Here is a 72089-nt window from a genome sequence, read left to right on the forward strand (position 1 = left end):
AGTCTTCAAATAGCTAAAATATGTGGTTTGATCAACCACCTCTTATAGTCACCTCTAAAGTGTGTCCTTATACAATTCTGAGGAACATGTCCATATTATTGATAATAATGATAGCTATATCTTTTATTATAACCCTAGTTATAAGAGTTTCCATTGTTTCTTACGTTTGTTTGCTTGTTTGATGACCACATGGATTTGGATCTGCATTCAAAAGCTCTATGCCCATACTTCTAATGGTTGTATCAATATCCTTCAAACTTATGAGTGTCCATGGTCTTGGTTCTACATTCATGTTCCTGATGACCTTGTTTGTTACACTTATGGTAGTAAACCATGCTCTTATGCTTAACATTCTAGTTTATAGTCTTGCTCTTGTACACATTAGTAGTATGTCCTTTCTTACCACAATAATGACAAGTAGGTTTAGAGTTCTTACCTTTGTGTTTCCTTTCTTTAGCATTTTTGGGTGATTCTCCTTCTTCACTGCTTGTATATCTTAGTCCAGATATATTATTACTGGATCTAGGGGATCTTAATAATTTCTCAAAGTATTTGATGGCTTCATTTGGTTTTTTGAAAATTTCAAGAAAATCCTTTTCTCTCTTTAGATCACTCTGCAATTGCTCATTCTACATTTTCAATGTTGTTATCTCAATGTCTTTGACATTCAATTCATAGTTGGCATTCATCATTTGACTTAGAGTATCCAATTGCATGTTGGAAATCTTGGTTAGCTCTATTGACTTCTCTTCTATTCTATTAGCCAAAATTCTTTTATCTTCTTCAATCATGGATTTGTCTTCCATAGCTTTCTTCTTTTGTTTAGTCACCTCACATAGCAATATGGCTTGTGATTCTTTCTCTAATTTGAGATTTTTGATTTCTTCTGCTTGGGCTCTATTCTTTTCCATTAGATCTACAACTACTACATCAAATTCATTGGAGTCTCCATTAGCAAATAGCTTAGTAGTTTCCATCCCTCTATATTGTGTGTCATTCTCTTTAATAGCAATTTCTTTCCTTCTCTTCAAAGATTTCTTTAGTTCTTCTCTTGCTTCATCTAGTTGAAGTAGATGAGTTGTATTTCAATTCCCTAATTCTCAATAATCTTTCATTGTAGACTTCCATTTCAAGATATTTCCTCAAAGTTGCAAAGCTTCTCTTTCAGAGAACAAGGCTCTGATACCAATTGTTGGAACTACAATAGGAAAAGTATTAAAAAAAAAAATTGGGGGGGGGAGAGAATGAATCAGTAGTTTAAACTTGGACCCATAAAAAACTTTCATCACACATTCATCTCATACATTTACTAAGTAAACTAAAATATCATGTAAAGCATGTACTTGTAAAACATGTAAGCAAGTAAACACTCACACACATATAACACCAAATATGATTACCTAGAAACCCTCCAATGAGAAGGTAAAACTAGGGTGGGGATGACACCCACAAATCTTCACTACTGCATTAATAAATTGTATCCAATGAAGGTTACAATGTTTTGACCATGAAACATGATCTACCTTGTGAAAGGTATGCCTTGCTAAAGGCTTATAAAGACTGTTAGGTCTCACCCTATTAAAGGATTTCAACACCCTATTAGAAGTGTGCCTTGCTAAAGGACTTCAACTCAAAATTAAGTAAGCACCTTCTTAGAGGATTTCAATATATCCTGTTAGGACTACTTTATTAAGAGATTTGACTGATTCACTTGCTAGAATGATTCAACATTGATCATGTGATTAGCACTTCCTTACCTAATGATAGATCACCTCTAAACTAATGTATTCTTGATCCTCCTTGATTTGATGTCTCTCTATTGTATGATCTTCCCTTCCTATATTCTCCTTTAATTGATTCTACAATGCAATCTCAAATCATAACTCCTTAGCCACCATGAATGCTTTGTTTGTGCATGCAAACTTCTCTTAATTCTTCTTCACACACTTGAGAGTTTAAGGTTTGTCCTCCATAAGAAGACTTAGGTGACTTAGGGTTAGGTATGAATCAACAGCTGTGATTCATCCATTTCTTTTCTTAAACCTTCCTTTTTTCTAATTGGCTACATGTAATTGCATTGGGAATCCAAATAAAGATTTGTCCTTATCTCCAAATATTGCAATTCATCCTTAAGTCAGCTCAAAAATAGTTTACATAGTTGTTTGTGCCATTACAAACAAATATGTCAAAATTTTGTCACTTGGCATTTGAAGTCTTTGATGCTCAGCATATAATGTTCTTTATGTTGGGACTAGGCATCTGTATCACTCAGCATGCACTACTTACTTGGCTCCTAAATCACTTGGCATACACTATCTGCTTGACACTTGAGTGACTTGACACATGAGTGGCTCAGCACTCACTACAGACTTGCCAGGCTCTAATATATACATATTGTGCTCAGCATGTACCACTTGTTTGGCATGAACTAAGTAAATGACTTAAGTATGTGGACACTTTATTGTCAAAACTAATCTAAGATCAAAAATTTATTTTGAGCACAGATTTGGGCATAACTTAGGAATATAGAGCGATCTTAGACTTCAAGTAGTCAACAAAAAGCTCTTGGAGAGCTCTTTACATTGGTTGAAATTTGGTGCAAGTTTGGCATAATTTATCTAAAGATATATTGATTAGAATAGTTTATGATATACATTGACTATGGTAACATTGTGAGTTTCTGGCATTTTATATTTTGGAGATTTGAGTTTGATGTCATTGTATACTTAGGTTATATTTTATATTGGTCTCATGATGATATGGCTATCAGTATTTTTTTTGGATATGTATGATGACTTGTTGGGTCTAGGCTTAGAATTGGGTTGTCTTTGCCTATTGATTTTTCATTATTGATGCATATTCAAATTTTTGGCTTGGATTTTGGTTGTTTATGCCTTAAGTCACATGATTTTCTTATTTTTATTCATGTAGAAGGGATGAGATGTTGTTGCTTGATACAATCATGGTAGAGGATTTTGGTTGACTATTTTATGCTAATAGGTTGGACACTTTGAGAGTAAAGATGCTTGGTTCATGGATGTGATCATGGTGTCATAGATTTTGGCATGACATGATTAGATATATAGGTACATCCTTGATGTTCACAATTTGGATTCATGATTTGGTTATGGTGGTATATCCTCTTTCTTGAGGATCATGGTTATTTGGTTTATTTTGAGGAGCTCATGATGTGTACATTGATTTCATTGATGGTTTGATGCCTTGGTTGATTCTCATGGTTAGATGATGATTTTTCATCATGATGTCATGGATAGCTTGGATACACTATTTAGTGGGAGATTGTGACAATGATTAGGTGGCAATACAAGATTAGATCCTTATTTGGTTTGTATCTTCTTGTTTTGGAGATCTTGATTTCACTTGGTACTAACACTTTGGTTGTGTAAGTGTAGACCTGGAGGATCTTCATGTAGGAGATGGATCTAATGATGCCATGGGTGACTTGGTACTATGTTTGAGTGAGATTTTTTGGCATTGATATATTTATGAAGTGTTTTCACATGTTGGAGGTTTGTCTTAGATCCAATTGCTATAGAAGTGTCTTTGAAATTTTCATGTTATATTGGTGTGTGGAGATGGTTATCTTCATGGTGTGTGGAGATGGTTCTTCATGGTGTGTGGAGATGGTTTCATCTTGAGGACTCATGTAGTTTTTGGTAAAGTTGTGGTTTATACTTTCATTTTGCATATTATCCTTGCTATTATGATGGTTTCATTATGATGTCATAGGATGTTGAATTTATAACTATGTCTTATCCCCTTTTTCATTACAAAATTACAAGTTATTATTGGTTTAGGTTTCATTACAAAAACTTGCTTAATGATATGACCATGCTTTAACATAAATTGGCACAAACCTTTCTTGTGATGTAGAGTGGATGCAACTAAATAAGCTTAACTTAATGGGAAAGTGGATTTTTTTCCTATTTTTATTTACTTATGAACACAATCAATGGTTTAGTCATTCTCTGGGGTGAGGGATGTTAATTTGTCCCAATATCTATGTCTCCTTGTGGATCCCTCATATCACATTTCAAGCTAATTTCCTTATTCTCACCAACCATGTGTCATGTTGTCTAGGGTTGTACATGACACATTTAGAGTTTATGTCTGGTAGGATTCTATGTTTGGGAAGCATAAATAAATCCATTGCCAAGTTTTAATATTTGGAAGATAAAAAATAGTCTTCATTAGGTGTTCTAGAGAAGTTCATAAACCAATGAAATAAAAAATATTTAGGAATCTACATCTCCAAGAAGAATTAAAAATGAAGTGACACAAAGGAGGATATTAACAAAGAGCATTGTAAGCAAACAACTTTTCATTGATTCTAGGATGGGGTCCATCCTCATCTCTATCATGAGCTTGTTGATTATAGTTTATTTTGAGATATATTCTAATAAAATGGAGGTAGTTCTCTTCATGATGATGACTATGAATAAATTTAGTTAGGGTTAAGGGTCTTTTTAAACATTATAAGCAATGGCAAAGATGAACATTACGCATAGTAAAGAACATCTTATCTAGTGTAGTACAAGATTGAGTAATTGTACCTATAAAATGTTATCTTATGTAAGGTACAACAATGACCAAATGTGCATATAAGGAAATATATGTATTATAATACATGTGAGTGCCTATTATAATTTATTTTCTATGATGGAAGATCTAAGATATGTAATGCAACTCTTTACATGCACAAGATATCATTTAGTCGTATATGATTATACATTTATATGTGTGGGGGGTATTTCTTTAATCATATTAATGGAAATTCAAAAAATGGAGGGAAATGGATTTTTAGAAAACAAAATGATTCAGTGCAAGGTAGGAGTATCCCCAAAGGAGATGTCTTAGTCCCCAACTATAGAACCACACAGCAGAAACACAACAACAAGAAATAATAATGCAAGATCTGATACCAAATTTCAATAATATATTCATAAAATATAACTAATTACATACAATGTGCTAGGTTGTAAGGCCTTCCTAGTTATAGCCAAATATAAAGCAAGTAATAATTTTGCAAGATCCCTCAAGATCCAATCCAAACACTAGCTAGTCCAGATCCTCACTCTGGTAGAAACCCCCAAGGAAGATCTCAAGTTGTGCTTGCAAGCCCACCAAGATATCTCCTTGTTTTCCAAGCCAAAATTACTAGCTCTGATCCAAATTTATCTAAGATCCAAGTGTAAACTACCTCACATTCAGTGCTCTATCCACACATTCACAACTCCATCACCATCCTGTTGTAAACTGCCTCACATTCAGTGCTCTGTTCATAGACTCAGGAAAACTTTCTCTTTAGCTACGCCCTCTTCTCCATAATGGATGAATAATGCCTAAAGACTTCCCTAAAACCCCTACTTATACTAATATAAGCCACAAGTGGGCCCAGAACACAAATTAAGTACAAATACATAAATAAAATGCCACAAGTCAGTCAACAATAGTAATTAAATGTCCAAAATTGATGTTTGAGTAAAATTGTGATATCTCCTAGCTCCAAATGAATTAGAACTTATGCTACAAACCATAGTTATTAATCTAGGCCCTCTTCAATCTCTAAAATTTGAATCCTCTAACTCATTGTGAAAAATTAGTTACATGGCTTGCAACGGGCACCAAATTCCTAAGCAAAGGCCAAGCTCCTCCCAGACCATGTCGAGCAACCAAATACCATGTTGAGTACCAAAAGACCATGGTGAGTCCCAAGACCATGCCAAGCATCCAAAGACCATGTCAAATTCCTAGACCATGCTGAGTAACCATAGACCATGTTGAGTTCCCAAACCATGCCAAGCAACCATAGATCATTCGAGCAACCAAAGACCATGTTGAGTCCCCAGTGTATGTCGAACACTAGTATCTGCTAAGCTCCACAACACTTTAACAAAAATCCCTCCAAACATGTAGGATTGAAATAAAACCTAAGATGCTCCTAAATTAGACACCCTAACTTCAAAAATATGTTAAAGTATTTGGAAGAACATCTTCTAAGATTTAGCACATAAATCCCAAAGTAGTTATTGACATACATGTCCTCCAAGTATTCAACTTGCACACTCTTTCCCCTATTTTATTTTTCTTCTTCACATCCATCATAGGTGTTCCATAGGTCTTATTTCCATGTTGACCTCCAACCTTCTTAGAATCTACCAACTCAACTCAGCTGCCAATACTTAGGTTCCTCCTACCAAGCTCTTCATTCTGCAAAGGAATCAGGGAAAACTTCCTACCACCTTTCTCAACAGTAAACACATTCCTAACACAATAATTCATAGCCTTGCAATCATACTTCCAAGAGCTACCAAGAAATACATGACAACTATTCATATCCATAATATCACACAACACTTGATCCTTATATTGCCCAATCTAGAAATCAACAAGGCATTGCTCCCTCACTTCCAAAGCATGCTCACCTTGAAACTAGTCAATCTTGTAAGGATAAGGATGTCTCATTCACATCAAACAAAGTTTCTGAACCATCTCTTTAGCAACAAGGTTATCAATACTACCACAATCTACAATCACCTTGCAGACTTTACCACCAAACTTACAATGAGTTTTGAACAAACTAGTCCTTTGACAAGAATCCAATATCCTCTCACCAACTAGTACTCATCGAGCCAAAAAACTTTCTCCTTGCTCAAGTTGATTGTCCTAGGCTTCAAACTCATTCACAATAGTAGATGTCCTACCAATCAGATATTCAAAATATCTATGTCTTTCTTGACCACACTTAAAAGAATTACCTCTGAACCTAGCTCCACTTGTCCTTCTTCTCTGTTCAATAGGTTTTGGTTCACCTTGTACTTTTGATTTAGCTTGTGTTGAACTATCCTATTTATCTTTTCCTTAGGAATTACCTTGATTCTTCCTCTTTGACTTCTCCTCTACTCTCAAAGCATATTGATAAGCATCCTTAACTAATGAAATATTTAGCATACCAACCTCATCCTTGATATTGAATCTCAAACCATTAATATACCAAAATACCTTCTCTTTTGAAAATTCTATATGCCCAAACCAAATAGTCAACTTGTAGAATTCCTCTATATAATATTTCATAGTCATATCCTTCTACTTTAGATTCTACAACTTCTTAAATAACTCAAGTTCATAATCAGTAGGAATGAACTTAGCCTTCAACTTAGTCACCATCAATTTCCATCTAGTGATCTTCATTTCACCTTCCTCTTCCCTATCTCATTGTAATTCTTTCCACCAAAGAGAAGCATGTCCCTTCAGCTTAGTTTGTCCCAATCTTACTTTGAGTGGATCCTCAATATCCTCAAGCTTAAAGTAGTATTCCAATTCACCAGTCCAATCAATTAGGTCTTCAGGATTTAAAGTGCCTAAAAATTAGAAACATCCATCTTATGCTTCAGCTTCAACTGAGATCCAAGTCAAGCAAACTAACCAACCCTAATTCCAATAGGTCTCTCCACATGATCAAATCTATCCTCACCACTAGATCTAGCAACTTCCTCATAACTACTTCAGTACCCACATGCCTAGGTACACCACCTAAAGCACTCACGATTTCAGAAATCATGTTGCTCTTCATTGATGCTATCTAAGATCTGAACTCTTCTCTAACATCATCCATCTCAGATATAAAATCTTCTTTAACCTTCTCTAAATTATGTTCTTCTACAGCATTAGTAAGATTAGCAATTTCCCTAGGGTCCAATATTGTTGGAGGCATCTTCCAAAATTTTAGAAAACCCTAAGCAACAAATCAACCAACCAAAAAAATCAATCAGTTGCAAGATCAACCTTCATCAACCCAAGTCCTAGTGCAGATTGCCTTACCTTCTGTGATTTTTTTACACACTCAGGAACAACCTTCACTCTGATACCATCTAATGTAGTGCAAGGTAGGAGTATCCCCAAAGGAGATGTCCTAGCCCCTAGCTATACAACCACATAGTAGAAACACAACAACGAGAAATAATGATGCAAGATCTAATACTAGATTACAATAATATATTCATAAAATATAACTAATTACATGCAATGTATTAGGCTATAAGGCCTTCCCAATTATGGCCAAATACAAAGCAAGTAATAGTTCTGCAAGATCCATTAAGATCCAATCCAAACACTAGCTAGTCCAAATCCTCACTCTGGTAGAAACCCCCAATGAAGATCTCAACTTGTGCGCGCAAGCCCACCAAGAAATCTCCTTGTTTTCCAAGCTGTAGCTACTAGCTCTACTCCAACTTTATCTAAGATCCAAGTGTAAACTACCTCACATTCAGCACTTTGTCCACACATTCACAACTCCATCACCATCCTACTGTAAACTACCTCACATTCGTCGCTCTGTTCATAGACTCAGGAAAACTTGCTCTTCACCTACCTCTTCTTCTCCATGATGGATGAATAATGCCTAAAGACTTCCCTTAAACCCCTACTTATACCAATATAATTCACAAGTTATCCCAAAACACAAATTAAATACAAATACATAAATAAAATGCCCTAAGTCAGCCAACAATAGCAATTAAATGCCCAAAATTGATTTCTGAGAAGAATTGGGATATCTCCTAGCTCTAAATGAATTAGAACTCATGCTTCAAACCATAGTGAGTACTCTAGGCCCTATTAAATATCTAAAATTTTCATCCTCTAACTCATTGTGGAAAATTACTTACATGTCCTACAATAGGCACAAAATTCCTAAGCAAGGCTAAGCTCCTCCCAGACCATTCTGAGCAACCAAAGACCATGCCAAGTCCCAAGACCATGCCAAGAAACCAAAGACCATTGCAAGCAACCAAAGACCATGCCAAGAAACTATAGACCATGTCCAGTTCCCAGACCATGCCAAGCAACCATAGACCATGCCAAGCAACCAAAGACCATGACCAGTTCCCAGTGTATGCAAAACACCAGTATCTGCTAAGCTCCACAACACTTTAACCAAAACCCTCCAAACATTTAGGATTGCAAGAAAACCTAAGGTGCTCCTACATCAAACACCCCAGGTTGAAAAAGATGTGCTAGTAACTAGAAGAACATTTTTTGGGATTTAGCACATAAATCCCAAACTAGTTCTTTACATACATGTCCTCCAAGTCTTCAACTTGTACACTCTTTACCCTATTTTTCTTTTTCTTCTTCACATCCACCACAAGTGTTCCATAGATTTTATTTCCATGCTGATCTCAAACCTTCTTAGAATCTACCAACTCAACTCAGCTACTAATACTCAGGTTCCTCCTACCAAGCTCTTCATTCTATAATGGAATTAGGGAAAACTTCCTACCACCTTTCTCAATAGTAAATACATTCCTAACACAATCATGCATAACCCTACAATCATACTACTAAGGTCTACCAAGCAACACATGATAATTATTCATATCCATAATGTCACACAACACTTGATCATTATATTTCCCAATCCAAAAATCAACAATGCATTGCTCCCTCACTTCCAAAGCATGCTCACCTTGTAACCAACCAATCTTATAAGGATAAGGATGTCTCATTCTCTTCAAAAAAAATTCTATACCATCTCTTTAGCAACAAGGTTATCACTAATACCACCATCTACAATTACCTTGTAGACTTTACCACCAGACTTATAATGAGTTTTGAAAAAACTAGTCCTCTGACAAGAATTCAATGTCCTCTCACCAACTAGTACTCGTCAAGCCAAAAAAATTTCTCCTTGCTCAAGCTGACTATCTTGGGCATCAACCTTATTCACAATAGTAGCTATCCTACCAATCAGGCATTCAAAAGATCTATGTCCTTCTTGACCACACTTGAAACAATTACCTCTGAACCCACCTCCACCTATCCTTCTTCTCTATTCAATAGGTTTTGGTTCACCCTCTACTTTCAGTTTAGCTTGTGCTAAACTATCCTACTTCTTTCCTCAAGAACTACCTTAATTCTTCCTCTTTAGCTTCTCCTCTACTCTCAAAGCATATTTTGATAAGCATCCTCAACTGAAGAAATATTTAGCATATTAATCTCATCCTAGATATTGAATCTCAAACCATTAATATACTGAGCTACCTTCTCTTTTGACAATTCTCAATGCCCAGACCGAATAGTCAACTTGTAGAATTCCTCTGTATAATCTTTCATGGTCATATCCTTCTACTTTAGATTCTACAACTTCTTAAACAACTCAATTTCATAATCAATAGGAATGAACTTAGCCTTCAACTTAGTCACCATCAATTTCCATCTAGTGATCTTCATTTCACCTTCCTCTTCTCTATCTCTTTGTATTTCTTTCCACCAAAGAGCAGCATGTCCCTTCAGCTTAGTTTGTACCAACCTTACTCTAAGTGGATCCTCAATATCCTCAACCTTAAAGTAGTCTTCCAATTTACAAATCCAATCAATTAGGTCTTCAAGATTCAAAGTGCTTGAAAAAATAGAAACCTCCATCTTATACTTCAGCTTCAACTAAGATCTAGATCGAGCAAACTGACCAGTCCTAATTCCAATAGGTCTCTCCACATGATCAAATCTATCCTCACCACTAGATCTAGTAACTTCAAATTCTTCAACAACTTCCTCATAACTACCTTTAGTACCCACATTCCTAGGTACACCACCTAAAGCATTCACAATTTCAACAATCATGTCACTCTTCATTGATGTTATCTAAGATATGAACTCTGCTCTAACATCCTCCATCTCAGATCTGAAATATTCTTTAACCTTCTTTGAAATACATTCTTCTATAGCATCAATAAGATTAGCAATTGCCCTAGGGTCAAATCTTTTTGGAGGAATCTTCCAAAATTTTAGATAATTGTAAGCAACAAATCAACTAACCAAAAAGATCAATCAGCTGCAAGATCAACTTGCGTCTACCCAAGTCTTGGTGCAACCTACCTCACCTTCGGTGATCTATCTACACACTCAAGAACAAGCTTTTCTTTGATACCATCTAACGTAGTGCAAGGAAGGAGTATCCCCAAAGGAGATGTCCTAGCCCCCAGCTATACAACCACATAGCGAAAACACAACAACAAGAAACAATAATGCAAGATCTGCTACCATATTACAATAATATATTCATAAAATATAACTAATTACATATAATGTGTTAGGCTATAATTCTTTCCTAGTTACAGCCAAATACAAAGCGTTTAATAGTTCTACAAGATCCCTCAAGATCCAATCCAAACACTAGCTAGTCTAGATCCTCACTCTGGTAAAAAACCCCAAGGAAGATCTCAACTTGTGCTCACAAGCCCACGAAGCAATCTCCTTCTTTTCCAAGCCATAGCTACTAGCTCTACTCCAAATTTATCCAAGATCCAAGTGTAAACTACCTCACATTTGGCACTCTATCCACATATTCACAACTCCATCACCATCCTATTGTAAACTACCTCACATTCAGTGCTCTATTCACAAACTCAGGAAAACTCGCTCTTTAGCTACCTTCTCTTCTCTACGATAGATGAATAATGCCTAAAGACTTCCCTAAAACCCATTTTTATACCAACCTAAGCCACAAGTCAGCCTAGAACAAAAATTAAATACAAATACATAATTAAAATGCCACAAGTCAGCCAACAATAGCAATTAAATGCCCAAAATTGATGTTTGAGTAAAATTTTGATATCTCCTAGCTTCAAATGAATTAGAAATCGTGATTTGAACTATAGTTATTTCTCTAGGCTCTCTTGAATCTCTAAAAATTTTATCATCTAAATCATTGTGGAAAATTAGTTACACAACTTGAAAAAGCACCAAATTCCTAAGAAAGGTTGAGCTCCTCCCAAACCATGTTGAGCAACCAAAGACCATGCCGAGTAACCAAAGACCATTTCGAGTCCCAAGACCATGCTGAGAAATGAAATACTATGCTAAGAAACCAAAGACCATGCTGAGTTCGTAGACCATGCTGAGTAACCATAGACCATGCCGAGTTCCCAAACTATGCCGAGCAACCATAGACCATGCCAAGCAACCAAAGACCATGCCGAGTTCCTAATGTATGCCAAACACCAATATCTACCAAGATCCACAACACTTTAACCAAAATCCCTCCATATATGTAGGATTACAAGCAAACCCCAAGCTGCTCCTACATCACAAAATCAATTAAAAAGGTTGTGAGAATTTTAATTTGATACAAACACCTACATCTTTTTTTAACAAACAAGATGTGTGTGAATGGAATTAAACCACTAATGTTTGTTAGTACAAAACTACCAACATCCATTTCATTTGAGTTTTGAACATACGGGAAATATTTGATGCTCACATTCTAACTTTCAAGTTTAATTGCCAAGAAAATTGAATGATTTGGATAGACATTGACGTAGTTTGGTGGCACATGTTATCCTTCTTGTTGGCCTTGGACAAACTGTGTCAAATGCTGAAAGAATACAACAACCCCAAATATATATAAACAAATCCATTTGTTAGCTCCATCACCTTAGGCTACAATCCAATTATGAATCATATTTCTTACATATTATACAATTTTTGGATTGAAAAAAAAGAAAACCAATTGAAGCATTAAAAAAATCCAATTGAAGGAATTGATTTATCTAGATCTACCATTACAAAGCTTGTATAAAACAATAATCCTAACTGATTTTTTGTTTCCATACCCATAAAGAGTTGTGTATATTATATATTATGTTGTAGATCTTGGGTCTTATGATTTCATTGAGAGGAGAGACAAGATTTTTGTGGCACACACATGGGTGGATTTAATTGACCTTTTTCATGAATGTTTTAATAAATAAATTGAAGACACAAAGCATACAAAATTTGTGTAGGATGCCCAATATTTTAATATGGCAGGCCAGTAAAATATACATTCATTATCATGGCATCTATGATGGACCTAATAAGGGAAATGATACATGTTTTTTTCCTTTCTCATGAATGTTTTAATAAAGAAATTGAAGACACAAAGCATACAAAAGTTGTGTAGGATGCCTAATATTTTCATATGGAAGGCTAGTAAAATATGAGATTATTGTCATGGTGCCTATGTTGGACCTAATGAGGGAAATCAGCACCATGTTCTTGCCTTTGAGGTAGTAGTTCTTTCGGTGCATTTTCTTGTAAAATCTTAATTTTGTTGAATAATTTTAAACTCTTAAAAAATTCACTATTATTTTCTATTAGCATTGATGGGCTTCCCTTGAACAAAATTAAAATGAAGAGGCATAAATGAAACACAAATTATGACATTGTCTTCATTGCACCCATATCTTCTCATTATGTCCCCAAGATAGAAAATAATGCTCCTAATGAAAATGATTCTACTACTGATCAAGATCGAGAGTTAATCGATGATGCTTTTGATGCAAATGATGTTGTTACTAATGATGATGATGATGATGATAACCACAATAGTGGTGGTGGTGATGTTTACAATGGCAATGATCCTAATGATGAGATGGATGAAGAATAATATCATTGAAAGGGGGTTTGATTAGCTAACATTGGAGGTGGGTTTTATTATCAATGACAAGAATGAAATGTACACTTATGTGATCAATGCCTATGCTATTCAATATTTATTTCTTGATAGGTCAATGATTAATTTGATTATCTTGTCATGTACCTTTTATTGTTTATAATTTATATGTGATGCTAATATTCAATGTAATTTTGAGTATATGTATCATGAATTTTTAGCTAGCATAAGACAATTGATTTACATATGCAAAAACTCGAAGCCCTTTCATGAACATCCCACATAGTCTCATGGATCATTAGGTATAAGTCAATACACCCCTTAGAGATTAATGTCTTTTACCATTTGTAAAATATCTCTCTCATTGCCACCTATATCTCTTATTTCATAGAGTGCAGGTACCAGCAAATAGGTATTTGTCATATTTTTCTTCCTCAAGTGAGGAAAATGTAGAAAGTGAGACATTTAGTATGTCTAAATCAAAGAGATCGACTCAAGGTCAAAATATTAGAAAGAAATTCAATAAGTGCATGAAATATTTCCTTTCTCAAGGGGGGGTCATGTTCTTATGATGATGAGAGTGAAGGTGACTTTGATGTGCCCTTTAGGCACAAACATCTACAAAAACAATGGATCCCCAATGAACTTCCTCTAATAAACACTAATTTTTGTGTTGGAGAGAGGATATATCGCATAACACCATCCTCACTACATGGTTTGGGCCTATTTTCCATGGGTGGTATAAAGGTCTCTTACAAGAAGGTTGTTGAATTGATGGAGTATGCTAGACCTTGCTATGACTATAGTAGTTGGATACAAATTGTTAGATATAAAAAAAAAATTATGTGTAGGTATGCACTCATGGAAAATTATATACAACAAAAAGTGAGTGAACAAAGTAAAATAGTAGCTATTACATTGACAAAAGGCCAAAAGTATCAAGGGATGTTGTAGGTTTTATAAATAGTACATGACATGCATCAGTTAAGAAGTGACCCAATTGCATATTTGATGTGTGTGAGGGAAATCAAGTACTTTTATGTGTGATAAAATCAATACATGGGGGTGGAGAGCTTCTTATTGATTACAATGTGAATCATATTTAAAATTGTTAGGAAATAAGGTATCTCAACCTTGTATAATTCCTATTCTTATTATTATTTGTTTTGTAAATGTATTTTTGCAAATAATATGTAAATGTGAGTGTACATGTCTAGTTGGCATGTTGATCACTTACATGTGTCAGCATCTTGAAGTGTGTGAAGGAGATCATGGCTGAAAAGGTTATGACGGATTCCTATGATGCGTAAGAGCTATTTAAGGAATGAGCTATGATAGGTGTAAGAGCGTCTTATGACATGGGGCCTTTTTGGGCACCCAAGAATGAGTGGTTGGTGTGTGTAAGAGAATATGCCAAAAATAGGTTGGTATGATGGATTCCCTTACACTTCTTTTGTGACCACTATTTTTGGCGGATTCTATGACAAGCTGTCATTGCCTATTCAAGGGATGGATGCCCTTTTCTTGGTATTGCATGTACATGTGGCATTGTGCATGGTTCTTGGTGGTTGAGCCATAAAAAATGCCCAACACCTTTGTGGGCATTTTGTTGGGTCTTAAGATGTTCATAAAAGTAGTATTGCATGTTGAAAATAAAAGAGAGAGGAAGAGGAGAGTGTGCAGGCACTGAGGTGCTGCTAAAGTCTTCTATTGTTGCTATTAAACTTGCATTGCAAGTGTATTGTAACCTTGTGTTGAAGATAATACATTGTGTAGGTTTTGAAGGGGTGGGGTTGTTTTACCAAAAGGTTTTTCCCCACCGAAAAATCTTTATGTTATGTGTTTCTTTCTCTATCTATTTTTTGTATGCATGGTTGGCTGCAATATTGTTGTTTATATGATATCGAATTTGCAAGTGTAAAATTTTTAAAAGGATTTTCACCATACTTTCCTTAAGAGATTAGTGTAGGAAGTTATTTCTGCACATGAGTTTCCTTACAAAAATCAACTCCAATCAATGAATCCAACACATCATTAAATTTGTATAGTTTGTTGCCAACTTAGAATTATAACACGTGTTTTAACATGTCTCAATTTATTTTTTTTGAAATACAGGGCTATAGTATGGATCACTAGCCATAGGATACACACAATGATGATGGTTCTCACAAGACTTCTTCTTGACAGGTAAAACTTATTGTTGTCGTATAAATTAGATACAAGAAATATAGTAATGTGTATTTTATATTATTTTTTATTCTTTACTACTATTTTTTATTGATTTTAAATATAGCGCTAATAATATTGTTGTTGCAAATAAGTGTTGATTAGGAAAAGGGAAACAAAAAAGTAGCCATGAGGACCTACATGATGAGAAGGATGAATTCATGATTGATTTTTTTGGAAGCATGAATGCTAATGATATTCCTATGGGAGAGTATTGTAGAATAATGATTAGATCATTATCATGATGTTGTGTTACATTCATGACTATGTGTTGTGATGTGGAGCCTAATTAGACTTAGAGGATTATTCGGTGTGGTTTCCCTCCAAATTATTTCTATGGGAGTTTGGGGGCAGCACCCCTATGGGGTCCTAGGGTAGCACCCTTGAAGCCAAAAATACCCTTATATTGTAAAAGGCATTGGCTACTATTTTTCCTATTAGACAACTTATTCTAGCCCTAATTTTGTAAGTGGAAAAAACTTGTATAAAAAGTCTCAGGGTTAGGGATTTCATTATGAAATGGTGATATTGTAGCTTCTTCTAGTGATATTGAGATGTAAGGGATTATAGAATGTAATCACTAAATAATAATATTGAACTTGTTGTTGGTGGACATAGCCCAAGGATTGGGTGAACAATGTTAAATCTGGTGTCTTGTGTTCTCTTGTGTGCAATCTATTATTTTTTGATTTTGGTTATATTTGCATGTGACTATTATTTCTATTTGAGGTTAATTCTAACACTGTGTTTTTCATTGATGTCAACATAGCAATTTTTTGTGGCATCTGAAAGAAGAATAGTGGTAAAGATCAAGTTGGTACAAATAGATTTTTGAATATTTTCACTAGCGAGGTTAAAGGGAAATACTACTAACCATCTAGTATATGTAGCTAACCTCAAGTGCATAATATATTAAGTTTGGAAGAATTTATGCAAGTTTTGGTGAGGATTATTCTGAGATAGAGTGTATAGAAGCATGTTTTAGTAAACTTGTTATATCTCTTAGCATATTTGTTATTTTGAGAATCAAGGTTAAAGGCATGTAGAAGACATGTTGGAGATTGTGTGGCTAAGCTAGCTCATCATAATATTACATGTGCAAAAAGTTATTCAAGTTACAAGGAAACATATTGATGTTATCACTAAGTAAAATGTGTTCTTAATGAGGTCCTATAATAATTTATCAAGAACATGTAATAGTCAACTCAGGGGGATTTTTTTATGGATGTGGTATAAAGGAAGGACTTTTTCCTTTTTTATGTATAAAAAAAATTAAGTAAGAAAGAAGAGAGAAAAGGAGAAGAAAAGATACAATTGTGAGGATAAGTAAAACTTAGTGAAGTTGAAGAAAACTTTGTTGCCAAGGTTTTATTTTGAGATTTGAGGTTTGTGACCTAGTCTACAAGGTCTAACAATGATTGATCAAGTTGACAGGAAAGAGGAAAGAAGATAAAGCACAATACAATCAATTATTTTGCAAGGAATAGTTAAGAGATTAATTGGACAAGTGAAGTTCAGCAGTCTTGCCCCAGAAGTTGTTTGGACAATGGGTCCTTCTACCTTCTACAACTCCTAATAGGGTTGGAATATCTTAACAAGGATTCAAAGTCTCCTAATAGGGACTCTTGTGTACTAAATGTGTTTAGAGATTTCTAATAGGGTTCATCCTCTAACAAAGAATATATATATCAATATATCTTTGTGGGCATCATTCCCACTAGGGTTTTCCCTCTGATCAAGGGTTTCCCTAGTTAAAAAATCTAGTGTATTTGTGTAAGTGCATCTTGTTATTTTTGGTTGCATTGTTAAGATTAATTAAACTTGATAAATGTTTTAATTGGATAACTAATTCACAGCCCCCCTCTCAGTTATCTTGGTAGACTATTATTTCTAATAGATTTTGCATCAGCCACTGATCCTATGGTTGCAATGCAAAAGGTGCTTCATGATTTAGCAAGAAGGTTAAAGTAGTTGGCATCAACTTGACCTCAAACCCCTAAAATACAATAGAGGGAAGATGAGTCGATGCACCTAGTTGAGACATATATAGTAAGTATTAATGTAGTTTTTAATTATAAAATAGTTCAATAATGATTTCTATAATATGCTATTTTATTTATGTCATTAAATAAAATGCATATGTGTTATTTTTTTAGAGGATTTTGAAGAGGTTCAAGAGCAATGCCCTAGAGGATGATACTTTAGGTGGTTCAAGTGCATTGCATGTTCTATCCTACACTTGTGTTTTTCTCAAACAATTTTTTTTTTAATAGCTCTAACAATATTGTTTTATTGTGCTCTAATAGCCTCATTTTTCATTGATCTTATGTTCACTATGCCACCTACTATAAGGAATAGAACCGAAGAGGTAATTTCAACTGCAAATTTGGCAACATGTACCATGGCTATAGATGTGATGGAAGTGCCTATTGGTAACTAGATTCTTCTTTCTCTCTCTTTTTTCATGTGTTTATTTCACATTAACTATTATTTCTTGGGGGAATTTTGTGCAGGAGGCATTGAGGACATTCTTAAGTGTACTTGTATTAGATGTACGGGAACACCAAAGAATTATGATCAATTTCTCATGAGCAATGGAGATGGTCTTCCCCTGAGAGTAGCCCAACTTCTAGGTACTTTAAAGATTGATCCTTTATTTTACTATACAATCTTATACTCATAATCAAATGCACTAACCTCCTGTGCAATCCCTTGCAATAACTACTAATCCCATTATTATTTTGTAGGGAATAATTTATTTTATGAAAAACTTAATGATGAATGTTTGTGTATATTTGGGTTGACCATATGCATAGGGTATCATATTTTTATTTCATTTTTAGATCATGTTTCCTTTGATCAATTTCTTCAAATAAATTAAATGATAGCTTCAATTCATTTATGAATCTAACAATTTTTTTCTTTTCTTAAAAGGTGGAATTTGTAAACTAAAGAATTAAAGGATAAACTCATTAAAGCCATGACAATAATTTTTGGTCCCAACTTCTTTCAAAGACTTAGGCTCCTTGAGAAAGTGGGCCAAGATTTGAAGTATATTAGGTACAACTACAAGACCCAAATGTAAAATAACCCTTGTTATGAGTGGCTCCCCTATATTCATATTGTTGAGAGGGAGAATCTTGGAAAGGATGCCATTGAAAAAAAAAAAAACAATACAGGGTGGAGAAATAGTACCACTCAGGGAAAGAAGGTATGTCATAATAATAAGAATAAAATTATGTACTAATTACTCTTAATACTTATGTGATCTAACATATTTCAACCTTCACATAAGTTGATTGACATGTCAAAGCAAATCGAAGCAAGAAAATAGACGCACAGGTAGCACAAGCTCGACTCGAGTGGATATTCAAAACTTGTTGCATGAATTGTAAGTATAAGTAAATGAAAAATTATATAAAATATTTATAAATTGTAAACAATTTTTTCTTCATGAAATTTATTTCAAAAAAAAATTACGATACCAAGCAAAAATGTAGGTCATGGAGTTTTAAAAAATAGCTTATGAAGAGGACAAGAAATTAGCCTACAAAAAAGGATATATACTCATAGTTGAACAATTCTGAGCAATGAGTGTGCAAGGTTATTCTATTGGATCTATCAATGAGATAAATAAGTCAATTGATTTTTATTTAAAACTGAATACTTTAGCAATTACTGTATTTGATATTAAGTTCCAAAAATATAAGTCATTATATTTGTTTTAAGGAAATAATAATTATATATTTGTTTACAAATTTAAAGTAAATATATTTATATGCATTTAAATGAATGATTAACATTTCTCAATATTTGTCTCAAATTTATATGTATCTATTATTGATAAATTCACTAATTATTTATATTGGGTTGTAGGCTGCCAATCCCAATAGACCAATCGAGCACCATGGAGGCATCGATTTGAATGTGGATAGTAGTACTGAAGTTTTTTTTTTTGAATTATTAATATAGGTAAACATTTTAAATCGAGTTTTTTTATAGTAATGCAAATTTAACTATAATATGTTTTAAGATTAAGAAAATATCGTGTATTGCAATTGTACGGGATGTAGAGGTTGTTTCTGATGAACATGTCGAGGTTCAAACTAGCGGGCAAGATAATGTGGTTGGACAAGGTAAAGAGCACTAAAATGTTATTTAAAATCTTTAAAGTATCAATTTTTTTAAATGTAACCCTTTTATTTGTTATTGCAAAGGACCCACCTTTGCAAAGGACAATGAGATCATGTCCATGGGTGAGAAGAAATATCGATGACGACATTGATATGCCTCTACAACAATATCAAGAAGGAAAAAATAATAATAAAATAAAATAAAAATGATTCATGTGAACTTATGTAACTTATTTGATAATGACTGATGTTGATGTCTAGATATTTTATTTATGTTCTATTGAATGTTCATGTGAATGTTCTAATGAATCTTATGTTTTAATGTTAATGTGAATTTTCTAGTGAAACTTATATGTTAATCAATGGTATCATGTGATAGTTCATGAATGTTACATTTTATTAATAGAATGAATAAATTTTAGATGTCAATAAGGAATTTAGACATTGGGGGGGTGTTGGGGCCAATGAGCTTCCACCTTCACATGGTTGGACCTGATTGGTAGAGAAAATTAAAATATTCTTGAAACCAAGTGAAGCTCAATATTAACCTATGATTGCATGACAACTAACTATGTGAATCTCTTAGATTTAGGAAATGAAAAAGGAGGCCATAGTTCAATATGAAACCTCAATTCATATGCATATGACATCAGGTGGAGCGGAAAAACCCAACAGGTTTGCATTTCTGTTAGAGATCTTTAATTAGGTATTTTAAGTTATAGACCATCATGAACACTATGACTTTGACACTTATAGGAAAGGGTAATTTCCTAAGCATGCAAGAAAATCAAGACTTTCTATGTGCTGGCTTGCTGAGGACATTCTCTCATTCATAGCAACTAGATTTCTAATGTTCATGATGGTCTATAATTTTAAAAACTTAATAGACTTATTAAATAAATGTAAATGTGGTGGTTTTTCTCACCTCTGCCTATTTTCCATGCATATGCCACATGAATTCTTGATTCATAGTGACATTTACAAGTTTATCAAATCAATGGTATGACATCATTCATATCTAGAATTTTGCATTAGCAAGTTTAGTTAATTGTTGGGCTATTGTTGCAAACTATACATATGCTTAAACTTAGTTTTGGGCCCTGAATTTTTTAGAAAGTAAATGAATTCTTTTTTCGTATTTGTGTACACATTGCCACATTACATAGCCTATTAGAAATATCATTCTACAAATATTTTCAACGTCATCCAACAACATAAATTCAGATCAACAATCAGTCAATAGAGGAAAAAGAATACCTAGTATGAGAACTCTATAAATTATGAGATCAAATACATTAGAAATCTTAGTACTGAACATCTATAACCTAATGAAAATGTCCATGTGTCTAATACAATGTTATATCTAGATATGGGTTTAATATCTATGGTAAAAGTGTCTAAGATCAAATGTTTGGCTATGAGTATAGAAGTGTAAGTTACATAGAATGTCTGTTGGAGGAAGCAGTGTATGTCTTAACGCTATGTGTTGTACAAGATATTATTTTTTCCTTATTGAGAAGAAATAATTGGAATAATATATTTTATATATCATTGTGGCCTAACAATATTAAAATGCAAGCAGGAGCAATAGAATTTCCAAACATACTACTCCAAGTAGTCATCTATTAAGCGATCATTTACTCCATGGCTTCCTTTAAGTAGTTAGTGGGGAAATTATTTTTGCATTTAGTCTTCATGTATTTACCTTCATGTACTTCATATTCTTTGGGATGATGACTATGGTGATCACCCATAACATAATGTTGTTGTAGTTACAGCAAGACCTTTCTTCATGATATAGAATATTTTCTCAGGATTCATGATCCCTCATCAAGTAAGCTACCTTGTCCCTCATTAATAAATGATTGAATTACGTTGAAGTAAAATCTAACAAGTAGGGTAGGCACCTGCAACTTGATAGATATTTCCTCTATGGGGGAGATAGTATTATCAGTTGAACCCTATATCTTAGACACTCTATGGCTTTTTGTCTTTACAATATGGAGACTTGGAGACAAATTTAAGGATGACATAAAAAGAAATGGTTAAGTGTATAAATTTTCTAGAACTTATGTCAATTGTTTTAATCTGAAACTTATGTCAACTTTTTAAATTATGGCAGTTTTCTAACATTAGATTTTGTTGCTCCAGTGCTTACTGATGGTGAAAAATTGATTTTGTTTGCTAGATATAATGCAAAAATTTTACTAGGATTGCATCAAAATATAAAGTGAGGTATGTAGTATTTGGTACTTTTCTAATACATAGATAATGAAATCTGTAGATAGAATTTAAGAGTTTGTTATGCTGAAATATGGGTTACTTCAGCTAAGAGATTAAAAGGTTATTGCTTTCAAGCGAGGTCTTGATGTTTGGTAAACTATGCTTAATTATGACTTAAGTTATATACATATTCCAGTCTAAATTACTTAAGGAAGATTATTTTTGTTTTCACAAGAATCTCTAATTATAGATATAATGGAGTAGAATAATCAATTTAACACATATGGACAACTCATAATTCTTAAGATCTCCATCTTTGCAAGATATTTATGGAGATTTATATTTAGTTATGGTCTACCACTAAAAATTAGTTTTTTATGCTCCAGTGCTTGTTTATGGGGATAAATGGATTATGCTTTTCAAATTTGATGCAAATAAGTTTAGCATCAAAATATGAACTGATGTATGTAGTACTTGGTACTTTCCTAATCTATATAGATGATACATTTTATAAATGATGAAGTCTATAGATAGAATTTAGATTGAGGTCATCAATTTTTCTAGATTGTGCATGAGCTAACTTTTTTTTTAATTAATAGAATTGGGCATGTGAATTTTATTATCAAATTCTCATTACAACTTTTTCTGTTGAGAATAATGATTATTCACAAGGATTAATGATTTTGGATATTTATTTTTTTGTTTCAAATGTACAAACCATTTATCCCAACATCTTGATTTTGCAATCTAGTTTCTTCCAATTTGAAAACTAAGATGGAGATTTAATTTATCAATTGTATATCTTATTGTACATGACCATCTGATTGAGATCTTGAAAAGGTAGACAACTAGCCTTCAAAATAAACAAAATAGCCCCTCATGACCATACATCTATCTTGGCACCATCATAGCCTTTTCTCGTAATTGTCTTTTATGAAACATATGTAGGAGTACCAAATGTTGTATGTAATAAACCATTGTGATTGAGTTGTTGAGTCATTGAACTTAATCCAAAGTCTAAGACATTTAGATCTAGATTCAACTTTTGCAATTTCAAATCTCTATAATAAACTACCATGATGTCACAAAAGTCCACTACATTGATAACTTGTTGGAAGTGTTTACTTGCTACATCCTTTTTTATCTTTCCTTTGAAAACTTTGTTGAAGATTTATCCTATAATACATTCCATATCAAAATAGAGTTTGGTATTTCTTTCCATGACTTAAAATATTTGTACAATGTTGGGATGCTTGACCAGTCTAATTTTAATATATGACTGTTCATGATTTCCAGCATTGGCACCTTTAATGTAGTCATTTGATTTCTTCTTCATTTCATCGAATGGATTGTTGAGATTAAATAGCCATAGAAATTTGTTCTCTTTCATGAAGTTGGGGCCAATAGTAACAATCTCATGGATAAGATCTTCAATAGAAATTATGCCATATTTACCTAAAACCTATTCACAAGTAACAAGGTAGAAATCATAAGCATTAGGAAAGCATACTAACTAACACAAAAGGCATCATGAACACAAGTACCTTTTCAATGACAAAGTTGTTAGTCAATGGAATTCATTGCTTTTCAACCTTTCCATAACCTCTCTTCTAAATTAGCTCTCTTATGCTTTTTAAATTTGGAAATCTAGAAAGAATTAAGCAAGAGAATTAAATAACAGTAGATACAAGAATCTATGAAATAAGAAAGAATTGATCTACATAATTCTTATAAATAACCAAGAGCATACCCAAAGGTCACATATGGATCAACTTGATGTAACATGTTCATTGTTTCTTTGTTCACTTTTAGAAACAGGTCATTGAAGATTTGAAATGAAGTATCAGAGCAATTCACTATCACTAGAATATTATATATACATCCAAAAATGATCACTAACCACTATTTTAGAAATGAAAAGTACAAAAGAGACAACTCAAGCTAAAAAAGGACTAACTTGCCTCAAACACAAAAGTCGCAAAATTGTTCTTATCTTTGGATGCATATCATTGATACAAAATAAGAAAAGTAAGAAACTCAACAAACAAAAAAAACTACTTAAAAATTTATATTAGAATTTGGGGAAGACTAATAATTGTGTGTTCCTCTTTATTTAAGATAAAAGAGATGTAAATATATTATAATAAAATCTAGGAAAAAAAAATTTCTCTTTTTAATGAAAAATAGACTAGAGAGCTAATAGTATACCAAATCTATCACTGTATAAAGACCAAGAAAGTACAAGGTATATAAATACAACAGACTAGATACTTACCTATTGATTTGAATAATGAAAAATAGCTTAAGTTTTGGGTCAACATAAATGTCTCCTTTCATTTTTGCCTCTCTCTTCAATCTGATAACTTCGCGTTCCTAATTTTTTTCATAAAGTACACAAGAAACTTACTAAGGTACATTCATCAACCCTAGATGGCATGTTGACACATAAAAGAAAAACCCAGCAATTTATTAAAGGATCCACATACTCCTTGGTGAATCATTAATTGATATAAAACTTGCCAAAAAAAAACTAAGGTACACACTTAACACTAGATGGAATGGAAACACATCACTCACAAATCTAGTAATTTATTACCTGCTCCATATACTCCTTTGAATATTCCCCATCCATCTTAAATATCGATTTGTGGTTTGTAGCATTTTTTTCCTTTTGCAACATCCAACTATCGCTTCTTGTTATTCTCCCATTCTTCATTTCTTTTCCTCTTCTTGAGAACTAACTTAGGCACAAGCTTTGCCTCCTCTGAAATCATATATAAATAATAGAAAAAATTAAATTATTTTGCAAAATTAAACATTAAACAAGAAAATTCTTTCTAGAAGCAGTAAGTAGTTCAAAAATTTTGTGGCAAATCACCACAATATATTATATAATTAAAAAATAAAGATAATTATAGTTGTTAATTATACACTAGACGTGTTGATATGGCTCTTTATGAGAGTTGGAGATTTCTTTAAAATGACAATTAACTCTTAGAAATCTGACAAGTGAAATAATCTCATTGGTCTCTTTATGCAAAACACGAATACAAAAAAGGCACTGCTTACCATAAAATATTTGTTAAAGAGTTTAACTATTCTAGATTTTGAATGTAGAAACAAGCCAAGAAAGGTAGAACCACTCTCCAAGTGTGAAATTGAGGTTTTAAGGGAGGCTAAGATGTTCTCTCCCAGGAACTATTTCTAACAACCTGATAATTATAAGCATTTAGCCTACATGAGGCTTATTCTAGTTGATAAAATACTAATAACTATGTCAGTATGTTGATGTGTTTATTATTTTGAGTTTTTATTTTTATGTTGAGAAAATAAGTTCTTTTTGTTGAATATCATGAGGCAAGGGATCTAATCATTTTGTCAACCTAGGTTGGGTTGATCTAGTTTTCAAAAGCCCAAGTTTTTGGCTATCAAGAAAACCCTTGAAAAGACAAGTTCCTTGTGATATGAGAAGTGCATAGTGAGTTGTTTATTAATTTATAAATCCAAGTAGTTGTTTTTGTGTAGTATTGTATCTAGTGTAAAGTGAGGATAACAAAAGTTATCTATGACTGGTAGCTATTAATATTTTATAGCCCATGAATTCTTCATTAAGATTGTAAGATATTAGGTTTGTATTTTTTTAAATTAACATTTAAGAATCACTCTCTCCAATTAATCATTAGAAAGAAGTACAAAATTCTATTTTCTAGTATTATCAAAGGAAACACATTTCTAAATAGAAATCGTTCTACTTTCAATGACATACTATGTAATATATGTTCAAGTTTTTTAATTTTTGTTTTATAAAATTTTCATCATTTATTTTTTCTTGTCATTGCATACTCTCAAAAGTTGAGATGCAAAATTTTTTTCAAGGATTGCATGTTTTTTTTTTTTAAATTAACTTACCACCTACCACTTTGTGCTTCTCAACCATTTTAGGTATGGGGTGAAAATCTCCATCCCCTTTTACCTCTACTCTTCCTTGAATGGGAATATTAATGAGTTCCAAGATAAGAAAACTAGGAACCCTGCTCTCCACAAGGGGTTGCTTATGTTAATTTATGAATATTTTAAGGCTAGGACAATTAGAAAGCATATCAAAGATAGGAAAGAGGGAAAGAAAGTGAAAAGGGACTCTGATGATTCCAAAGAAATTTACTCCCCCTCATAAATGGAGGAAACTCTAGATATGTATATGGACTCTGATGACTCAGAGGTCCCACAGTGCAGCTCCCAAAAAAAACCCATGATAGCAAGGAGATGGCTATGCCCTCCAAGACCATGAAACTCAATGATACCTCCTTGGATAGGGGTTACAATGAGTAGGATGAAGGGATAGAAATGAGAGGTGATAGTGCCGAGGCTAAGGAGAACATCAAAACTGAGGAAGGAAAAGAATGAAGGAAGAGTAAAAGAAACATAATAATAAAAGTGCCTTCCAATAGAGAAAAGGATTTCATGGGAATTGTTAAGTGAAAAAGGAATAGCATGGAAGACAACAAGGAAAAATAGGGAGAGGGAAGCAAGAAGATGGAGGAGAACCCTACAGACAAGCTTGAACAGGATCCCAACTAGAGATATGATGAGGTTGACACTTCCACCTATAGATGCTTGATAACTAGGAAGGATAGGAAGGTGGTTTGGAGAAACTTTGACCATTCCAAGGCTAATTTGGGGATCAAAAGAGAACTAATCAAAAACCAAGTTAGAGAGAATGATGAAGACAGGATCCAACTAGAGGAACTTATTAATCCTACCTTGGTTATCCTCAATGACATTGCCAGGGAGAATCTAGAGATGAATATTCTGAATAATGCCAAGAATTGTGCCATGGATAGCTACAGGACCACTAAATGGCTCTTCATGAAATCCTTGAGCTCAAACACAAACTAAGCACACTAGAGAGAGATACATATAGCCTCAAGAATAGGGTTAATGATGATGAGCTTAGTGTGGATAAGAAGATGGATGCTTTCAACACTAGATCCCTTGAGATGGACAAGACCTTTAAAGGAATTTCCAAGAAAATAATCAACATTCTCAAGGAAAATGAGAGTATCAAAAGGTTCATCCACTTTGGGGAAGATCAAAATATCTGCAAGGAATAGGATTAGGACATCATTTCAAAGGATAGGACTTTGGATGAATGATTTGGTGGATATTTTCAATGAAAATTGAAGTGTCTCATTTCTTTCCAGAATCTGCACCATTAGAAAGATCTTCGCATCCTAATTTCAACACAACTTGAATGGACAAAAATGAAGTTTGAATGCAGAAGATATGCTCAGTCAAAGTTGTGGTCAATAGGTAGACTAGAGGGCTACATAAGAGGTGAAATAAGACCATCTCAAAAGTGGTCAACAATGGATTTCAAATTAAAGATCTCATCGAGAGCTTTCCAATGGCGTCTATTTCATCAAAAATAGAGCTCTGATGAAGAAGTTATGGCCATTTCAATTTTGAAGGAAAAATGTAATACTAATGACATTAGCATGATTTCAGCATGCACAGTCATCATTTTGATCCAACTAGGTGATGACACATGTCAAAGATGTGTGCAAATAAAATAGTGCCACATAGCACCTCAAGCTCCTTCATGCGAATTTGGTTGTTTAAAATTTTGTTGAGGAGGTTTGAACCTTCAACCTCCCATTTCCAACTTTAACTCTTTGCCACTACACCACATGGAGTTCTTAACAACCCTACAAAAAATTTACTATTTATTTTTAAAACTACCGCCAATTCCTATTAGATGGCCACTGGCGGGGTTTGAACCCCGGACCGACTGGCCGAGTAAAATCTTAAGCGCCACTGCACCACGTGATGAGTTTGAATGATATTCAGCAAAGTTTCTATTTAAGTTTTAGACTGCTGACTGCCCACCCTCAAAATAGATATTTTTGTTTATTTTGTTAAATTTTTTTAACCTCAAATTCATGTAATGCCAAACTTATAAAATGGCAAAGAGGTTAAACGAAGGCTAATTTTGTTTTAAAGCCTATTATTGTAATTTTTTGGTTTTGGGCCAATTTAGGAAAATTTTATGTATAAAAAGGAAGTAGGTAGGTCATTTTGAAAAAACATTAAATGGAGATAGGTCTTGATAGGATTTTAGTCGATCCAGGTGGTGAAGTTTTGAAGTATTAAGGAGATTTTTTTTTTTAGGAGATTTTTTAAGCCATTTTTTTGGTACTTTAGAGAATTGCTATGTTGGCAAAGTGCTAGAAGAAATGGTCTTGGTGCATAATTGTAATTGATTTCTAGAGATTAATCGGATCGGTCGTACTCTATTGGAGCTGACCCAGAGACGTAGTCATGTTTGTGGCAAACTCTGAAATCAAACTTTGTTTGCACTTTCTATCTTCTTCTCTCTCTCAATTCTATTTATTTCACCTCAAGTTTTTGAGTTTTGATGCTTAATTTCATTTATGTATAAATGTATGAAGACTTCCACTAATTTTATTTTATTTAAGTATTCAATACTGTAATTAGTCTAGATCCATTTACAGATCAAGTGGTATCAAAGCCCAATTGACTATTATTGTTGTTATTTTCTTGAATGCTAACAAGATCCAGGATTTAGAAGATTAGGAAATGAAGAACTTTTCCAAAGATGTCTATTTATGGAATGGAGGTTCCTAATGAGATTAGTGAGCAACAATTTTGAAGAGCATTCCTCGAGATGAAGGCTAAGGTGGACATTCCTTTTCAAGAGAGAAAAGAGAAGAAAGAACATGAAGACAAGAAAGGGAAACATCATGGAGATGGTGACAAGAAACCAGATCCACCCTCTTCTTCTTCTCCTCACTCTTCTCCTTCTTCCTCATCTTCTTTGTTTACTTATACTTCAAAGAAATCTAAGAAAGTTAATAAGCCTAAGATTAAATTGGATGTAAAATTTGACTTACCTAAGTATTGTGGTGAACTTAATTAATGCTGAAAAATTGGATGATTGGATTTAGCAAGTAAAAGTCTATTGTAGAGTCCAAAACCTATTAGATGATGTTTATAGGATCCAATTAGCTACTCTTTAGTTAGGAGGTATAGCTTTAACCTGGTGGGAGATTAAGACTAAGGAAGAAGTTTCACTGCATGGTAGAGTCAATTTAACTTGGGCAGAGTTTGTTAATGCTCTTAAGAACTAGTTTTATCCCCTGGGACATATGCAACAGCTAATGATGGACTAGAAAATGTTTAGGCAAGGGAAAGATCAAACTATCCAAGAGTATAACCATGAATTTAGGAAAAGGGCTATTGCTTTGAATGTTCCTTTGTACACCCAGGATACTTTGTTGAAGTACATAGGATGTCTTCATTCCTACCTTAGGCATTCTATTTTGGTATTAAACCCTTGTAATTTGGATGAAGTGTCTATTCAAGCTACACACTTAGAGTCAAGGGTTAAAGGATCTTTTATTGATAATGATGTAAAGAAATCTTCAAAGAATGTAGAGACAGAGAAAGGAAAGAAGGAAGCTATAGTCAAGAAGGATGAGAAACTTTCTTGCACTGATTGTGACAAGAAGGGTCATAATGAAGAACATTGTTGGAAGTTGCATCCCAAATTGAAGCCTAAGTGGGCTCAAAAATGTGATCAAAAATAGAAAGGTAAGGAGAAAGCCACAAACATTGTTATGGATCTTGGTTCCGATTCAGATGATGAGACTAAGATAATAGCTATGGGTTTGAAAGGTAAAGCTCCTATTTTTGGTGTTTATATTGCTAGTTGTGCTTCTACTTCTATAGTTAATGATTTCTCTAAAAATAAGAAAAGGAATGAGTTGTTTCATTTAAGGGTTGTTTCTAAGAACACTAAAATTGATGCACTCATAGATAGTGGTTCTCAAGTGAATTTGATTTCTAAAAATATTGTAAGAAACTTGGGATTGAAAACTACATTACATAAGAAACCTTATCCAGTAGGCTAGATTTGTGAAAATGATAAGTTGCAAGTAACAAGACAATGCACCTTAAGATTCTCAAATCACTAGTAAGTTTGTGGATGAAGTACAATTTTATGTGGTTCCACTAGATATCTGTGGGATAGTGCTTGGTAGCCCTTATCTTTATGACAGAAAAGCAATTTCCTATAGGGAAAAGAATCATTATCACTTGTTTAAAGATGGCTTTTAGTATATTGTACATTCTCACAGGATTAAGACTAGTTGTTCTTTTGCAAACACAGGGTAGTTAAAGAGGGTAATTAATGCAAGTAAAGAGTTAACGGTTATGTCTGTCAGTACAAGTGGTTCTACACTTGAACTTCGAGTAGCTAACCAAGGTCAGATGTTACAGGATGCACCCGCAATACAACATGAGGGAATGATGATTGAAAGCATTAATGGTTCCTTGGGTAAAAAATGTTCCTATTTTGAAGGATCGATATGTTGTTGATTTATTCTCTTTCATTTTTGCATTATTATTCAGCTAGTCAATGTTTGTTAGTTAGTGGCTACGACAGTTTATGTAGATTCTTATGGAAGTGATAGAATAATGTTCATGTTTAACAATATTTTGATAGTCTTCATTGTGCTTGTGAGTTGGGTTTTCAAATGTACAGATGATACAAGACAAGTGGGGAGACCAAGTCCTCACTTTATGTCAGAGTAAATGTCACTTTTGGAGGTCCAAAAGGTCTTTAGTGGGGAGGCCTGATCTAATGGATAATTTTAGTGAAAATTGAAGTGTCTCATTTCTCTCTAGAATCTACACCATCAGAAAGATCTCTGCATCCTGATTGCAACACAACTTGAACAGAAAAAAATGAAATTTGAATGCAAAAGTTACACTTGGTCAAAGTTTTGGTTTTAATAGGTAGACCAGAGGGCTAGATAAGAGGTGAAATCAGACCATCTCAAAAGTGGTCAACAATGGATTTCAAATTAAAGATCTCGTTGAGAGCTTTCCAACGGCATCTATTTCATCAAAAACAAAGCTCATATGAAGAAATTATGGTCATTTCAATTTTGGAGGCAAAATGTAATAGTGATGACATTAGCATGATGTCAGCATGCACAATCATCATTTTGATCCAACCAGGTGATGACACATGTCTAAGATGTGTGCAAATAAAATAGTGCCACCTCAAGCTCCTTCATGTGAATTTGATTTTTTAAAATTTTGTTGAGGAGGTTTGAAGCTTCAACCTCCCATTTCCAACTTTTCCTCTTTGCCACTAGACCATGCAGAGTTCTTAACAACCCTACAAAAAATTTACTATTTACTTTTAAAACTGCTACCAATTCCTGTTAGATGGTCGTCACTAGGGTTTGAACCCCGAACCGGCCAGCCGAGTAAAATCTTAAGTGCCACTACACCACGTGATGAGTTTGAACGATATTTGGAAAAGTTTCTATTTAAGTTTTAAACTGCTGACCGCCCACCCTTAAAATAGGTATTTTAGGTTATTTTGTTAAAAAAATTTAACCTCAAATTCATGTAATGCCAAACTTATAAAATGGCAAAGAGGTTAAATGAAGGCTAATTTTGTTTTAAAGCCTATTATTGTAATTTTTTGGTTTTGGGCCAATTTAGGAAAATTTTATTTATAAAAAGGAAGGGGGTAGGTCATTTTGAAAAAACATGAAATGGAGAGAGGTCTTGATAGGCTTTCAGTTGATCCAGGTGGTGAAGTTTTGAAGGATTAGGGAGATTTTTTTTTGGAGATTTTTGAAGCCATTTTTTTGTACTTCGAAGAATTGCTATGCTGTCAAAGTGCTAGAAGAAATCGTCTTGGTGCATAATTATAATTGATTTCTAGAGATTAATCAAATTAGTCATACTCTATTGGAGTTGACTCAAAGACATAGTCACATTTGTGGTGAACTCCAAAATCAAACTTTGTTTGCACTTTCTATCTTCTTCTTTCTCTCAATTCTATTTATTTCACCTCAATTTTTTTAGTTTTGATGCTTAATTTCATTTATGTATAAATGTATGAAGACTTTTGCTAATTTGATTTTATTTAAGTATTCAATACTGCAATTAGTCTAGATCTATTTGCAAATCAATGAAGGCACAAGGAAATGAACCAGATCCAGCACCAGGAAAAAAGAAGCTCCAGCCCCTAAGCTAGAGCCTTTGGAGATGAAGGAGGAAGCATGCAAGCTATTAAAGCTTGAAATAAATGTTGCTAAGATGCTCAAAGACATCATCTGATGTGCCTTGGCTTTTGGCAGCTTGTCCTAGTTTTTTGGTGCTTCTCCCTGGCTTTTTCTTGTTTATTATTTATAGGAGTTGTTATTTTTCTCTCTAGCTCTTGGTAGCCTTTTTCATTTAAATTGTTAACTAATTTAACTATGTATGGGGTTTTAGAGCCCTTTTAAAGCCTATTTTCCTTAATGGAAAATAAAAAATTTAACTTCATTTATTTTCATAAACATCTCAAAGGAGAACATTTATGGATCTCAGTGAGTAGTAGAATTTTTCAATTGGTAAATATGTTTGACAAGTTTAGGAGCTAGGCAATAGAAACAACTCTAAATCTTTAGTACACTTTTGTGTGAGATTCTATAACCTTTCTTGAACCATTGATCTTAAGTTGTGAATTTTGTAATGTTTTGGAAAAATCATATAAAGAGTCAAGAGAAGAAGGAAAAAGATAGATTGCAACATCAATGAAAAATTCAAAGCATGACACTTGTGAAAAGTGGAAGGAGATGGAAGATGAGTGGGATGCTAATTAGGACAAGATATTGTTAGAAATACAAGAGGATTAACTAAGAGGAGTGGGGTGAATTAGTCATCACTAAAATAAATCCCAGATCCCTTAGATGTTAATACAAAATATAACCTTTGATGAAATTGTTGTTACTCCGTTAACATACAGGCACTTGGTTAACACTAACAATATATTGTAACTCGGCAAGCACTATAATATCAATTCTTACTCAAAAAATATTGAACATGTAGATCTTAAGATATTAACTATGATTAACCTTAATTATCTTAGTTGTATACACATTAAATAAATAGCATGAACACAAGTGACACCAAGATTTAACATGGAAACCCAATTTGAGAAAAATCACCAATTTTAACTAGTTACTATTTTTCACTCTTCTAAATTGAGTCTTGTTAGGAGCCAACCCTATTAAAGGTTACAAAACACACTATTAGGTGTGACCCTCTTAGAGGATTTAATCACCCTATTAGGAGTGGCCTTGTTGGAGGTCTTTAGACACTTCAATCTAGAAAGGCCACCTTGTTAGAGGATTTGGAAAATAGTTGTTAAGCCAACTCCATTAAGAGATTTGATACACTACTACAATGGTTAGAGAGTAATAATGATATGAACTAATTGGTGATGTAAATGTATTGCTAATTTTAGATCTGAATTCTAGCTTGAATACTTGATCCTTCCTGGTCAAATATATCTTTGCAACTCCTCAAGGATATTTTGCTTATCCTTCCAATTCTCTTCCTCTAAGCATCTTATTTTCTTCCACACACTCACACACTTTCAATTCTCAACTTGACCATATACTTATATCATAATGTTGTCAATTCATCTTGAATGCAACTTAGAATAATTAATATGCATCTCCTCAGCCAACTAGAACCAACAAATAAATCTATTATACTCAATATGCAAAAATAAGAAAATTCTTTGTTAGTCAACCTTGCTCAGTAGAAACTAACACTAAAATTATTTTCTTGTGTTGCCCAAGTGAACTTAGTTAACACTGCATCTTCACAAACTTCTTTTGGTAACCAAGTGAACTTGGTTAGCACTAGTTCCATCCAACATTCCTTTGTTAATAGAGTGAGCTTGGTTAACACTCAACTTCTATGAAATTCTCTTCAATGCCCAAGACAACTCGACAGACACTATCTTTAAAACTTGGCAACACTAGATTGCTTGGCAAACATAGGAAACTATCTTTATCACCTGAGTGAGCTTGACATACACTAGCTAGTAAATATATGAAATTTTGTACAACATGTCATAATAAAATGAAATTTTAGAGAAAAATAAAGTAAGGAAAATATCCTTAGTTTCATCCTAATTTTCATCCATGAGAACTCTCTCTATCAGTGTGAATCTCGTCTAATTCTAGTTTCTCCCTCTGTCAGTAAAATCTATCTTCAACATCTTCTTCTAATAGAAAACTCTCCCTCTTTGATATCAAACCAAGTTCTTCCTCTTCAAAAAAAAAATACATGATATGTATACTCTCCCTCTTTAGAAATTTTTTGTGATATGACACAAAAAACTCTCCCTCTTTGACATCTTATGCAAAAGACAATATTTAATGAATATCAATGTACCTCATTTATTGATTCATATGCAATTTTTCATTCCATTACTGCATCAACTAACTGATCTTCAACATGCTCTAGTTGATGCATCACTAGAATTCATTTAGTAAGATTCAAATAGGGGAATAAACCCTAATTTACCTCTTAGATACAAAAATGAATCCTTAGGTAATGGCTTTGTGAATATTTTTACATTTCATTCTTTTAGATTCACATATTCCAATCTTACCTCTTTGTCTTGCACCAAATCTCTCAAAAAGTGATATTTTATTGCAATGTGCTTAGTCTTAGTATGCATCATAGGATTCTTTGATATATTAATTGCATTTGTGCTATCATAGAAGATAACCACTAGATCCTTGATTTCTACCTTTATACCTACCAATAGTTGCTTGAGCCAAATAACATTAGAACAATTAACTATTGTTGCAACATACTCTACCTCTATTATAGACTAAGAAATGTAATTTTTCTTCTTACTTGTCCAATACACTAGTCTTTTACCAAGAAATAATGCTCCACCACCATTTCTCTTCTTGTTATCAGTACTTCATTCCCAATCAACATTAGTGAAGGATTTCAAATCTAAATTTCCTCCTTTCTTATATCATAATCCATAATCTTCATTACCCTTCAAATACCTCATGATTCTCTTGATTTCCATCATATGATTTTCTTTAGGATTAGATGAAAATCTTTCCACCATACCAATTGCAAGAGAAATATCAAGCCTAGTATGTACTACGTACTACAATTTTCCAATCAATGATTTGTATGTGGTTTGATCTACCTCCTTGGAATCACCATTTTTCAAAATCTTTTGTCCAATAGACATAGGTGTTCCAACTAGTCTTGAATCCTCCATTCCAAATTTATTTAGTATCTCTTTGATATACGTAGATTGAGTAATGTAGATACCATCTTTCTTTTACTGAATTCGCAATCCAAAAAAGAATTTTATCTCTCCAAACATTGACATCTCAAAATCCTTAATCATTTCCTCTAAAAAATCATTTCATAAATCATCATTTCCAATAAACAATGAATCATCCATAAAGATCTACCAGCACAATCTTCTTGTCTAGTCCTTATTTGATGTATAGGTTGTTATTATTTTTTCTTTGAAAACCAATCTTCATCGAATAATTATGAAGTCTTTCATACCAAGCTCTGGGAGCTTTCTTGAGACCATACGATGCTTTTTGCATTTTACAAACCATATCCTTTTTGCTAGGAACTACAAAACCTTCAGGTTGTTCTATGTAAACTTCTTCTTCTAGAATTCTATTCAAGAATAAATATTTAACATCCATCTGATACACTTTAAATCCTTTAAATGTAGCATAAGAAATTGAATTCCTAACACCTTCTAACTTTTCTATAAGAGAATAAAATTCACCATAAGCAATATCTTCTTCTTGAGAATAACCTTTGCATACTAACCTTGCTTTGTTTCTTGAAACTTCTCCATCTTAATTCACCTTATTTTTGAAAAACTCACTTTGTTCCAATTACATTTTTATCATTGGGTCTAGGAACAAGAGTCCATTTCTTATTCCTTTCTATCTATTGTATCTCTTCATTCATTGCTTCAATCTAGCTTTCATTATAGAAATCATCTCTAGCTAATCTAGGTTCAAATTTAGTAAGAAAACATGTACCTTTCAATTTGTTCCTTGTCATTGTTCCATTTGACTTGACTCCAATGATCTTCTTAGATGCATGGTGCCTTCTAACATATCTTACTAATACAAGTACTTTGGATTTAGAACTTGTACCACTTACCTCACTATGATCTTTTGCATCATCCTTGGGTCCTACTATCTATGACTTGGGTCCTTCAAATTCAAACTCAAGTTACACTAGTTGCAACTCGGTATCCTCTAACTATGACTCAAGTCCTTTAGATTGTGACCCAAGTTGTATTGGCTATAACTTAGATGTTTTTGGATATTTTGGGGACTCAGGAGGTGAATTCTACTAACTTCAAATTTGATTAGGCAATGTATCAAGTTCAAAGTAAATAAACTTTTTGTAATCTTTAGGTTCTTTATTGCTCTCTACTTCACTCTTTTCTACAAACTCATCAATCTTCACATGTGTACTCTCTATAATCTTATGAGTGGTTATATTTAAACATTTGTATGCTTTACTTCTATTGGAGCATCCTAGGAATATGCCTTCATCACCTTTGAGATCAAATTTACCTTTCCTAGTCTCCTTCAAAATAAAACATTTGCTACCAAATACTTTCAAGTATCTTACATTAGGTTTTTAGTCATACCATATTTCATAAGGAGTCGGATTTGAATCTTTATTCAACTATAGTCTATTCAAGGTATCAACTATTGTATTGATTGCTTCCTTCCAGTATTTGATTACAACATTATTTTCTATCATCAAGGTTCTTACAAAATTCATGATTTATATGTTCCTTCTTTCTACTATACCATTCTATTGAGGTGTACCAGGGGCTTATACTTGTGTTTTGATTCATCTTCCAATACAAAATTCATTAAATTTATTAGAAATTAATTTACCTCCTCTAACTAATCTCAAACATTTCAACTTCTTTCCAGTTTCCTTCTCTAATCTTTTTAGATACCACTTAAACTTTTGAAAACCTTTAGATTTATCTTTCAGATACATTAATGTCATCATTTTAGAGTAATCATCAACAAATAAAATAAAGTACTTATCTCCACTATATCTTTAAACACCAATAGGTCTACAAAGTTTTGTGTGAACCAACTCCAAGACTTCTTCAGAATGATAGTTCTTTCTCTTGAAACTTGTCTTTCCCATCTTACCAATTTGACAATTTTTGCATAAGCCCATATTAGGTTTCCTCAAACTAGGAATATCTCTCACTCTCTTTTTTTCCTTATCTTGATCAAGCTATCAAAGTTAACATGACATAACCTTTTATGCTATAACCATATTTCTTCTACTTGAGTAATGAAACATGAACTTTCACTAAGATCTAGGTAGAATAGGTTACCTGACCCAACTAGATTTCCTTTTCTATCTAGTAGCTTTGCCTTCCCATTTATGAATTCTACCTTGAATACAATGTTATTCAACTATGTCACACTCAGTAGATTATGTTTCAATCTTTCAATCCAATAAGCATTATCACATTTGACTTAATTGGTTAGAGAAATACAACCTTTTCCTTTTATGCAACATGGCTTATTATTTCCAAATCTTACACTTCCACCATCATAGTGTTCCATATGTTCAAACTTTGTCTTGTCACAAGTCATATGATGAGAACAACCACTATCAATAATCCATGTATTAATTTTTCTAACATGAGAGATAAGTGCCATTTTATTTTCTTCATTATCAAATTCATCTTTTACGGTAATATAGACCATTTCATCATCATCACTACTATTTGATTCTTTAGCCATAAAAAAAGACTTCTTACCTTTGTCCCTTTAGTCCTTATAGATTTTAAATACTTCTTTCCTTTATACTTGTTCTTATTCTTTTTATCTTTGTCTTCTCTATTTGGACACCTTACAGCAATGTGACCAACTTCTCCACAAGAAAAATAGATTAGAGGAATTTTACCTTTGTACTTTCCTTTGCCTTTGGGATACCTCCTTGCAAGAAATGCTTCAATGGATTTAAGATCACTATCAAAAATTTTAGTGTAAATTATTATTTTTATGCTTTACTTAAGTTTACTTAAGATAAATGCATTATTTATTAGTTTCTCCTAGGAGTAAGCATACTCTCACGTGTTGACTTGTTGACAACATAGTAGTTTGCACCTTATTTATGCACATGGTGTCTACAACATGTCCACATGAGATACACCTTGTCATACTTATCCTCTCATCTACATGGAGGATAATCCAATTTTTATGGATGTGTGCTTAGTTGTCATGCTTATCTCCTAGTTCTTTCTAGTTCATTCTAGAAGCATTCTAGAGGCCTTTATAAATAGGCTCTCCTAATGTATTTTTGTACAAAAAAATTATTATTCATTTTTGGAATATATTTTCTCTCATACCATTCAGATTCTCCAAGCTCTACCTTTCTTTCTCTAGTTTCTCTTCAGCAGGTTATTTGCATACAAGTGGTCTTGGTGATCTATGAAGTTGGTTTTTACAATTTCTACATGGTATCAGAGTGTCCCTGCTACTTCTTGGTTTGAAAATTTTTGAAGCCATGATTTGAAGACACAAACCCTAGCTTATTTGACATTTTTCCATCAATCAAGAGAAAGTACATTTTTTTGACACACTTTGGGCTAAAACGAACACTACCATCATGATCAGAAGGCCTGGTATAGTCAAAATTCATATAAAATTTTCAATTTTTTGGCCATTATAGCTTCTAGAAAAAAAATAATAATTTTTTTGGTCTCCTAAAGGGTTGTATAGATGAAAAAAATCAAAAACAAATTCAGCAACCATCCTAGCACCACCTCGTTTCCATTTGAGCGCCACTCGCACCCAGCCAGAGCTCAAACACCATCAGTCACATAGCTACAGCACAACTCATACCCTACCACTATTAGTGGGCTTCCCTCTAGCAACCTCTTCCCAGCCTGACTACCATCACAGCCATGGAGCAACACCCACCCACCACTATTGATGGTGGAGCTTCACCCAAGCACCACCGACTGTTCCATGATAGCTAACATCATAAAACTAATGGCTGACATCACTAAACCAATAGCTGATGTCATTCGCATGCATTCCTACATCAACTACCTGGCCACCCTAATGCAAGGAAGGATAAAAAAAACTAGGGCCAAAGGCACACCCATCTCTCTAAACCACCCTACAAGAGTTAACACAACTATAGCAAACACAAAGAATAGAAACCGAGGAAGAAGAGTGAAATAGTTTTATTGATTCATTAAAATTTCTTTCATACATGCCCAGCTATAAGGCCTTGTGGGTTACAGCCAAATACAAATACATTCATACACAAAGATCCAACAATAAATTTGCACTTTCCAATTCTGCTCTGCAATCCTTTTCAAAACTACCAAAAAATCTTCACTCCCATAAAATATCCTACCTCTAAGCCTAAAAAATCTATTTATACTATCCAAAATGGCTTACAAATCATTCTAGAACATGGAGAAACCATAAGTTAGTTCTTAGCAAATATTAAATAAAATAAACCTAACATTAAATACACAAGTCAGCTTGCATCAACAATTATGTGTCCAAAAATTGATGTCCGAGAAAAATCATGATATCTCCTAGCTTTGATTGAGTTAGAACTCATGCTTCAAATTTTGGGTAGATATTTAGGCCTTCTACAACCCCTTAAGTGTACAAAGTTTGATTCATCAAGTAAAAGTGTTCATCCATTTTGAAAGTTGAACACACAAAACTACCAAAAATTGATGTTCCAAGAGAATTGTCATATCTCCCAAACTATAAGAAGTTAGAACTTGCACTCTAGAATGTAGATAAAAATCTAGGCCCTCTTCATTTATTAAAGTTTTTAGACCTTCATTCATTATGGAAAATTAGTTACATAGTTTTCAATAGGCATCCAGAAACCAGAAAATACAATTTTAGTAGAACCCAGTTTCAGCAACAAGATAAAAACTAAAAACATGTAGGATAGCAATGCAACCTAGGATGCTCCTGCATCACACCCCTACTAACATAAATTCATGGTTGACTAACATCATTTCCCATCCTATTGATGCCACTTTCTGGAGGCCAAAATTTTTTTGGTGACAAGCAGTTGACAGCTATTTGGCTGTCAATTTTTTTCTTGTGACTGTAATTTTTTAGTGAGCTTGTTTTCGGACCAAAACTTCATGTTTTGGCCATAACTTGAGCATACAGAGGTCTTTTTTTATCTAAAAGAAGCATTGGAAATTTGGTTCCAAGATAGAGACAATGATGCTAGTTTTATTTCATTCTAAGTCCATTTGAGCTCCTATTTTTAGCATTGAAGTAGAGGCTTCATTTTTCTCTCTCTGCATCTAGTGCCCAGGTTCTTTTCTCATTTCTTGTGCTCACAATAGTTTTTTCTTTGTTTTTTGAGGGATATATTTATATGTTGTGGGGGGAGCATTTTGTTTTCTATAATTTACTTCAAAATTGACCCTTCTGCTTCCATCTTTTTTCTCTCAATGTTGGACCCCTTTGTGGCCCCGCTAACACCACACAACTATCACACTTGGAAAGCACAAATGACTTAGCTTCTTACGTCATGAGGCTTATGGTCATGTCTAGATGAGAACCAACCTATTCTGAAATACACTTTTGAGGTTCTTTAGTAGACAAACAAAATTGGTGAAGCCATAGGATTGATTGCACTGAACATCTTTGATAGTCTACTATTTAACCTAGATGGTTTGACCACTCCTTGAGCTATTTGAATCAATTTATAAAAATTTATTTGCATAGTGAATGAGTTTTGGGCACTATAGCTTGATGCAGAGTTGACTTCTTTAACACCTACCATCTTTCCCACCATTGAGGACTTCTTGATGAAGTTCAAATCTTTGCATAAAATTTTGCAGGGATGTAGGAAAAATAAAATTGATGATGACTGTATTTTTTTATACTCTCAAAGTTGCAAGGATAGTATTAGATCTTTTCTTACACTTTCTACTCCACTATGGATGCCTTAGGTGCTATACATCAGATGCCATCTTTTGAGACATTTTGTGATTAGTTAACACAGGAACAGGAAAAGATCCAATAGGTGGATGCCTCTAGCTCTTCTAGCCAAGTATTGGTTGCTTAGTCTTCTAAGCGAAAATTTAAAAAAAAATCCAAACTAAAGAAAGATACACCAAAAACTAATTCTAAACCTCCAGCTAACCCTTCCAAGGGTAAAAATTCTTTAAAGTCTACCTCCAAGACTAAGAAGAAATCAGTTAAGACCTATAGTTTTTGTGGCAAGGATGGACATCCTATTTCTAGGTGTTGGAAACATTTGGAGGCTTTAGAGGAAGCAATGTAGGAGCATCACATTTCAGCTCCTAAGCCTCCATCGCCTCTATAGGGAAAGGTCATGCTCTCACTGCTCAAGCTATGACTTCTAGGCCTACCTAGATTCTTGATTCTAGTGCCTCTTGCCACATGATAAACAATCCAAAGTTGGTCACCTCACTTTCTTCTTGTGCTACTTCATAGATTTCTATTGGGAACTCATTACATCTTTCTATTATGGGTTCTAGTTTTGTTGCATTAGTTGGGGGTTCTCTTTAAGATATCTTTTTTGTCCCTAACATTTCAACAAACCTATTGTCTATTTATCAAATTTTCCACTCTAGCTTTGGTAAGATAGTTGAGTTCTCACCACATGATGTGGTAATCTAAGACTTACATGATTCTGAGATGATTGTGGCTATTAGAAGTGTTGACTCTGCATCTCACCTCTATAGATTTAATGGATTTGAGTCTTCTAATGACTCAGGTTCCTATCTTGTTGCATGAGCATTTGGGCCATGTCAATTATAGATATCTTTAGCAAATGAGCACACAATCACTTATTCTTGGGCTTCCCTAGATTTTCTATATAGATGGTGTTTGTTAGGGTTGTGCACTTGGTAAGCAACATAGGGATTTTTTTCCACATGGACAAGCCACTCATGCTTTGGCACCTTTGAAGTTGATTCATAGTGACCTCATGTCATTTCTCACTCCTATTTTTTCGGTGCTAGATATGTGATTACTTTCATTTATGACTTCTCCAGATGCACATGGGTGTACTTTTTGAAGGACAAGTCTAATGTCCTTGATTCATTTTGAGTCTTCAAGGCATTTTTGGAGAAGCAATCTAGTATTTCTATTTGATAGATATGAACAGATAATGGAGGGGAGCATGTGAACCAAGCTTTCAGGGATTTTTTCTCTAAACATGGTCTTCAACATTAGTTTTCAATGTCCTACACCCCTCAGTAGAATGGTGTGGCAAAGAGAAAGAATAGAACACTTTGGGAAATGGCTAATTCTATGATTCAGTCTAGGTCCATGGATTCATTTTTTGGGTAGAGGTAGTCAATTGTACCAACTATATTCAAAATTAGATGCCTCACAAGGTAGTTTGACATATGACTCCTGAGGAGGCTTGGTCTCATGTCAAGCCTAATGTATCTTCATTTTGAGTTTTTGGTAGTACAACATGGGTATTTGTACCTGATGCTCAGAGGAGAGTAATGGAGTAGAAGAGTTGACCCCTCATTTTTGTTGGCTATTGCAAGGATGTTAAGGCTTATGGGTTATTTGATCCTGATTCCAAAGAGGTCCTATTTTGATGAGATGTCTAGATTAATGAGATTCTTCCTACAATAGATACCCAACCTCCAGCACCTACTTCATCTACCACTACTCCCTCATCTTTTCTCATCTCTTTTTTGGATGTTGAGGATGATGATCTTGGTGATCCCCCTTTACCTTAACCACAAGATCCTCCATAGATACCTAAATGGGCTCAGGGTACAATTAAGGCTGTAGGATCTCTTACTGGTGACCCTTTCACTACGTGTCACACCCAATCTCATACTATGGGTTCTAGTCTTCTCATTCATGCTATTTGTTAGGATCCTTAGACATTTTTAGTAGTGACAGGACATTCTAAGTGGGACCATTCCATGGAGGAGGGGTATTCTTCTTTGATGAAGAATCATACTTGGGATCTTTGTACTCTTCCTAAGGGAAGAAAGTTGGTGCAATGCAAATGGATATAGATGAATGTACTAAGTTTGTTTCTAATGGTTTGATTGATAAGTATAAGGCTTTTCATGTTGTAAAGGGTTTTTTGCAAGTTTGGCGTATTAACTACACCGAGACATTTTTCCCCTGTCACTAAGATGAACTCTATTTGCCTTGTCTTATCCCTTGTAGCTTCATAGGGATTGCCCATTTTTCAGATGGATGTGAAGAGTGTCTTCTTGTACAGTGATCTCACTAAGTAAATTTTCATGGAGTAACCTCCAAGATTTGTACAGGATTCCTCCTTGGTTTGCAAACTTCACTACTCATTGTATGGTCTCAAACAAGCCCCTCGGGCTTGGTATGAGAAGATGGACTCCTTTCTACTTTCTATAGGCTTCACCCATTGCAATTTTGATCCTACAATATACATTTAGCATCTTAAGGCTGAGATTTTGATCCTTGTCCTATATGTTGATGATCTTATCCTCACAAGTAGCTCATCCTCTATGCTTCAGGATGTTCAACATGCATTGATGGAATAGTTTGAGATGATTGATCTTGGCCTATTACACTATTTTCTTGGTCTACAAATTGCTTAATCCTCTATTAGGATCTTTGTTTATCAGTAGAAGTATGCTTTGGACATGCTTTGTTGCTTTGACATGGTTGATTGCAAGCCTACTCCTACACCCTTTCAGTTGGGTGTCACTTTGTCTACCTCCTACTCTTCACCTTCAGAGGATCCCACTTTGTACTAGTAGCTAGTTGGTAGCTTGCACGTAACACACACTCATCCTGATCTTTCCTTTGTAGTTGGCCTTGTCTCTCCATTTTCCCATGAGCCTCATGAGAGTCATTGGCAAGCTATGAAGTGCATTTTGAGATACATTCAGGGCACACTTATGTATGACATTCATTACACATCAAGGACTCCTCACATTATTGGCAATACTAGCATAGATTGGGTTGGTGATGTCGATGATTAGAAGTATACTTCTGGCTTTGTTTTTTTGTCTTGGATCTAGTCCTATCACCTAGTCGTGCAAGAAGCAACATGCTTGCACACTTTCATCTACAAAGGCTAAGTATAGAGCGGTAGTGCTTGCTAGTTAGGAGATTTGATGGCATTAGCAGTTCATGACTAAGTTTGGTTTTCATTCTAATCATCCCACTATTCTATGGTGCAATAATCAGAGTGTTATTCATATTTCCCACAACCTAATGGAGCATCAGTGTAGTAAAAATATTAAGCTGCATATGCACTTCATCCATCAACTGATCTAGGATGGTGTTATCTCTTTGGAGTACATTCCCACTGATGTGTAGGTTGTTGACATCTTCACCAAACCTTTTGCATCACCATGCTATCTTCAGTTGCAATCTATGCTTGGGCTTATGAAAATCATCCTTGGGGGGTCTTGAATTGAGGCCTTCCTTCCTTTATTTTTTTTCAACATGTTTGTACTTACCTCTTTTTGGGGAACGGTTTTTCCCATGAGGTTTTTCCACTTTCCCCATTTTTAGAGGTTGCATTTCTTTGCATTTTTACATGTGTACCTTTCTTGGCCTAATTGTTGGGACCCATTATGCATTTCATCGTAGCTTTTGTGAGCTTAAGTGCATTCCGCTAAGTTTCACTTAAGGGGGGTGTTAGTGTAAATTATTATTATTTATGCTTTACTTAAGTTTACTTAGGATAAATGCATTATTTATTAGTTTATCTCCTAGGAGTAAGTGTACTCTCATGTGTTGACTTGTTGACATAGGTTTTTACACATTATTTATGCATATGGTGTCTACAAAATATCTACACAAGATACACCTTGTCATACTTATCCTCTCATCTACATGGAGGATAATCCACTTTTCATGGATGTGTGCTTAGTTGTCATGCTTATCTCCTAGCTCTTTCTAGCTCATTCTAGAAGCATTCTAGAGGCCTTTATAAATAGGCTCTACTAGTGTATTTTTGTACAAAAAATTAATTATTCATTGTTGGAATATATTTTCTCTCACATCATTGAGATTCTCCAAGCTCTACCTTTCCTTCTTTGGTTTCTCTTTAGTAGGTTGTTTGCATGCAAGTGGTCTTGGTGATCTTTGAAGTTGGTTTTCACAACTTCTACAAAAATTGTTTCCTTCTTTGCTTTTAGATTGTTTTCCTTTAGATTTTACATCTTTTTTCTTCAGTGACAACTTGGATTCAACTATAGACTCAAGACTGCTAGAACTAGGAACATAATTATCATAGTTATCTAGCTCAAATGTTGTTAGTCTTCCTATTAAAGCATTTAAGGTTATCTTATTATTTGGATCACATCTCATATCTTGAATAGAAAACACCTTGCTTACCACTGTAACATCTTCAATTGTCTCTTTAGAGGCTTTGATTGCACTGACACTAGCTTTGATTTTGTCAACATATTTTGCAATATTTTCATTATCTCTCATCTTCGTCTGATCAAACTAACCTCTCAAGATTTTTTCCCTTGGCTCTTCTCACATTATCATCACCTCCATAGATATCTTTTAGCTTTGTCCACATCTCATTGGTAGTAGCACATCCTTTGACCTCATCAAATTCAGCATAATTAAGAGTTGATGCAATGTCAATGATCATGATATTATGATTTTTCTTTTCAACAATATCTTCCATAGTCATTGTTCTAGTAGGAGCCTTATACTTAGCATTCAAATATTTCAAACTTGAATCATTGATGGTTGCCAAATGTAACTTCATAAGTTCTCTCCATGAATCAAACTTATCTTTTTTCAACTTGGGAGTCTCTCTCCTCTAAGACATCCTAATCTTTAGCTTAGGTCCTTGAAACCTTCTTTGTAAGAACCAACAGCTCTAATACTAGTTGTTGAAAATAAAAGAGGAGCAACTAACAGGGGAGGGGTGAATCAGCTACCACTAAAATAAATCCTAGATTCCTTAGATTTCAATACAAAACATAAACTCTAATGAAACAATTATTACTTAGTTAACACACATGCTCTCAGTTAACACTAACAATATGTTGTAACTTGGCAAGCACTCTAATATCAACTATATGAAGATCTTAAGATATTAACTATGATTAACCTTAATTAACTTAGTTGCATACACATGAAATAAATATCATGAACACAAGTGGCACCAAGATTTAATGAAACCCAATTTGAGAAAAGTCACCAAATGCAACTAGTTACTAATTTTCACTCTACTGAAGTGAGCTCTTTTAGGAACCAACCCCATTAAAGGTTATAAAACATACTGTTAGGTGTGGCCCTATTAGAGGATTTAATCACCCTGTTAGGAGTCACCTTGTTAGAGGTCTGTAGTCACTTAAATCTAGAAATACCACCTTGTTAGAGGATTTACAAATAGTTGTTAAGCCAACTCTATTAAGAGAATTAGATCACTGCTACAATTGTTAGAGAGTAACAATGAGATAACTTGATTTATGATGCAACTATATTGCTAATTTTAGATCTTAATTCTGGCTTGAATACTTGATCCTTCCTAATCAAATATATCTTAGCAGCTCCTCAAGGATATTTTTCTTATCCTTCTAATTTGCTTCCTCTAAGCATCTTCTTTTCTTCCACACACTCACATGCATTCAATCCACAACTTGCTTATACTTATATCATAAACATTGTCAAGTGGGCTGAATACAACTTAGAATAATTAATATTCATCTCCTCATTTGGCTCAAGCCAAAAAATAAATCAATTAAACTCAATATGTCAAAACAAGAAAACCCTTTGTTAGCCAACCTTGTTTGGTAGACATTAACACTGAAATATTTTTCCTATGTTAACCAAGTGAACTCACTTAACACTACATCTTTTCAAACTTCCTTTGGTAACCAAGTGATCTCAGTTAGTACTAGTTTCATCCAAATTTCCTTTGTTAACCAAGTGAGCTCAATTAACACTAAACTTCCTCAAATTTCTCTTCGATACCCGAGTGAACTCAATAGACATTGTCTTCTGAACTTGAAAAATATTGGAATATTTGGAAAACACAGGAAATTATCTTCATCAAGTGAGCTTGGCATATACTAACTAGTAAAGATGTGACATTTTGTGTAACATCAAATACAATATACAATTGATCAATTGTTTTCAATAGATATTTATCGCAGAGAAAATTCAACTTAGATGAATTATATTCTAGAGAGAATTCTTAGAGGTAGATTTTAGTCTAAACGAGTGTAGAAGTCATTGCCATCATCATTATCTTGAATGACATCTTAGTCTAGAAAAATACTTACCACCATAATTGAACTAGATAGATGTTTAGGTATGAATTTAATATTTAAGATGATACAGAATAGTATACCTTTCAAGGCAAGGGTAGAGCAAGGAGCAATATAATATGGGCTCAAAATTTTGTGGAAATAATAAATGGTAAAAAAACTAAGAATAATCATATATATAAGAAATATTAACTGTTGTCACTATTTGGCATAAATCACATCAAGGATATCTGATAATGATCAATTCAATCAGAAAAATGGAATCACTGACCAATAGTTCTAAAGCATTTCAAAAGGAAAGAAAATCTTGGAGTAAGAATAAATACAAAAATGAGATATTCAAACATAGCAAAACAACCTTTTAAACTTAGATGGAAAACATAACTGATAATCCTTCTAGAAACCAAAAACTTAAAAAGAAAAGGTTTGAGAAGACTCTCTTATGGATCAACACCTTTAAGAATAATTTAGAGATCCATTGAAGACAAATGCATATGATGGAATTCTTTTGTGGAAGACCTATAGTATTAGAGAAATTGACTGATGATTAGGATGGTCATACAAGTAAATAATTCAATTTATTAAAGTATTTACAAAAATATAAATTAAAAAAGATTTTTCATAAAATGGCATTTGTGAAAATGATTGGAAAATTAATCATATATAGAAACCTTTGATCAACTACTTTAGTTAGATTAATATCTCGATATTATATTGGGTTTATTATGAATGATAAACACTTTCAACAATTTTATTTTGGAGAATCATTTGGCATAGCCCTAGAGGTTAGTATCTACAAATTGAGATCAAAAGTTAAATGACTAAAGAAGAAATTTGTATGCTTTCATAAACTTGAATCTCAAAATGGGGAAATTGGAAGTAGACATGACCTCCTATAAAGGTGAAATAGATTAGATTGGCATCCATTAAAGAGAACTTGGCATCTCAACTTCCAATAAACCATGATAATATTCTACAAATAAATACAAGAAAAATATAGGACCATTTATTACTTAACATATATAGTTCAACTATTTTTATATGGAAGGCCTCAACTCCAATGACATTAGAAATTCTTGTCTTTAGGTGTTTAGGAGAGACTTTGTTTGAAATTATTTGTGTTGATTATTTTTACTATGTTTGTGAGAGCATAATCTAAAAGCTACTCATATGTTGCTCTTCTTTTCTTAGATATTTGATGTCTCAAATCAGGTTCTAGATTTTGTGATTTGAATAAGTAGGGTGAAAGCAAGGCAACTACATTTTCACTTCATTGTAGAGAGGCCTTATTCTCACTAAACATAATTGTCATACTCCACCATTTGGAACTTCACATGGACAATCTACTCCCAAACTAGACTGTAGTCCAAATTGATTAGAACGATTCTTATTAACTATAATTGACTCACTTAATTGCAATTGATTAGAGAGCTTGAAGCCTCTCTAAAAATAAAAGCAACCTATTTGTTAAAAAGAACAATTTTTTTTAATAATTTGCCTAGTCGTCACAATTGCAATAACATGTTCTAATGACTAGACATCACTTGCATAGCACAACTATCATAAGAGTATCATAATTATGATAGCTAGTCTCAAAAAATCAATATTTCTTCCATAGTATAGCTATCATATGGACATTGTAATTGTGATGGCAAACTGGAAGCTTAAGACATCATAATTATAATGGCATATTATCGCAATTGTGGCATCCTCAACATGAACTCTTCCCCTTCTTCCAAGTTATGACAATTTTATCTATCACAATTGCAACTAATAACCTTGTCATCACAATTTTTGAAAGAAAAACTATGATACTCATCCAATAGGAGCCACTTTGTAGTTCTATCACTTGGGCAATGTGTGGTCATCACAATTCAAGCCTAAATGTAGTAGTGAAAGGTCGTTTAATAGTATTTTACGATACATTTTGGATGATGGAAGGCTAAATGATGATGTGATCTTGGTTTTGGTCCATCATTATAAGATTTATCCTCTTAAGAAGGTCAAATTATATATTGAGGTGGGAAGATTTTTTTTTAAAGTTTCCTTGACAAGTAAGAGATAATTTCCCAAGCAAGTCAAATTGTGATATTGCTATCAAGTTTTAACTATGCAATTTTTTAGTCAAATTCATTGATCCATATTTCATGAGTAGTTATTCAACATGAGTGCATCTCTCATGAGAACAAATGGATCACTTAGCACTCATTGGATCTAGGTGATGCTTATATAGGTGAAGCATCAGGACTTCATGGGAGATTACCCATCCCAATACTACTCTAGCTTGAGTGTGCTTAACTCTGGAGTTTCCTCCATGGTTAAACCCACTCTTCTTGTAACCCCATTTTAAAAACGTTAAATGATTAATAAGAAAAATACTTGGTAAAGGTTTTTCAAATGGGGTTACAAGAAAAGTGTGTTGAACCATGGAGGAAACTTTGTAGTTAAGTGTGCTCAAGCTAGAGTAATATTGGAATGGGTGACCTCCCTGGACGTCTTGGTGCTTTGCCTTTGTGATCATCACCTAGATATAATGAGTGTTAAGTGTTACATTTATTCTCATTAGAGATGGATTCATGTTGAATCACTACTCATGAAATATGAGTCAATGAGTTTGAAAAACTACACAGATAGCAATATCACAATTTGAAGTTTCCTTTCAACTAGCTAATCTTCTATAATTTTCTTTTTATGTTGTAAATTTTCAAGGTCACTATTGGGAAGTTGATTTTTTTTTATTACTGTGGTTAACAATTAATTACTTACTAAAACTCCTAGATGGAGTTCAAGTTTTCTTAAGAAACATGCTTTTTTGGACTCCATTGGTTTGGGGGACCTTAAAACCCCTTCGATGTCTACTATGTAGACTTTGTTTCTAGTTTGTACCAACATAATATGTTGGGTCTCTCTGAGAAGCTAATTATTTCTTGTAAATATTTTGTTTTGTTATAGATCTTTTGTGTCTTGTTGGCTCTTAGATATTGCTTTGTAAAATCAGTGCCAAAGTTTATCTTTGGTGGTGTTTTATTTCCCTAGTATAATCTACCTATATAGGGTTTTGGGTCCTCACAATGCCTTGTTTTACCCTTAATCAAAAACATCAACTTGAGGGAGTTTACATGTGAGAAGGATTTTTTCCTCTAAACAAGAGTTCATTTGAATGAAGAGATATTAGAGTAACGTAAATAAACTCATCAAAGATCTTACCCTTTTACACTAAAATGTCCTTACAAAAAAAAAGAAATTTCAATAGAGGGGTCAACAAAAAGTAATAAGAAAGTAGAAAAGAACTTACTTTCACAAACTTGCATAAGGACTTCTTGAAGTTTCTTAGAAAATTTGTGAAGGGATAATATCTTATTATCGATGTATAATTTTAATATTTTGATTACATAAATAGGAAGACTAGATGGTGGAGTCTTCCATCCAAATTTGAGCATCTCAACCAAGTACGCCAAGATAGTGCACAACATGCTATACTCCTATATGGACTAAAATAGAAAATACTTAGAATCTAACAAAAAAAAATTTATATACTCTAGTTAACTTGCAAAATATATTATTAAAAACATAATAGAAAATACCATATAATAAAGATAAAAATATTACTACCAAACAATGCTCCCTAGCTAAGCATAACTTAGCTCAATTGTAAAACATGGAACACCTCTAGGTTTGTCAATAACCTAAACTGGGGATGGACCTCCAAACAAAGTTGACTCCTTTAGTACGTACCTAAATTTATACCCATTTAAAAAATGGAAAGAGATGCTTGAAGTGAAACCTACTACTACTTAGGTGATGCACCAAAATGCTACTTAGATCTGTAGTGCTAGAACTTTTATCATGATAAATGATATTTCTTTTATAGAAATTAGGTTTTGACATGTCAATACATCAACATTACATAGAGGTTGAAATTCTAACACATAATGGAAGGTTTAAAAAAATGGAAGTCTTCACAACCAAGAATTGTTAAGAGTCATAACTGTAACCTACATAAAAGATGTTATTTCTAGATGGAGGTGTTGAAAAAAATGAGGCATATTTAAGGACTTGCATATGAATCAAAAAAAGACACAACATGCATCCTCTTTGCAGAAAAAATAATAAATTAGAGAAGGAAAAATATCTCTTTATGGATAAAAAAGGTGTTAACAAATATTTGTACAAATCTAAGTATGATTTACAATTCTAAGTTATTTGTTGCTATTTTTAGGGCTCCAGAATTTCACTACTCTGATGTTTTCATAAAGAGAATTCTTCAACATTGATCCCCTTATTGATGAGGCTCATCAATCAACTCCTAAATATCTTCTTTGTCATTATTTTTAAGGTTTCAAAATTTCTCCTGGGTGATATCTTCATAAAGAAAAGTTTTCAACATTGATCCTCCTATCGATGAGGGTCATCAATCAGCTCCTAAATATTCTCAAAAGGCTTGAAAAAGTCTTCAAATTGTCCTCCTATAACTAGCCAACTACTTGATAAGGTCTTCCAACTATTGTAGCATCCTCCATTATACAACATGTGGTTCATGATTCATTTTGGGTTGAAAGCATTTTTGGTTGGATATAGATGAAGTTGATCCTTTAAGACATCTATAATTACTCAAAATTGTGTCAGTAAAGCTCCAAATTTATTCTCATGTGTGTACAAATCCATTGGAGACATCTTACACATATCATAATGTCCATATGAATTCAAAACCCACTTATTTCATTGCACTTCATGTCTTCTTCATCATGTGCTCATCTTATTTAGTCATTCATCACAATCACATGCCTTGATTTTCTAGCTTTCTTGATTGTTCTGTGACATCATGCATGCCTCTTCTGGATATTTATTTTTCCTCTATTAAATCTTTGATGCTGGGGGTTTTTCATGATTGATGTGCTCTCTTGGTTTCTTTTCTTTAATCCCCTTATATGAGTATCCCAATATTCTTCAAGAGAGCTCTTCAAGCATAACAATACTACCATAGATATCATATTTCTTGTTTTTATTCACTCATAATTATTGCTGCAATATTTTTAGCTTCTAACTATTGATTGATGGAGGTATAAACATTATAAAAAGATATTGAGAGGGGGGGGCAAGCTGAATCAGAATCTTAAGCACTTTTTCTTTTCACCAATTCATTCACACATTCACCAATTAATGTATGTATGTAAAACTTGTAATAATAAACTCATTATATCATGTAAATCAGATCTATCACATGCATGAAAATAAACACATAACATAATATTTTTTACCTAGAAACCCTCCAAGGCGAAGGTAAAACTGGAGTTGGGATGACACCCACAAATCTTCACTACTGCGGTAATAAAGTTAACCTGTTTGGGTTACAATGTTTGATCATAAAATATGATCTACCCTATGAGGGGTCTAATCTATTAAAAGATTAAGAGACTATGAGGTCTCACCTTGTTAGAGGATTTAACAGTTACAATAAAGTAAGGACTCTGTTAGGAGATTTACACAGATTTGTTAAGACCACTTTGTTAAGAGATTTACCTTGATTCAAGTCGGTTAGAACTGATTCAGTACCTAACTCTCAATATGCTCTACATGATGATTTTGAGTCTTCTTAGTGCTAACTAATCCTCTCCTCTGATCAAATAATACTTGTCTTCCCCTTCATTTCTCTTATTAGGTCACTTTCTTTGTTAAGAGAAAATAGAACACTTTCACTAACTTCTAATATGATCTTGATCTTTCACTTTGTTATTCACATATTACTCCTTATTCACATGCATACTCTTCTCATATCCATGCCATAGCATATAGTCTAGGTTAAGATCTTCTTCTTTTTAAAGAGTTTCGTAAAGAGTTTTCTAGATGCTTCCATAATAGCATCTGAATCGCTGATCACAAAACATAGGGATCTTTAATCCATGTCATTAACATGTAAAACTCTCTATAACAACCTCTAAATATATTAAATGTTCCTTCCATGTCAGCTTTAAAATGATTTACCTCAAAATATTTTCCATTCCTGACTTTCATGTAAATTATGTGTTGTTCATCATGTACTACTTTCTAATACTTGGTATTGTTGTTTCTCAATCTGTATTATGCTTAACACATGCTATGTAACTCGGAACTTGAATTCTTGAAGCTTCTTAGTTGATGTTGAGCTCATCTTTTATATAAAATACTCTATGACCATAATTCTTACTCGATGACCATACATTTACTTGGCTCCTATAGAGCTCACTACATACTTGTGTACATGACTTGGCCTATATAGAGTAGCTCAGTCGTAGTGATGACCATCTGACTCTACCTTACAAGTGACTAAGTGTTTAACACTAATAGACAACAATAGTTAGAGATACCAACAATCACCCCCTTTGACATTAGTGGAATAAAAAACTTTGTCATATTTACATCATTACAAATACAATCTTATATAAGCTCTTCTAAGTCTTATGACTTATGCCAATAATGCGTAAAAAATGTAAAATGAATATGATAAAAAAATCATTTCCCCCTTACAAATATTTTTCCCAAATCCAATTCCCCCTTGTTTTTTAACATTTATGTCATAGCCATTGGGGTTGAATGGGTGGAGGAAAACAATATTTTTCAATGAATGTCTTATGAACTCATGTGATCATGGTTAGTGCATGATCCAAGGTGGTTCTTATTGCCTCCAAAATGTGATTCCACAACTATAGTATTATAGTTCAATCAATTAAGTTGTTAGCCACTAAAAGATTATGATCTTTTGTGATAAGATCCTGGGCTAATTGTAGCTCCCTTTGCATGACCTCCAAATGGGGTATCAACATTGGTTGAATAGAGATCAATTTAGATCTCATGTTGTTGTAATTTTTTTGAAGCTCAACCAATGTACCTTGAGCATTCAATAAATTATTGTAATGATCAATCCTAGATCCTGCTGACTATGAAATAATGTTGTTGGATCTCTTCATCTCAGCTTGAATCTAGTTTATTTGTGCCTAAAGATCACTAGTGAATCTTGGCACATCTAATAAAATTTTATACAAATTTTGTGCCTTCTATATTAGTTCTATCATAATCTATGTTCACTCTTGTAATTGCACTTTTTGCTCAGCAATAGTTATGGAAACTTTGTCCACAACCTTAGTCTTGAATCTTCTTACAAATAAATCCATCAATTTCTCATTTGAATCCATATTACAAGTTTTGACTTGTTCAACATTATTTACAAGTTGGATAATGATTGGGGCTTCTTCATCAAAATGTTGAATGTCAAAAGCATCAACAAAAATGTTTTTCACATCATAGAGTACCTTCTTTTGCTTATGTTCTCTCCTTAACTTTCCTTGTCATTTCTTCTTCGCCAACACCTCTTGTAGAAAAATTGTTTGCTCTAATGTGAGTTTTTCCAATTCTAATTGTGGGATCTCAATTATTTCATCCACATTGACTTCAATATCTAGTGAAGTATCCTCTACTGATTTTCCTCATCTACTTGACAAAGGAGTGTTTCTACTCAGCACTACTTTAGGTGTTGGTGAATGGGTTTCACCACTCAGTTGTGCTAGTTTATTGGTGCTCGAGACAATAATGGTTTCCTCAATGTGAGGTGCTGAAATAATATTACTATCTATACTTGTGTCTTTCACCGTAGTTCCTACATCTGTATCTGTGAGCCTTGATTGCTCGACCTCTAGAGTGTCAGGGGTGTTAGCATCTATTGGTAATATTCTGCCTTGCAGAATTGAAACACCTAAACTTTCTCCACTATTTTAATCATATTTGATGTCTACAATGTCAATTTCTTTCTATGTCTCTTCTCCCTTGGTTGATAGCCCAAAAATTCTTTTCCAAAGAAATTCATCTTGTTGTGATACAGCTTCTATTTTTCTATAAGATCAAAAACATTATATATTTAGGAATAAATATGTTCCTATAATTTACCAAAAATGTGTCATGTTTCTCCTAGGATAGATCAAGCATGACTCTGACTAATGTGTTAGTTCTTTTTTTTTTCTCTTCTTCCTCTACGTACTGCCATCTTCTTTCTAACCTCTCATATAAGTCCTTAGGTAACTTATTTCCAATTTCACTAGGATCTAGCTTATCATTAGAAATCATATCCACCATAGACTCCACAATTTTGATTATTTCGATATTATCAAATGTATCATACTTTACAAATCTAAAGCTGGATAATCTTGAAGATCTTCTTAGATCTACACATACCTCTTAAATAGACTTATATAGCCCTTTACGTGGTCCTATGACCAATCTCCTTCTCTTAGTTTTAGGGGCACTAGGCTTTGTAGTCTCTTCTACTCTCTATTTTATAGTTTTATTGGCACTATAAACTGCCTTGGTTCTTGGTTTATTTGGCGATGGAGGAGAGAGGGGTGTCACTTCTGGCTTCTTCTTGGTTCTTTGATCCTTCTTTCTTGTTGGAGTGAGAAAAACTAGGGCTTTACCCTTGTCTCCTTTTGCTTCTTCCTCTTCCACATCACTACTATCTTTTTATTCATCCTCTCTAAGACCTTGTGTTAGTTGTAATGGTTCCTTTCCCCTGCCTAGGGTGCCTAGTTTTTCTTCTCGGTCTTCAATCATTCTTTACCTTTTCTTCTCCTTAGTAGATATCTTGATATTTATAATTCTCCTTACTTTATCTTCCTCATATTTCCTAAAATGTTTAGCCTTAGTGTCTATCTCTTCATTCAATAGAGCAACAATGTTTGCACTCACTAAATCACTCTCAATTTCATAATCAAAACTTTGTAACCAAACCCTCATCGGCTTTAATACCTACAAAAATGTGTTATCTATATCTACAAGAAAACATATGTCACTATAATACCTTGTGACCAATTCTTTAGGTTTTCTCATCCTCATTTTCATTCTTTTCTTAAATTCCTCAAAGTAAGCATCCAATACATTCTCAAAATTTGCTCATAATTGAGTGATATATTCATTTATCTATCTCATCACTATTTTGTCTTGTTCCCAAACAATATCACTAGCACCATGAAAATACTTCTGGATATAAAAGAAAATATATACAATGAGGGATCTAAACTTACACATTGAATTCTTTTATTTTCTTATAGATGATAGATTCCCTACTAATTGTAGTCTTTGTAGCTTGGAAAGATCATATTCATGATCTTTCATCACTATCTTCCATGATTGATCCACTAACATGCCTGGCACATTGTTCAATCTACTTGACTGGTAAAATTTTTGATCTATAACCCTCACTAAAATTTGATTAGTAGATCAAAGATGTTTGTAATGGATAGACCTTGTCCATTCCAGTTGGTTCTTGTATTTTCCTCAACTTCTTCACAACTCAGGCATCACCTGGTTTTCTTCTTATTAATGGTTGGATAGCATGTTACTCTATGAATCATTTTCTTCATGATATCCATGAGTGAATTCTATAGCCAATACATCATTTAATGGATTTTGCTCAAAATAATTTTAATCCATTCAATCTTGAAATTCTTCGAGAATTATAGGGCACAAGTTAACCCTTTCCTTTCAACAACTTTGAATTCATCCTTCAATATTCCTCCATTGCTTAAATTCTCATATGCTTCTCTAATCTCATAGTCTCCTACTTCTCTGATCTTACACATAAAACAACTCATAATATCATGGATCATAATAATTTTAGGTAGTATTGAGGATAGCCCACCCATTGAATCTCCTTCCATTGTAATTTTGGAATAGCATGAAATTTTTGTGGAGGACAAGCGTCACTCCACTAGTTGAATTATACTAACCTCTTAGCTCATTCTAGTGGTAGATGAATCTTTCATATTCATTGTTATGGTTTATAGTCATTTCATACTCCTCTTTCTCTTCTAGATTACTTTTCATGGTTTACATTTTCACTTGTCTAGGCTTCGCCTAAATTGCTCTTGAAATATTTCGTTAATCGCTCAATCACCAAATCACTCTATGCTCTTGAAATCTATATGAAAAGTATGAGATAATGTCTTCAAAATTTGATATATACATTTATTTGATCACTTTAGGGTCTCCATTAATTCTATCTACTTAGGAAGGTGGAAGCCAATTGTCTCAGTTAATATTTGTGTCTTTTGAACTAGGTCTTTTCTTTATAGCTTAGTCTCTTCCATATCACTTGATCTCTACCATTTTACTCAATTTCTACCATTTCACTTCTGAAGTGCTCAGTCTATGTTGCAATGCTTGGTCAACATAGACAATTTTCCTAACACTCGACAACCCTCTATAAATCTATTCTTATGCATCTTCATACATGAAACTTTAAAATTTTCCACATTTCATTTAAGGAATTGATGTATGATATATCAATTAAATATACAATTATATACATACCTTTCTTGTTTAGTTTGAGATGACATGATCACCTTCTCCATTGGATTGGATGACCTTAGCTCCATTTGACCTACTATTTCCATCTTCTACTTTCTTTTTCCATTTTTGATTCATTTCCTTCTTAATTTTCTCAATGTCTACCTTTCCTTTGTATTTGTTTGATTGTTGAATGTACTGGAGTCTTACAATTCATGCCTAGATGTCCAAACTTGTGACATTTGGAACATACATTGTTAGGTGCATAATTTTCCCTCTAATTTTTCTAGTAAGGTTTTGTCTGAGATCTGTATTCATATGCTCTATGCCCATACTTCTAACAGTTATAGCAATATCCTTCAAATCTAGGTGAATTAAATGCATTCCTCATTCTTGACCTACACTTATGTATTTGATGTCCTTGTTTCTTGCAATAAAAATAGTAACCAGTAAACTTAGACTTAGGATTTATCATACCATGTTTTCTTTGACAAATGTTTATAGTATGGCCAATTTTTCCATAGTGATAGCATTTTGGTTTGTCTTTTGACTTTGCATTCCTCATCTCTCCGTTCTTGGATTATTCTCCTTGCTTAGTGCATGAATATCCTAACCCATCAGAACAACTAGATGACTTCATGAGTTCTTCAAAGTATTTTATTGCCTCTTTAGGTTTGTTGAATCTCTCCATAGATTATTTTTAATTTTTTAGTTCATTCTTAAGTATGTCCTTCTATGATTTGAGATTTGCAATTTTCACATCCATGTGATTCAATTCCTTGTTTGCAAGCATTAGTTTATTCATCATGTCCATTTGTGTATTTGTGAGCTTTTACACATCTGATATCATTTCTTCAAGTCTAGTAGCCATTATTCTTTTGTCTTCATCATCCATAGTCCTATCTTCTTTTGTTATCTTCTTCATCTTTCTTCTTTTTTTCAATCACTTTACATAATCTTACTAATTAGATTTCATGTTCTCTTTTCAATCCTCTTATTTCTTCATTCAAAAGTTTGCTCTTTGCAAATAGATGTATAGATGATTTTTCATTTGGATTGATTGACTCAAATAGCCCTTTAGTTTCAACTTCTTCATAGAAAAATTGTTTTATCTGGATAGCCAATTCCTTTCTCCTTTTTAGGAATTTCCTCAAATCTTTTCTTTCTTCCTCAAGTTTCTATAGTATGAGTTGGATGTCAATCACTTGATTATCAATGACCTTGTCCAGTTTAAAAGCCTCTATCTCCAAGAAATTAAGCTTCTCTTAGAGAACCAAAGCTCTAATACCAGTTGTTGATTGATGGAGGTATAAAGAGAATAATAAGATACTAAGAGGGGGTTAATCAGAATGTTAAGCACTTTTACTTTTCACGAATTCATCCACACATTTACCAATTAACTTATGCATGTAAAACTTGTAATAATAAACTTGTCTGTAAATCTAGTCTATCACATGCATAAAAATAAACACATAACACAATTTTTTAACCTAGAAACCCTCTAAGGTGAAGGTAAAACTGGGGTGGGGATGACACCCACAAATCTTCACTACTGTAATAATAAAGTTAACCTATTTGGGTTACAATGTTTGATCAAAAAATATGATCTACCCTATGAGGAGTTTGCCTTGTTAAAATCTTAAGAGACTGCTAGGTCTCACCTTGTTAGAGGATTTAACACTTACAATAAAGTAAGGACTCTCTTAGGATATTTATGCAAATCTGTTAAGACCACGCTGTTAACAGATTTACCTTGATTCAAGTTGTTTCAAACTAAATTAGTACTTGATTCTCGGTATGCTCGGTAAGCTAATTCTGAGTCTTCTCCTTACTAACTAATCTTCTGCTCTGATCTAATAATCCTTTTCATCCCCTTTACTGCTCTGAATAGGTCACTTGCTTTATTGAGAGATAACTAAACACTTTCACTAACTTTTGATTTGATCTTGATCTTTCACTTCTCCATTTGAATATTACTCCTTATTCACATGCACACTCTTCTCATCTCCATGTCATACCACATGATCTAGGTTAAGATCTTCTCTATTTAAAGATTTTCACAAAGAGTTTTCTAGATGCTTCCATAATAGCCTCTCCATCTAAATTGTAGATCATAAAACATAGGGATCTATAATCCACTTCATTAACGTGTAAAACTCTCCATAACAACCTCTACATATCTTAAATGTTCCTTCCATGTCATCTTGAAAATGATTTACTTGAAAAAAAAATTCATTCCTGACTTTCATGTAAATTCTACATTGCTCTGCCTTTACTACTTTGTGGTACTTAAAATTGTTGTCAATTGGTCTGTATTGTGCTCGACACATACTATGTAACTCAGCACTTGAATTCTTGAAACTACTTGGTTGATGTTGAGCTCGGCTTGTATAGAAAATACTTGGTGACCATATACTTACTTGATGACCATACATTTACTTGGCTCCAATAGAGCTTAGTACATACATGTGTACATGACTCAGTCTATATAGAGTAGCGCAGCCACAGTGATGATTGTCTAACTTTTCCTTATAAATGGCTAAGTGTTTGACACTAATAGACAACAATAGTTAGAGATACTAATGCTAACTATTATAGCTTCTCTTTCTACTTAATTTCTTTGATCTCCCATTACTTTCAATATGGTTACAAGCTTTATGCTACTCGTTGTGTTTCATATTTAAAAACTCTCACTTATTTTAAATTGATATTCCCTCAAAATACACTTCTATGATGTATTTCTTGTTATCCTTCACTTATGATGATTGTTATAATTCTTTTAACTTCTAATTTTTATAACTTCTCTTTATGCTTTGTTTTTTAGATGTCCCATTACTGACAATATGATTATGAGATTTATGTTGCTCGTTGTGAACTATGTTTAAAAATATCACTTCTTTAATATTTATTGTCATCTCAAAATATATTACTACGATGATTGTGCTTATTTGTTGCTACTATTTTAGAACCTTATACCTTATGCTTAAGTGAAGCTATCTTTTTATATAATGACCTTTAGATGATATTTCTAGGATTTCTCATTAGCATTGTAGGATGTGGTTGACTTATTACAATAAAACATTTTTCTTTGTGACCAATATTTTTCTCAAATATATCTCATATGTATCCAACAAGATTTAGATGGTTCTTCTATACGCCCAAATATTTCATCATTAATATTATATTTTGCTACTCTATCTTGGACATAACTTTTAACTTCAAGGTATTTTCATTAGAACCTAATGACTTCCATTGTCCCCATTTTATGCTTGCTCGTATGAATTCTTCAATGCATTATTTGAGAGTTCATAATGACAATATTTGATTGATGAAGAGGATAATGTGACTTTTCTCTATCTTTCTATATATTGTGCAATGATCTCCTCTTGTTATATGATTGTCACTTTATAGCATTGATATTATTCCATCTTTAAACCTATCTTCTTTATCTTCTCATGACAATTCTTATGAGTGCAACTAGACTTTCAATTTTTGTTTCGATAAAAAAATATCACCAAATACATGGAAATACTCTCAAGAATATTCTATTATTATGTTAAATCTTAGTAACTAATATGGCATTATTTAATTCTTTCAAACAACAATAAGATAATAAATTTTCATGATAAGATAGGTTAAAATGTGCATACTATGAAGTAATAAGAATCAACAAAAATAAAATGCACAAACCCTTTACTACAGTACCCATGTAGGTTTTCCTCATACAACCATGGTTATTTTCACTTGAGAAAGAAAGTAAGTACATTCAAAGGTTTCCCAACCACTTTCAGTTTTTTCCTTTATTTGCAGATGTTCTTTTCAAGTTGATACAACCCATATATCTTTCATGGCACTTGAAAAAAAATAGAAGAAAGGTTGTAGTTGCCTATTCCAAGTGAATTTCATGTTCCTATCTTTGTATAAATGAATATCAATGTTTTCTTCAGGCTGAAGAGCCTTCTCCACACCACTTTCACTCATCATGAAAATAATGTACTCATCACTAGCTTGGAATAGCTTCTCAAAGTCATGAAACCTACAAAAACAATAGGGTGTAATTTCCCCTAATAGGTTTAGTCTCCATTATTATCAAATTAACACATATTTGATATTTATGTCCCAAGTTAAGGTATATAAGATATTTGAAGTTTAAAATAATTATTCATTTACTTAATTAGGTTATTTGTATATTTGTTAACACATCATATACAACCTTATTACTATTCCAGCTCAAGATGAAAGGAGTAGGTGTTATCCAAGGTTCCTATATGCAACATGCAATGGGGTCCCTCAAATGTTAGAGATCCAATTCGTTAGACTATCTTCAAACTATGGCCACAAGGCACTTAGGGTGATTGGTCCCTACTCTATCTTCAGACAAATAGTCATTGCTTGAATTTATACTAGCCCCACCTTGGAAACATCATAATTTTTCCTTTCTTAAACCAAATGGTAAATAAGATTGATTGTGGTTACTGTACATGATTACAATATTCATTTGTATGTATTAACTATGTTTATCAGGCCTCTATACATACCTAATACAAAAATATAAATTTATAAATATAATAGTGTGTCCTTTGTTCTATATTGATGATCCTTCGTTGTAAAGGAAAATATATTTCTATATCCTACTAGTAGTGTTGATAGATATATTATGTGACTTAAAAGACTTCCATTATATTTCCCAATTGGATGATGAATTGAATGATGGAAAATCTCTTCTTATATCTTGCTATTAGAAATACTTCGTAACATATGGGACAAAACTCTTGCTAATTGATCCTCTTCACAACAACAATTAAATTTTATTTATTACTTTATCATTTTATATATGTATTATTTTATTATTTTATTATTACTTTTTATAAAATTATTTATCTTATTACTATTCATTGTATGTTATTAAATTCTATTTATGAGGAGCAGTGTAATATCCCTTTTCTAGAAAATAATCTAAAAATAAATGAATAAACAATAATAAATATAAATATTATTATTAAATTATCTGTATTATTAATATAATGATTATATTATGTAGATATTAATAATAAATACTACTTAGCATTATATCATAAATAAAAATATAATAATTAATAATAATAATTCTTTATAAATAAATAATTGTTATTGAGACCAATTAATAAATTATTGTAGTATAGATCATAGTAATTATCCTTAGTTAAGGGAAGACAAGTTTAACTATTTATAAGAGATTGTTATGTAAATCAATATCCAATATAAATCAAGAACACTATTAGCAATTAGGTACGTTGCAAATGTAACATAGAATATCTAACTAGCAACTAATTTTGACTCATTGTATAATTATACTAATCAATAACAAGAAAGTGTTAATCGCAATAATCTATTATCATGAGACATCAATTAATGAGAAGAATTGACTGATCTACATAAGATAGCTAATCGGTTATGGAATGGTGTGATTAAATAACTATTATAAAGCAATTGGGTTGTAATGACCAATCATGAAGAGGTGCATTTAGGGTTAAGGGAAAGGGTATGTCATTTGGCATCATGCAATATCATTCTTCAAATAAGACCTATAAGAAATCATTTCCACAATCATTCATGAAGGGTGAGAGAGGAGAACAGATACGATGACTCATATGTCAACCAATGACCAAGGGGGTATAAGAGATTTACCTCATAAAATAATCCTTACACTTGTCGATGATTGTTGATTAGGATATTTATTAAACAATAAATATCACAAGAATGATTTGATTGATGTTGCTCTATTATTTAGCACTATCATGGGAAGTAACATAGAGAGGAAGTTTAAAAATCACCCCTCAACAAAATATAGAAAAAAGAAAGACTATTGCTACTAATGTATTATGGAAAATCAAATAAATGAGCATTCATCGATTGTTTCTATTTCTCATATTTAACCATATTTAGATCACTCTCATTAAGAAGTAGCATTTCTATGGAAATCAATCAAAAATAGCAAGCATATCCAAAAAAAATATTGAAGATTATACATTTTAGTATTGTGAGGAAGATTTTCTTTATCAAAGTCAAATTGGAAAAATATTATTAAATAACATTACACAATCTTCAATAAGCATTCTTGTGGAGATCTTGAGGATAGGGGAATATATATGTCTATGTAAAAGGTTAGATTAGAGATTGATATTACATGACTCTGTAGAAAAAAAATTTATTTAATCTAAGTCAATGGGTCAAAGAAGATAAAGATATTGATATTTATGAAATAGAAATGAGTATCATGAAAATTAAGTCCCAAATCTTATGGAACTAGATAGGGGACATTACAATGGTATCATAGCAAAATCATGTCATACTGAGAGTAGAAGCTTAAGAAAACATACAAAAGAAGAACAAAGAGAACCATTATGAAAAAACTTTCCAATGAAATGAGAACATATATGGAATGAAAGAATCAAACTTTTATGAGTCAAATGGAAAAATCAAATTGAGCACTTCTCCAAGCATTGCTAGATATGCAAAATTCAATCAAATATTTGAAAGGTCATCCTAACCAAGAAAGAAATAGTTTCTCCAATCGCTTAGAAAATAATAATGTATTTCTAGTTAGGATACCTCAACCATCATTCTTACCTAGATGAGAGCTACCAAGAGAAGAAGGAATAGAGAAACCAATGACTAAGACTGGAGACATTGCAAAGGCTCATGCAATGCTAGAACCTCGCATTAGAGAGATGGTATAATTTAGAGAATTTTGTGAAGAGAGACACCCAAAAGGTGTGTAAAAGAAGAACTCAAACATAAAATCAACAAAGAAAAAATTCCAATATTTAGATTGAAAAAAATTATAAGACATGCATGATTGGAAAAATTAAATACATTTTTTACTCTAAGCCCTATGATAGAAGACAATGCACTACAATGTGCAATACTTCATCTAGAGGGAGTGACAAATGATTGGTGGACCCACATACACATTTCATTAGGGAATCAAAATATAAAATCCTATGGAGAATATTCACAAAAACTCATGAATAGATTTGACAATAAGTATCCCGAATGCTATTTTCAAGAACTAACTCAACTCAAACACACTAGACTAGTGGAAGAATTGTCTCACAAATTCCAAGGTTTATCATTTATGATTTTAGATCTTTCACAAAAGAGACCTATTCATATGTTTATAGAAGGATTGAAGGACTCTAGAAGAAACTCTGTAAAACTGCTTGAACCTCAAAACTTGGAATAATGATATAATCAAATCCTTCAAAAGAAACATCTAAGAATTTTCCAACTAGGAAAAACCATACACACAAGGACTCAAAAAAATTATTATAAAGGAAAAGAGTGTTATTTTTGCAAAGGATAGTGGAGTATTGAGCATCAACATCAATGCTAAGGCAAGGGGGCTCTCAAGAACAAAGAGGATGCAATTAAGAAAGTCCTATGTTTTAGGTGTAAGGAACCATGGGCATCAAGATACATGGCAAAAGGAACTAGAACAATAGAATGGAAAAAATATATAATAGGGAAATATCAAAGTCTCATAAAAATGAAAGACATGGTATAGGAGATCTCAACAAAATTCTATCACAAAATGAAAGGGGAAAAGCATTAGACTTTTGAAGAAATTCAACTTGATGCATAAATTTGAGAATTAAATTAGCAACCAATACTAGAGAAGGAAAACAAAATGAAATGAGAAATTAGAAATTTACTCACATCTAGTTAGTGAAAATATTCATAACTATTTTATCATGATTGACAAGTAATGTGTCAAAAAGTAATCGATTAGCAAATAAAAATAAGAATTTGTAGTAAGAAACTACAAACATATTAATACCAATATTAAATTGTATTTACTCACACTCAAAATATCCAATTATCCTACAGGCCTTAAATCATTTTTCACCAACTTAAACTTGTTGAACTTTTAGATCATGATGAAGGTATGCTCTGATACCACTTGATGAGGATATAATCCAAGACAAAAATGAACACAACAAGAAAGGGGGAATATTACTATCAAAAATTATATGCTATTACATTTAGTACAACAAAAAAATAGACTCCATGGCATGCCCTATGGGCTTACAATGTTATCAGATTTTGGAGAAAACCCTTCTCACAGTACTTTCTCTCAAACTCCACCAAAAATTGCCTTTACAATGCCAAAAATGTTCTTAAGTACCCAAATTAAGTTTAGGGTTAGGAATAAATCTTAGAATATTCCATTTGGCATCCACCCACAAAATAGAAGGTTCTAGAAAACATGTCAGAAGTCGGTGTAAAATTAGAAGAATCCAAAAATGGTAGTCCAACTTTTGAGAGACATAACTTTTGATCTGTGACTCCAATTGATGAACTATTTACATTTTTGGAAATCTCTCCAAGTGATTTATATCCCTATGGATGAGACTTTCTTGTCCCCCATTTTTTGGGCCCATACAAAGTCATTTAGTGCCTCAAATCTGACTTTGAAATGCTCTTAGGAAGTCTCTAGGGAACTTAAAACTACAATAACTTTCAAACAGTAAAGCCTTTTGACCTGATTCTTTTTGTAGAGTACTTTAAATTACAAGTATAATCATCCCTCCAACTTACACCCTCAAAATCATTATAATTATGGCTCAATTACAAGATAACCTATTTTTTGCATTAGTACGTATCTCAAGGTGCTCAAAAACTCTAACCCAAAAAACAAATAATGGAACTATGACAGTTGGAATCTTTATTTGACCCAAATGGGTATCTAGAAATGAAGACACATTAAATAGAAACTAATACTGAGCATATTTTTGGGTGATATAGGATTTCCCTTACACCACTGGATGCTCCTGCATCAAACACCCAAGATAGATTGAAATGTAATCCTATCACTTTATAGATGGTGGAGGAAAACCCAAATGGGTAACCTCTGTTGTGGATATCCAAGCTGAGTCTTCTATTGGTCATCATTTCCACTTCACTAGGTATTCTTCATACTGCCTATTTTTGGCACTCTGACCCACACGACTATCCAAAATTTCTTCAATCTCTTCCTTTGAGGAAGTAGGAATTGGACATGGCTCCAGCATTAACTCCTCATATGCACCATCATCATGATATTCTATTAAGTATGCAATATTGAAAATAGGAGAAATGTGAATCCCATCTAGCAACTCTACCTCATATGCATTCCCTGAATCATGTTTCTTCAAAATTTTGAAGGGCCAAATGTCTTCATCTTCAACTTGTTGTAGGTACCCACTAGAAATCACTCCTTCCTCAAATATACCATAACCTGATCTCCAACTTGGAACTCCTTATGTCTCCTCTTTTGATTTACCCTAGCCTTATAATGTAGGTGCATCTTGGTAATATGTGCTCGTACCTCCTCATGTAGGTTTTTGACATTTTTAGCAAAGTCTTCTACCTCAACACTTGTCCTCTCTCCTTGCTCCATTTTCCTTAGTTTTGGTGTAGTCCTTGGACAAATCCCATAGACAATTTGGAATGGTGATCTACCAGTACTCCTATTTATAGAATTATTGTAAGAAAATTTTGTTTGTGGTAGAATCAAATCCCATCCCTTAGGCTTATCTCCTACTAAACACCTCAACAAATTGCCCAGACTCCTATTCACTACTTATGTTTGTCCATCAGTTTGTGGATGATGTGCAAAACTAAACTTCAATTCTATCTTCAAATTCTTCCACAAAGTCCTCCAAAAATACCCCACAAATTTAGTATCTCTATCAGAAACAATACTTTATGGGAGACCATGTAGCCTCACCACCTCTCTAAAAAACAAATCTGCAATATGCATTGTATCATGAGTCTTGTGGCATGGAATGAAATGTGCCATCTTGGAGAACTTATCAACCACCACAAATACTAAGTCATTACCCCTTTGTGTCCTTGGCAATCCAAGAACAAAATCCATATTTATGTCCTCCCAAGGCTTCAATGGAATAGGAAATGGTTGATAGAGTTTAGTATTGTGGCTAAATCCTTTGGTTGTTTGACATACTTGAAAACTCTGCACAAACTTCTTCACATACTGTGACAATTGAGGCCAAAAATAATGTTCTCTAATAATGGAAATGGTCTTATCTCAACCAAAGTGTCTTGACATCCCCCCATTGTGATTCTCCTTGATCAAGTTCTCCCTTATGGAACTCCTTGGAATACACAATTGACTTCCCTTGAACAACATACCATCCTGAATAATGTAATCTAGCCACCTAGTCCTATCTAAAGTAATAGGTTCTTTACAAACTTTCCAAGCCTTTGCAATGTTAGGATCCTCAGGATATAGATTTTTGAGTTCATCAAACCCAACCACTTCAACCTACATTACTACCAACAACAACTATCTCCTACTTAATGCATTTACAACCCTATTAGACCTTATGCTTCTATGTTTCAATACAAATGTATAGCTTTGCATGAACTCTGCCCATTTCAAATGTCTCTGATTCAATTTACCTTAGCTATTTAGGTATTGTAATGCATGGTGCTCAGTATACAAGACAAATTATTTTGGAAACAAATAATGCCTCCATTTCTTTAAGGCCTGAACTATTGCATAAAACTCCTAATCATAAATAAAATACTTCTTCTTTACAACATTCAATTTTTCACTAAACTAAGAAATAGGCTTACCTTCTTGGCTGAACACAACCCCAATAACACTACCACTAGCATCCCAATCCACTTAAACACTTTTTTGAAATCAAGAAGTGCTAACATAGATTTCTCTATCACCTTCTTCTTCAACAATTCAAAACTCCTTACAGCTATTGTACTCCACTTGAACTCTTTTCTATCCCCCCTCATTATTTTAGTTAGGGATGCACATATACTATTGAAATTCTTGATGAACTTCCTGTAAAAACTAGCCAGACCATGGAATGATCTCACCTCAATGGCAAACCTTGGAGTAGGCCATTCCAAGATGACCTTCACCTTCTCTGGGTCCATTTTGAGACCATCAGCTGATACAACAAACCCCAAACAGACTAACTCACTTTTGACAAAGCTACGCTTCCTCAAATCAATCAATAATTTCTCTTCCCTGAACCTTTCAAGGACACTACAAATGTACAATAAATGTTCATTGAAAGACTTACTAAAAATCAAAATATCATTAAGATAGACAATAACAATCTTTCCCAAAAAAAATTAGTACCTCATTCATAGGCTACATGAAGGTACTTGGTGCATTGGTTAGTTTAAAGGGCATGACTAACCACTCATATAGACCCTCCTTGGTCTTGAATGCAGTATTACACTCATCTCCCTCTCATATTTGTATCTAGTGATAGCCACTCTTGACATCTATCTTGTGAAGTACTGAGCTCCACTCAATCAGTCCATAAGATCATCCATCCTTGGCAAAGGAAACTGATACTTGATGGTTATTCTATTTATAGCCTTAGAGTCTGTACACATTCTCCATTCTCCATCCTTCTTTGGTTCTAGCACTATAGGTATTACACATGGACTCAGGCTCTCTCAAATTAAACCTTTCCTCAACAAATTCTGGACTTGTCTATTTAGCTCCTCAATTTCAGTAGGAGTCATCCTATGAGTAGCCTTGTTAGGAAAATTAGCTCCAAGGATTAAATCTATTTGATAACTAATTTTTCTTATTGGTAGTAACCCTTCTAGAACATCATCTAAGATGACATCTCCATACTCACTTAATAGACCTAAAAATTCAAGTGGAATTTCACTACTACCTTCCTTACCTTTTCTAGGATTTAAAGCATAACACATATGTTGATGTTTCATGCCATCCAAAAAAATTCTTCCATAAACAAGATATAACCTAGCACTACTACATACCTTTTCATCATTATCAAGGGCTTCAATTTGTGGTGAACTCCATCCTTTGTTAGAGTATTTGCATATCCATCATGTATAGCATGCCTATCAAAGTACCACGGCCTTCCCAACAATAAATGGCAAACATCCATTAGAATGATGTCACAGAGCACCTCATCATGGTAACTCCCAATCTTGAACTTTAGTAAACATTTCTCTCTAACTAGGACCTTATGATCATTTTGCACCTAAGCAATCTGATAGGGTTGGGGTGTTTCTCCCTCTTGAGTTTTAGCTTTGAGACCATCTCCTCTAACACCAAGTTGTCAGTGCTTCCACCATCAACAATCACATCACAATATTTACCCTCGCACTTGCACCTAGTACGAAACAAACTCCTCCTTTGTCTAGGTTTAATCTCACTACTCAATAAGACACTTTCATTAACTAGAACCTCTCCTCTTTCTACATCATCTGAATGTGATGACTATGCATCACCATCCACATGAGAAACCCTTGCTTGACCATCACCTCTCCTATTTGTCCTTCCTTGGTGTTGAGGGCATTTGAAGGCATGATGACCTTCTTCATTGCAATGAAAATAGGTACCACGAAAGCCTCCTCTTCCTGAACCTTGTCCACATCCTCTACCTCTTCCTCCCTAATATCCAAATTTTTTATTGCGAAAGTGGTTGAAACCCTCATTCCTCTAGTTTCAGCTAGTACCCACATCTTCATTTTGCTTCTGGTTCTCATTTGGCCTCCAAATGACCTGTCACTGCCCCTTCCTCCTTGATTACACCCTCTTTGCCTTCCATCAAAAAATTTATTTTACTTCTCCTCAACTCATAAGAAAAATTGGTATGCCTCTTCAATGCTAGTCATTCTAACCAGACTTAACTCCTTCTGAATGCTAGGTCTTAACCCACTAAGGTAATGGGCAACCTTCTCCTTGTTTGCTTCCGCATTCCTCACCCTAATAAGGATATGTAAAACTCCTCTGTATATTCCTAGAAATTTTTCCTACTTTCTTTTACCTTTGCATCTTCTTGAACAAATCAAGCTCGTAATCAACAGGAATAAACTGGTTCTTTAGTTTTTCCACCATGTGATCCCATATTGTGATTTTCTCCTTTCCTCTTCTATTTCTTTCCAACTAAATCTCTTGCCACCAGATTTTGGCATGGCCTTTCATTTTGGCTTTCAAAAACTTAACCCTATTAGGGTCCCCAATATCCTCATACTCAAAATATTCCTCTAGCTTATTGATCCAATCGATCAACTCATTCAGGTTTAGATTTCCTAAAAACATGCCAATGTCAATTTTAGGTCTTTTTCCAAGCTTGGAAATGGCACTAGAAAACTTCTCCTCTACCTGCTTTAGGACTTCTCCATCTCCTTCCCCTTCCTGCCCAATATTTCATTCTTCATTTTCTTCCTCACTTTCATCACCTACAACAACATTCATCCCTTTGCGGATCTCCTCCTGCAATGCCTAGACTTGTCTCTAAAGGGCTCTAACCTCACGAGTAACAACTCCAACCCTTCCACCATGCTCCCTTTGTGGAGGCATATTCTTTTATCAAAACCCACAATTGCATAGTCCTGGTGCAAACTGTCTCATAGTCAATGCTCTATCTACATACTCAGGAAAACCAGCTCTGGTGCCACTTGATGAAGGTACACTTTGATACCACTTGATGAGAACACAATCCAAGACAAAAATGAACACAACAGGAAAGAGGGAATATTATTATTAGAAATGATATGCTATTACATTCAATACAACAACAAAATAGAGTCCAGGACATATCCTCTAGGCTTACAATGTTATCAGATTCTGGAGAAAACCCTTCTCATAGTACCTTCTCCCAAACTCCACCAAAAACTACCTTTACAATGCCAAAAATATCCTTAAGTATCCAAATTAAGTTTATAATTAGGAATAAATTGTAGAATATGTCATTTGGCATCCACCACCAAAATAGAAGGTTCTAGAAAACACATCAGAAGTCGGTGTAAAATTAGAAGAATCCAGAAATGGTAGTCCAACTTTCGAGAGACATAACTTTTGATCTAGGACTCTAATTGACGAACTATTTACATTTATAGAAAGATCTCCAAGCGCACTATAGCCCTATAAAAAAGCTATTCTTGTCCCCAATTTTTTGGGCCCATACGAGGCTGTTTAGTGCCTCAAATCTAACTTTGAAGTGCTCTTAGGAGGTCTCCAGGCAACTTAAAATTACAATAATTTTCAAACCATAAAGCCTTTTGACCTGATTCTTTTTCTAGAGTGCTTTAAATTAAAATTATAATTATCCCTCCAACATACACCCTCTAACTCATTATAATTATGGCTCAATTACAAAATAACTTATTTTCTACATTGGCACGTATCCCAAGGTGCTCAAAAACTATAACCCATTAAACCAATAATAGAACTATGAGAGTTGAAATCTTTATTTGACCCAAATGGGTATGTAGAAATGAAAATACATTAAACAGAAACTAACACTAAGCATATTTTTGGGTGATAAGGATTGCCCTTACACCACTAGATGCTCCTACATCATATCATTAACTTAGTAACTAGATCTAACATCACAATTCAAATTAATAAAAATGTTGCAATAAACTATCAAATTACTATACCTTACTATACTAAATATCAAAATAAACATCCAAAATATATCGAGTATTTGAAATAAATATGCAACACAATAAGCATTCACACATTTTGACACAAGTATTTAACTTGGAAACCTTGTAAAGGGAAAAACCA

The sequence above is a fragment of the Cupressus sempervirens genome, chromosome 3, assembly GCF_028749045.1.
Source record: "Cupressus sempervirens isolate cs-2001-9-10 chromosome 3, ASM2874904v1, whole genome shotgun sequence".
In the NCBI taxonomy this organism is placed as follows: Eukaryota; Viridiplantae; Streptophyta; class Pinopsida; order Cupressales; family Cupressaceae; genus Cupressus; species Cupressus sempervirens.